The 72089-nt window shown below is 42.0% G+C and overlaps 1 protein-coding gene and 1 long non-coding RNA gene across 5 annotated transcripts in view; one reads left to right on the forward strand and one right to left on the reverse strand.

Moving 5' to 3' along the window:
- Positions 1–1111: 1111 nt before the first annotated feature.
- On the reverse strand, positions 1112–28813 carry LOC148128015 (uncharacterized). The gene is made up of 3 exons (XR_015741303.1): positions 28640–28813; positions 2187–2255; positions 1112–1614 (listed from the first exon to the last, which is right to left on the reverse strand). It is a non-coding gene; the product is annotated as an uncharacterized LOC148128015 (long non-coding RNA).
- Positions 28814–42025: 13212 nt separating this feature from the next.
- Positions 42026–72089, forward strand: part of SEMA5B (semaphorin 5B) — a 601210-nt gene continuing 571146 nt past the window's right edge. For 3 of the 4 annotated variants that reach the window (XR_015740811.1, XM_087920414.1, XM_087920417.1), the window contains exon 1: positions 42447–42911. The gene's annotated coding sequence lies outside the window, so the exon portion shown is untranslated. Of the gene's footprint in view, positions 42298–42446; positions 42912–72089 lie in introns of those variants that run through there. The other variant, XM_087920416.1, reaches the window with a different exon arrangement.

Consider the following 72089-nt stretch of genomic DNA (forward strand, 5'->3'; position numbering starts at 1 on the left):
TCTTGGCTTGCCTGCAGCTCACTGGTGCATAGGGATCACCTGCCTTCTGCTCCACACATTGGGATTGCCTGCCTTTTGCTCCATGCCTTCCACACTACAGAGCCCCAGAGTGCCCTGACTAAGGGACTGGCGGGCTGCAGCTGTTTCTAGTTACTGTTGATCCCCTCAGACTTGCATGCTCTTGTGTGTCTGCTCCGCGGGGTGGGGCACCTAACTGGGCTGATCACCCTGAAATTGTTTTTCCCAAAAAATAAGCCCTGGTGGCAAAGCCCTGCCCAAAATAAAACAGGATGGGTCTTATTTTGGGGGAAACATAGTAATAGAACAGAAAACAGCTAGGGTTCATCATTTTTTTCTGTCACATGGGCTAAAATGAGAGAATCCATTTTGTAAAGAGAAAAACCAGTCCATACTTGCACAGCTTCATGAATGGATCTGCACCTCCCCCCTAACGTGGCCAGAGAAGCACAGAGTTTTCCCACTGCAGACCACAGTGGCATATTGTATAAAGAGATTGGATTACAAAGAATCGAATGGCAACCTGCAAAGTGGACAGCGCAAGATAGAAAAGTCTATTTGGGATATGTGGGACAGAAAACACAGGTGGAATTCGCCTTGGCTGGCTGGCTAGCTGGGGTAGAACTGAGGAAGATGTTACATCATACTTTGATTTCTGCCTTCCTCAGTGGCAGCTCCTCATTCTTGGGTAAAGCAGAAGGGTGGATCTGCTTTGAAGCTGTGCCTGTAAAAATCATGTTTTGATTAATGCTTAGGACAATAGTGAGGGCAAAGAACACAGTAGCTAGAGCTTGAGGCTGTTCTGGAATTAAGGCATACTAAATCAAATATACTTACCTTCCTGCTGGGCTCAGCCATGGTGTGACTGGGAAGCAGCTGGCTTTTTAGGGCTGAAAGGGAAGTATGCCTTTGCATTCAGAAGAAGCCACAGCCAACTGTCTTCCTAAGGTAGGTTTAGCTAGCAAGGAAATTAATAGTTGGTGCTTCCCCAAAGGAATATTAGCCTAGTTCAACAATTGTATAGCATGCCAGAATCCAGACAGAGAGTGAACCATAGTGATGGAGTACAGATGAGTCTGCCAATAGTGGAAGGAATTTTTTATTGTCCGGTTTTGCTTTGTTTGGTTTTGTTTTCACCAGGTACATCAGAAATGAATGAGAGGACCCAGCTGGTTGGCCTGTAGTTCACACAGAAGAGGCAGATGCAGAAAAGAGTAAAGCTGCAATTGAGTTAAAGCACCTGTGGCGATGACAGTAGAAGCAGGCATTTGTGACAGATGAATTGCCTGGGCACAATATGCCACCCCTCTTGAACTTCCACCCAGAGCAGATGTCTCAGTTCAATCTTGAGAGCGATGGGTCTGTCCTGAAGACAAATTGCAAGTGTCTTGTGTTGCCGTTTTATTGTATCTCAGAAACACCTTCCCATTTAATTGAGTTCAACAGTGCAATAATCTTGGTCTCATTGTTCGAAGTTATTGCCTGCTCAAAATTCCTGTAATCCACTCAAAGGGTGCTATTGTCCCATTGATATTGCTAGATGATGTGCTAACACAGAATGCCGTTTTCTTAAAAGGTAGCACTTTAGAACTATACCTTTAAAAAAAAGAAGAAGAGGGCATCAGAAAGATGCTGGGTTTTCTTTTTTTGTAGCATGTCCAAAAGGCAGGATGTAATTTTTTTTAAAAAAAAAGAAAATCATGTGCTTGTGATGTCGCATTGAATAGAGGACATAATGGTGTGCAGAGAAGGTTTTGCATGTTATTAATCACTGAATGTTACAGCAGGAGCCCTCTGTTCCTGCCTGAATTCCACACTTTGCTGCAATCATTTTTCTTTATCAGAAGCTGTGATCATTGAATATACCTTGTTAAGATTATGTGTAATATACAGCATTCTGTCCCAATTTCAGGAAATGTAATTGGTTCTAGTGTCATGTAGATGTTTTGGAGAGTTATTGTGAACTGAATAGTAATCAAACTCCCTGGTTTTTTTTTTTAATCTGAACACATTATGGGGTGGTGGAAAAAGCTAACTCTGGAGAAGGCTTTGTTTATTTATTTGGGAAATGTATATAGCCCTGTATCTCACACAGTGAAATCTAGTATTAAAAATATTATGAAACCAATTAAAGTCAATTAAAACAATAAACATAGATAAAAACTAACCATATTGGGCGAATATCACACATAATAAAACTAACAGATGGGCTCACTACCTCCAGGCGATCCGCAGGCCTATTGAAAAAAAGAAAACACAATTTAAGGGCTTTCCAGAAAGCAATAAATGTTGGGTTAATTTGATCTGGGGAAGGATGACGTTCCAGAGGACAAGTGTCAGAGCAGAAAAGGCTCACATCCTGCGTTCCTTCAGACAGAACTTCTTCGCAGATGGGTCCCAGAGTATCAGCATTCCAAGAAAACAAACTCCAACACCAAAACTCCGAGACAGGCATTTTCTCAAAGTTCCGCTTTATTAGAATTGTCATACTGGCAACATCTGGGAAAACCCGAATCTAAGAGTTCCGGGTTTTCCTCCAATAATTACAAATCACAAAATCCATCCCCACACCCATTGCTCCATCACATGGCCCAATCCCCCTCCATTCCCTCTTGAGACATGCCTTAAACCGCTCCTCTTCCAGGTGCAGGAATAACATGACCTTGACTGCAAAGAAGCAGGCTATTATGTCTAACTACAACCACTCTACAAAAATCCCCCCTCCCAATTTCCCAAGCACAGGAATGTGGTAGCATGGAAGTTTCTGGTGCTAATATGGCTTCCAAAGCTGACACAGAGCATGCCTTCCTTGCAGAGCTGATGGGACAAGTAGATTTGATGGAAGGAGAAGAAGGGGCCCCTCAGATAGCATGGACCTATGCCATGTAGGGTTTTAAAGGTCCATTTATTTTTAAACATTTTAAAAAGGAAGCCTATAGGACTGCAATTAAAGTTCCTTCTCTACATTATTCCATGATCCCTCCCCTTCCCCCAATGGTGGTATATTGTCAGTTGCTGACAAAGTGTGCGTATTTTTATATGCGTCTGTGTGTGTATGAAGAAATGAAAGAAAGCTATGTGAGTGGTCTAGCCATTGTTGCATGGTTTAAAGGTCAGTTTTCCATATAGCCTTTCCTTAATTGCCTTCACACGCATCTTGAATGACAGAAGCTAAGGTGGGATGTTAAGAATTGTAAGTGCTGTTGTGTTCTGGTATGCTCTCATCAGTCATACCCTCTGAAATATTTACTGCAGGATGGGATCTGAATATCTGGATCTATTTTCATAATTATATGCTTTTCTTTTACTTGGGAACTTTCTTGATGTACGTTATGTAACTTATTATATGTAACTTATTATAAAAACCTTTAAAGGCCTTTAAAGGTCCAGAATATCCGTGGAATTATCTTGCCCCACTGGAATCAGCTTACCCCAGTAGAGACCTACTACAGACCTCATCGGCCAAGGAATTTCAATTGGTGGGGTCTAGGAGAAAAGCCTATTCTGCCATAGCTCCCACATTTTGTAACATCTTGGCCCAAGATATGAGATCTTCCCCCAGCCTTCTGGCCTTTGGGAAGAGCCTTAAAACTGGCTCTGCCAGTTGCCATGGGTCCCTAATGGAGAGTCAGTTAGGGTAAGAAAATCCCTTTTGCTGCTGAACTACTATGAGTTGTTCTAAACCAATACCAGGGATGGGATTCTACCAGTTCACACCTATTTGCTAGAACCGGTTGTTAACATTCTAAGCAGTTCAGAGAACCGGTTGTTAGTAAAAATTACTGGCCTAATCCTGTAAGGAAGGCAGGAAGGAAACATTCTGGTGTTGCTTACAGAAACTGCCTGTCCGTTAACCCTTATTACATTCTTGGCAGGACTAGACTTCCTGTCTCAGGAACATCTCTGGAGTTTTTTTTCCCCCTCCTTTGCTGGTACTTTGCTTGTGTGGAGTGACCATTCAAAGTTACAATGGCACTGAAAAAAGTGACTTATGACCATTTTTCACACTTACAACTGTTGCAGCATCCCCACAGACTTGAGAGGCCAGACGAGGAGATGCGTGCCTCGATGTGAGTGAAATTGAGTTGGCCACGCCCAGCCAATAACATGACCACCAAGCCACGTCCACCCAGTCACATGATCACCAACCCACGCCCACCAACTAAGCCACACCCACAGAACCAATTGTTAAAAAAATTGAATCCTACCCCTGACCAATTCTATCTATCATTTGAGCTCTGGACAAGGAGTACTGTTTTCTCCCAAGCCTTTGAGGATCTCAGATTTTATTTTGATCCTTGATGTATAGTCTTTATCCCCTTTATGCATTTTCTTTATTCTTTATAAAAGTTGTAACTCAGAGTTCCTTTATTTTGTTTGGTATTCTACATGGCTCCACGCCCCGAGAAGTGGGGGGTGGGGGGTTTCTTCCCCTGAAGGGTGGATTAGACATTTGCTAAATATCATTTCAATTTGTCTTTTCCTTTAATTTTTTTTCTGTGATAATTCATCAGTGAGCTGTGAGCTAATGCATGCCACTGTGTTGATACATGACATATTAGCTGCAAGCAAAAGTATTCTGATCTATTGCTTTTTTATTCAGAACTTGAAGGAAAACGATATTTACACTGGAAGTTCAGTTGTTTTCAGCCTTTCTGGTAGCCTACTCTGTTTAAAAGCCTGCTAGTCAGAAGTTTCATTTGTTGAGCAGTAGCTCCTCATAAAGTCTATGCTTGTGGTGTATAAATCCCAATGTTATTTTTGAGGCCTGGAGGACAGTCACTCTCTAGTTGCCTTGAAATGGAACATTTCTGTGGCTCTTCGGTAAGCATTTTTGGGAGGTTCATTAAAGAGAGGAACATAACTTCCAGTGGCAAGGCAAGGACGAACAGAGGTGCAGAAGCCCGTCCGTGGTTTCAGCTAATCTCTTCCCGTGGTTGGTGTGATCTTTTGAGGGTGCTTGAGTCCCTGAGAGATTTGTGTCAGTGCGAGAAAGACTCAGGCTGCAGTGTGGGGAAGGCAACCCCCCTGCAGCGAAGAGGAGCCCTCCAGAGCCCAACGAGCAAGAAACAGCCTCCTACCAATGGCGTCTCCGAAGTCCGGACTGCCACCGATGTAAAGAAGCAAGTGAGTGACAGTTTGTGAGATCGTTGGGAGAAGAGTGTGGTAGAGAAAATTAGTGGCAGAGAGGAGGATTGGAAAGTCATAGACTTGTATTAGGCTATTACAAGTGTCTGTCTGGAGCCCTAAAAGAAAGCGGCCAAAAGTGGATGCGAGACAAGTGAAAGTGAAAGGGTTTGGCAGACAGAAGAGAGAGTGAGGACAATAATGAGTAAAAAGGGAAATTTATGAGGTTGGGAGGCTAGCGTCTGGAAAGAATCTTGAAGTCGTGGAGGATTCCGACTATCCCATTTGATCTTTATTCTGATAGACTTTATTAAAGCGGAGACGGGAAGAAGATCGAAGTCGACGGAAAAGAGACAGCGCGGCACCATAGGCGATACTTAGAAATCCTGAAATTATCGTAACAATATAACTGATATAATCAATATAAACCACTTAACAGACCTTTGGGAGAATACTGATCTATTTGAGGAGGTGGTTTCATCTGAAGAAAACCAGGACAATTGATCTTAGGAACGTTAAGATAAAAAGTAAAATTGGAAGCTTTCGAATGAGTGGAGATACCCCATAACTGCAGTCATTATTCAGCATTTTTACCTCCCCACTTCTGGTGAGTTTGGAGTGAAAGTTCTTAAATTTGGAAACGGAAAACCAAAATCTTATCTCTAAATTCCTTTTTCCCCTTTTGCCCTTACTCCCCTTTTTCTGTATACATTTGATCAATTTTTTTTCTTCCTTTTTCCTTACTATTTGGCATGATGAATTATCTCTCTTTCTTTATTCTCTCTTTATAATGATTATAAATATGCATATTGAGTAAAGGAATATCGATGTTGTATTAGATTGTTAAATAATTCAACTAATTGATTTAATTGCTTTATTAATAATAGTGATAGTTATATTTTGACTAGACATATAGGGGAAATAGTAAGAACATTAAATATTAGTTACTTAATAAGTATAGGGTTCTATATATTAATATTACAATTTATTGTGTGACCATAATTATGAATGTAATATCGTCTGTGTTTAAGAATATTTAATATTTAAGATAAGGTTAGATAAATACACATATAGATTTATAATATTTAAATATAGTTGGATTTGATATAATATTTATTATATAAATATTTATTACATGAAGTGAAGTATAGAGGTTGAGCACAGACCCCACAAAATTATATATCTGATTTAGAATTTGGATTTAAAATAATATATATATTCCAGTAACCAGTTAAGAACACAGCTACCCAGCATATAGATAGATTAAGTAATTAGATACCGGTCAATCTTAACACAGAGATTATATCACTGAATGTTAATTTGGGATAATATAATTAATATAGTTCAACAACAGAAACAAATAAAAGAAATGACTTCCACAACTACCACAGCTCTGAAAACTGGAAGGAAGGTCACCCCAACATTAACAACTACATTGGCAACAACTTCGCCCATGGCACAAAAAACCATAGAAGAAACATTACCAGTAGAGAAACAAGCCAATATCTCAAATGCCAACATCCAATCAATTTTGCTGACTTTACAGGAATCGATGACGAAGCTTCAAGAAACAATGATGAAAAACCATAACGAGACGAGAGCAGATATCAATGAACTAAAAGAGGAGATGGGGAAATTAAAAGCAGAAATGAAAGCGGACATCTCTAAAGTAGACGACAAAGTTGGAATATTACAGCAGGCCTTGGAGAAAAATGAAGCAACAATAAAAAAGGTAGAGGAAAGGACTGAACGAACTGAAAGGAAATTAGAAAGGGTAGATGAAGAATTAAAGAACGTGAGTAAAGAAATAGAGGACTCACTGGTCTACCTAGAGATGGACAAGGCAGCTACATACTTGAGATTCCAAAATGTAGTGGAATCCAGAGAAGAAGACCTGGAACAACTAATGGCAGAAATACTGGCTGGATTATTGGAAAAGGACAAAGATGACATTTTAAGGGAGTTTGATGAAGTTTATAAGGTTAGCACTAATTATGTGAGATGCCACAAATGCCCAAGAGAAGTCCATATACGATTTACGAGAAGGAGTGTCCGGGATATCATTTATAGAATGTCCAGAGATGGAACAATCACATACAAAGGTAAAGAAATCTTGATTCTCAAACAAATACCAAGAAGAGTAAGAGAACAAAGGCGAGACTACAAGTTCTTAGCAGCTTACTTAAATCAGGAAAGAATTGTATTTAAATGGCTAATCCCAGAAGGGAAGTTGGTGTCTTGGAAAGAAAGGAAAATCAAAATAGATTCCATGGGAAAGGCCCAGGAATTCTATGAGGGGTTGGTGGGTCTGGAAGACCAGAGCAGTAAGGAGGAACTGGAAACAAACTCCCAGGAAGATCACGGTTATTACAAAAATAAAGATGGAACTGTAGGAAATCAAGGAAATACTCATTTACATCAGGAGACAGAAGAAACTACACACCTTCAGGCACAAGGAGAGATCGGAGTCATTACAAGACAAAGAGCAAAACAGAATTAATTAAATGGAAGAAGAAGAAAAACTACTATCAATTAATATAAATGGTTTAAACTCGACGATAAAAAGGAAAAGGATATTAGCTAAACTTGTTGCAGCAATCTTGCTTCCAAATCAGGACACAAGACCACAAAAGGTGGGAGAATACAGGTTTTATTTGTGCAAAGTGTTCAGAGCATTAGCATGGCAAATTCTGAACCCCCAGCTCTTCCTCATCTATTACTTTTATACATATCATGATGTCAGGCTAGGCTGGGTGTTACTTTTACTATATTTTACCAAAAAGGAGAAGTAACATATATGTTAATATAGATAAGCTATAGAGGAAGTGAAAAAAAATACAAAAATACATTTTCCATTACTCAGTTATCTTACACCATTTGTCATTTTCCATGCCCACCCTTTCTCATAGGAACATAGCTGGTTCCCTTAGTTCAGCAACTTTGTGGCATTACATAATTACATAATACATTTATATAAAAAGCAAAGTTCAGACTCAAGGGATTCCTGAGGAATTGTTAAATGTATATATCCTTTACTGGTAATTTTTCATACTGTTAATGTTAAGCACAGCAATAGGAAAGCAGGGACCTTTGCTAAATATAATTTGTTAACCCATACTAAATATAAAATATATGCTTTATATAAAATGAAAATGTACTTTATATGCTCTCTTTCCACCGCTTCATTCCCCCCTTTGAAACTTCACCTTAATCTAGTGATTACTGTGCAGTTTCACACAAAGGGGCTAACTCCTCATAAGCATATACCTGATCATTTACCCAAAGGGCCATAGCCTTCTCAATGGACTTCTTGTCCACTAACAGAGAGAGACTATTGGAAATTGTCTTTACAAAGATAGGGAGGACACATGGTAAAATCACACACCCGGCTGCAATGAGACCAACTAGTGCAACAATTGCCTGAAGACCAGGCAATTTAGGGAACCAAGTTCCAAATATTTCACCAAAATCAAATCCAGTCCATTTTTGTACATGTGCAAGATTCTCTATGCGTCTGGCCCATTGCTCAATGATTTCACACACATCATCAAACTCCAGGCAACAATTAGTAAAATTAAATTTGCCACATACACCTCCTTCAGCTGCCAAGAGATAGTCCAAAACCAGGCAGTTTTGATAGACTGCATCCCTAAATTTCCTCTGCTGGGCAGCTAAAGTACGCAAAGATTGAGCAGTTTCATTGGCAATCAGTTCCACAACCGCTTGGAGTCTAATAATGCGGTTGAACATGTATATTGGGATACGGTAACCCCAAGTGCCATCAGCTGCCCAAGTAGCTGGCCCATAATAATGAATTATTCATTCCGGGGGCCACTCATCATCCGCCCAGTCCCCTATTTTGTAATCCGCCTTTAGCTGCCTGCTTTGCCATTGATCAGCGTTCATGACTTGAGGTATGTTCAAGGGTAGCATAAAGAAAGAAGGGTTAATAATTCCTAAAGTGCATGCACCTTTCCAGTTAGAGGGGAGGGTACTATAGGCCACATCACCACATATCAATGTACCCCTGGAGGGGCCACAGTAATGTTATACAGAAAATAGTCCACCCAAAATTGGTTGGTACGATTGGGCCAGTATTCCCAAGTGTTAGTAGTACAGTTCCATTCATGAGCTTCCAGGCACTCTGTTTCTCCTACAGAAGGCCCTGTGCCCTTCGTGTTGACTAAACACCATTGGGCTACAATGGGGTCAGTTAACTCCCATCTAGAGAACGGCTGGTGCTTTGGCATTGCCGACAGGTTGTAAGCAATTGAATAATTCCATTCCTGTGCTGCCCACGGCCATTGGTCCCCAATTTTTGTACCCCCACAGATGTAACAGTTACTGATGTTAAGTGTGTGAGCTATGGTGGAAGCTAGCTCCAGGAAAAGGTTTCATGCCCCCTGCGATGGTTGGAACTTTATGTCTACCTCCTGCCAGAATTCAGAAAAATACCTATAATTAGGCTTAGCAGGATGTTTTTGAGTTTCTATAGACAGGTGGATAAGACCTCCTGGATCAGTACCTTTTGCATATACTCTAACCCCCATTACCGGTCCAAACCACTTAACCCAATACTGCAGGTTAGGTATGGTAATGTTGACCCAATTACAATTGTATAGTGTACAAGATTTTGATTGCATTATCCTTGATACCTGGAGGTGCGTCCCCTGTCCCTTATCTGAATTGTAGGTAGCCCATTCCACACAACCCCAATGCCTGCAGCATAGTTCAGTTGTGGTATAACATTGATGGTGATTGCATTCTAATCCGATTAATGAGCAACCATGTGGGTGACTCTCGGGACAGATGTAGACATCATTTAGTGCATACGTTCTGTGCCAAGATAGGTCGGTACTACAGGAAAATGGGTACATGGCTACCTTGAAAATGTCAAATATGATGGTGGCCGGACTTGTAGGTGACAGTATTCATGTTTGAGAGACAATTGGGCCAGTTACATCACCTCGACTTCTAGCTACTAGTCACGTTTGGGCCGGACTCACCCTGGGGTCATAACATTCATTCTTTTGAGGGCAAATAGAATACCAGGTTCCATTATAACAACAAGGGGTTGCTTTTTCCGCACAAGTATAATGGGTGTGATACACCAAAGTTGTAGTAATTATCCTCCCTTTCACCATAACCTTAAGACATACAGTACAATTGTTAGGGCATGAAAGATCCTTAGCAAGTGGGACCTTTGGTTTTCCCGGTGACTTTCTTATTTTTGTTTTAGGGACAAAAACCTGTGGTTTTTCCAGCCGTACATCATTACTCTTACCATGCTTTGGATCCTTCTTATAGGGTGGGGGATCAGTGGGGGCTCTCCATCTAGGATTATTCCAATAATTAGTTGGCAGGGCTATGTCATCCACATAAAATAATATACCTTCCTTTCCAATACACCGTTTAACTATTGTTGTCACTTTGATTATACCTGTAGGCTGTGCATATGACTCGTGTTGACATGAGGTCAGATTAAATAGCATACAAGAGGACGGTTTACCAATTCTGTACTTGAGGGCTCCTTTACTATCTTTGCATTGATCACACCGATCAATCGTAGGCCCCACCTGTACTGAATGCACAGAATGTTTTGCATTCCGAGGGATGTGTACATGTTTAAGTGGTACCCAGGGAGTACGGAGAAGATGACATCTTATTGTATTGTTATATACGCACTGCCAATACCTAGTTCCCTCATGTTCACATTGCAGAAGGTTGGTGGTGGAACAATTAGGAAACCTGGTTACACTATAAGTAAAATGTCTTCCTGTGGGCCGTACCATAAAACATTTGTCACATGACCTAATCTCTTTGCCATCTTCTAGAGGTGGGGGTTCCTCATCCTCAGAGGGGTCTGGTGAGTATCATTCATCTACTGCATCCTCATCCAGGGGTATTTCCTTATTCATGCTACTCTTCTTATGCATTAATACTTCATATAGGTATAGAGAGTTAATGGCAACACTAACTACCAGCAAAATAGTTACAAGCCATACGGAAGGCATAAGACCCCTGCGGATGCATGAAGTTTCCCTCAACCTCTCGTTAGCCTCCATACTATCACCAATTCCCCCTTTCCAAAGACTGTTAGGCTCTAGTGTTTCCTAACTCGTGACCTGAGTTTCCAAGGGAGGTCCGTGCAATGGGTGTTAGCTTCCGGAGTAACGCCTGCAAGGGCCTGATGTTTCCTGTCTCCCCTTGGTAGAGGGACGGCTTCTGGTGTGTCACCACAAGGGGAGATATTCCTCTTCTCCTTTCGCAGAGTTACTTTTAATGGGTGATCCTGGTGGGATTCCACTTTCCAACAGGTAGGGGCTGCTAATTTAACTCATGAATAAAATTTAACTCATAATAAAATTTAACTCATAATAAAATCCATGATTTTATTTCTGCCACCTTAACGGCAAGGGGAGAACACATTACAACAGTGTAGGGCCCTTTCCACTTCGGACTCAAGGTTTCCCGTTTCCAATCCTTAACCCAGACCTCTTGTCCCGGGTTTATATTATGTGGAGAGGCCACCAATACATGGGGTTTACAAGTTAATACATATCACTGTAATTTATGGACTATATAATTAAGGGTCTGAAGTTGTTGCAATCTAATGGTATCAGAGATTTGTACATTATTTTGAATATTCAAGCAAACTAAATTGGGGACTCGGCCATATAATAACTCAAATGGGGAGAGCAAGATGTCCTTTCAAGGGGCACACCTAATAGCAACTAGAGCCAGACTCAGAGCATCTGTCCACTTAAGATGAGTTTCCTGACATATTTTGGCAAGCTTTTCCTTAACAGTTCTATTAACTCTTTCCACCCTGCCTCCAGAAGGAGCATGAAAACTACAATGGAGTTTCCAAGTGGTACCCAATACCTTGGCTAATTGTTGAGTAGCCTTATGAATAAACTCAGGGCCATTCTCTGATGAAATTCTAGAGGGCAACCCATATCTGGGGATTATAATGTGAAGTAATGCCCTGGCAACTTCAGTGGCCTTTTTAGTACATGTTGGAATGCACTCAGGCCATCCTGTATATGGTTTAGGTTTTCCTAAAGCCCCCTCTTGCCGCTGCAATTTACGTCGTATGTCTAGCGCACTCTGGGAGATAAATGCCATAGTCAGCATTCACGAAAACTCACAGTCAATATGTCCAAACCCTCTCTAGTGTTGCAGGAACCCACTGAGAGCCCAGAAGCATTTTATACTCGTCTTATTGATGCCATCGCATGTACACCCCCATTGATCCCACAGACCCAGAAAATGCGCGAATGCTGACTATGGCATTTATCTCCTAGATGGCGCTAGACATACGACGTAAATTGCAGCGGCAAGAGGGGGCTTTAGGAAAACCCATGAGTGAACTCATGGAAGTAGCAAGGAAAGTCTTTGTGAACAGGGATAAGGAGGAGGAAAGAAAGAAGGACCAAAAAATGCAACGAAAAGCTGAGCTAATGGTGGCAGCCATGATGTGGACCCCGAAGGGCAGGGAATTAGTCTGCTGAGGGGCGGCAGACCAGGGTTAGGACATGATCAGTGCGCCTTCTGTAAGAAGCAAGGACATTGGAAAGGGAGTGTCCTGAAAGGAATAAGGAAGAAAGGCTGGAAGGCAGAGGTAGGCCTTCTCCAAAAGACCTCAGCTTTATAGTAGAGAATGGCCTCAGAAAACCACTGGGAAGGAGCTGGGGAAGGCAAGATAATAGAAGGGGTCTAGGGAGAACTCCTTTAATAGGCCTGGCGGAGGTAGAAGAATGGGACTGAGGCCGACTGGGTTCAGAAAGCCTCCCAGAACCTATGGTCAGGCTAAATGTTGGAGGCAAACCTGTAACTTTCCTGGTAGACACTGGAGCTACATGGTCAGTCCTAACTCAACCCCTAGCACAGGCCTCCCATCATACCATTATGCTGTCTTTCCACCGCTTCAAACTAATCAAACAAAATGCTGATATAATATGCCTACAAGAAACTCATATAAACTGATGAAAAACACTTAGAATGTCCGAAATTAGGGAAGCTATTTACCGCACCAGCAGACAGGGGAAAAAGAAAAGGATTGCAGTATATGTTAAAGAGGATTTGAAAGCAGATTTAATATGGTCAGATTCTGAGGGAAGAACTCTGGTTTTGCAGATCTGGATTAATGCTATCCCAATTCTCTTAGTGGTAATTTACACCCCGAACGGAGATCAAAAAGAGTTTTTTAAGCATCTTTATGGAAAAATAGTAGGATTGGAAAAAAGAAATATTTGTATCATGGGAGACGTCAATTCTATTGCTGATGATCAAAAAGACCACAGTAATGGGGAGAAGAATAACGGGGGGAAAAGAGAGCTTCCCAAGATTTGCAGGGAAATGATGAAGGAGTTAAATTTGACTGATATATGGAGAAGATTACACCCCGAGAAAAAACAATTCACATTCTACTCAAATCCCCATCAAATATGGACACAAATTGACATGGCATGGATGAATGGGGAAATAGCAAATGAGATAAAAGAGATTGAAATTTTACCTAATGAATGGGCAGATCATAATCCAATTCAGATAATATGGAAGGGTAGGGAAAAACCAAAGAAAAGATGGACATTAAATAATCAATTAATAAGAGAAAAAGAATATACTAACAAACTCAAGGAGGAATTAAATTATTTCTTAATGGAAAAAGATAATGGAATAACTACGAAACAAAACATTTGGGATACAATGAAGGCAGTAATAAGAGGTATAACAATCTTTTATAATGCCAAGAGGAATAAGGAAAAATATGCCCAGCAAAATAAATTACAACAAAAAATTAAGGAACTAGAAAAATTACAGAGTACCTCAAAGGATTCAAAATTGCAAAATCAGATAATGATAGCTAAACATAAATTGAATTTAATTGAACAAGAGAAAATGATTATAAATTTGAATCTGACTAGACAAACTTATTTTGAGCATGCTAATAAGCCAGGAATATGGCTATCTTATAAACTAGAAAAAAGGAAAGAAAAGAGATTGATATATCAGCTAATAGATGAAAAGGGGGATATACAGCAGGAGATAGAACGAAAAAAAGAAATTGCTCATAAGTATTTTGAAGATTTATATAAAAAGGAAGATGTTAATGAGGATAGAATAAGAAACTATTTAGATCAAGTGAAGGATAAAGCAATTGGGGAAGAAATGGTAGAACTATTAAACAAAGACATCACTTGGTTGGAATTGAAATCAGCAATAGAGAACCAGAAAAACAAAAACCCCTGGGCCCAGATGGGATTCCAGGGGAGCTGTACAAGGCAATTGCAGAACAAATTGGACCTCTTATGGTGGAAGTTTTTAATGATGTCTTATTGGCAGCCAGGATGCCAGACTCATGGAGGGGGGCATTGATTTCGCTGATCCCGAAGGAGAATTCGGATCCCCAATATATAAACAATTATAGGCCGATTTCACTGTTAAACACCGACTACAAAATATTTACTTTTATTATAGCAAGCAGACTAAAAAGAATGCTAAACGCGCATATACATGAAGACCAAAATGGATTTCTCCCGACCAGACAAATTTGGAACAATTTAAGAATAGTACTAGATGTCTTAGAATTTTATGAAGCTCACCCCTAAAAACAAATTGTACTTATGTTTTTAGATGCAGAGAAGGCCTTCGACAATTTAAATTGGCAATTTTTAATCCAAAAAATTTATAATATGAATTTAGGCACCGAATTTGAAAATATTATAACAACTATTTATGATACACAACAAGCTAATATTATAATAAACGGGGAATATACCCACTCAATGAAAATAGAAAAAGGAATCAGACAGGGCTGCCCACTCTCACCCCTGCTCTTCATATTATCATTAGAATCATTATTAATGCGAATTAGACAGAACCCAGATATAAAAGGATTAATGGTTAAGAAAGAAGAATATAAGTTGCAAGCATTTGCGGACGATATGATTTTTTTCATTGAGGAACCAATAGAAAGAGGACAATTTAGAGCAGTAGCAGGACTCAAAATTAATAGGAAGAAAACTAAATTAATGACTAAAAATTTAACAGAAAAACAGAAAATAGAGTTAGAAGAAGTTATGGAAATACAAGTGACAAAGAAAGCTAAATACTTAGGAATATGGTTGACAGCACATTGTAAGACACTCAAGGGAAATAATTATGATAAATTGATGCAACAGGTAAAGAAGGATTTAGAAAAATGGGGTAAGCTGCAACTTTCATTATTAGGCAGGATCGCTGCCATTAAAATGAATATTCTTCCTAAATTTCTATATCTATTTCAGACGATCCCAATTAAAGTACACAATTTTTTTTTGAAGAACTCAACAAAATAACTGTTAAATTTATTTGGCAAGGGAAAAAACCTAGAATAAATTTAAAGGCAATGCAGGATATGAAGAGCAGTGGAGGACTGGCACTTCCAAATTGGAAGTTGTATTATATTGCTGCCTCTTTAGTATGGTTGAAGGAATGGGTGGATTTAACTAAAAAGAGAATATTATTTTTAGAAGGCCATGATTTGCAAAGGGGGTGGCATGCTTTTTTATGGGATGTAGGGAAAACTAGTCAGAAATATTTCCACAGTCATCTAAACAGAGACTCATTAACTAATTGGATGAAAATACGGAAAAACCACTATTTAAAAGTACCAATCTGGATTTCAACAATGGAGGTGATGATCCACCCCAATAATCTGGATATCACTAAAATGATTAAATATAAGAACCTATTGGATACACAAGGAAATTTGAAATCGCGGCAAGAACTTCAAGAGCGAGGACAAAAAATTGATCAGTGAGCATACCTTCAAATTCAAAGTAGATATAAACAGGACAAGAAAGAATTCGGAATCAACAACAAGCTCCAGCAATTAGATAAAATTTTATTAGGATCAGGCAAAAAAAAATATAACAAAATTTTATAATTATTTATTAGAAGTCAAATTAGAAGAAGAAATTGTAAAAGGGAACATGATTGCCTGGAGTAGGAATGTAGGACGTAGTATCACCTTAACAGAATGGGAAAAGGTCTGGGATAGAAACAATAAGATTACAAAGTCGGTAGCATATAAAGAAAATGCCTATAAAATGTTTTATAGATGGCACCTTCCTCCTTCGAGATTAGCGAAGATGCACCCCAATATGAATTGCTGGAAATGCAAAAAAAAAAAGAGGGAACTTTTTTTCATATGTGGTGGTCCTGTACAGAAGCTCAAAAATATTGGCAGAAAATTAGAATTTGGCTGGAAGAAATGACAAGAGAGCAGATCGAATACAAACCAGAGTCCTTTTTGTTAGGTATCTTTGACAAACAAATATCAAAAAAAGCGAAATACATAATAATACACATTTTGACAGCGGCCAGATTAGCTTTTGCCCAATGTTGGAAACAGCCTCAGGTTCCATCAGAGGAAACGATCATTCAAAAAATTTCAAGTTGTGCAGAAATGGACAAATTAACTTTGGCACTAAAAAATAAAGACACCTCAATATACTACAATAGCTGGAACTGCTGGTACAAATGGATAGACCAAAGATAGACTTTACACTATAAGGCAAAAGAGAATAGGATAAACCCATAGTAGTGATATACAGTTATATGTAAGGATTAGGTGTGTGTATATGGCATAAATTAAGGGTTTTAAAAAAAAGAGATCTTACAAACTGTTGAAGATGAGAATGTTTTTAATTGTTTTCTATTTTTTCTTTCTATTTTCTTCTTTTTTTCCTTTCTTTTCTTTCATTTCTGTATGTTGTTGGTTTGTTTTAATTGTAAAATTAATAAAATTTATTTATAAAAAAAATAAAAAATAAAGAGAGGAACATACTGTGGCCAAAAAGATGCTTACTTGAAAGAACTGGGCTGCTGCAATATCCCTGTAGAAAAAGAGAGATTGTCAGATTATCCACATGTATCCTGTATAGCTGGGGGGAATTTTTTTGCAAGCAGATGTCAAGAACTGGGAGCTGTAGGATTCCATTGTGCTTATGGCTGCTAATGTTGCCTTCATGGACTCTTGGGTTGGGCTCATCTTTTAATCACTTTGGATTTTATTTGTTATTTAATTCTTTGGCTTTCTTTAATGGTTGAATTTTTCAGAAGTTTTATTGAAGTCAGAGTGAATTTCCTTCAAACCTATAAGGAGGCCCCAAATATAGTTTAATTATAGTTTATATTTTTGGAACATAGAGCAAAAGGGTGGTTGTTGTTGGAGTTAGAAAGTTTTATATGGTTAAGGGCTCAGGTGGACTTGATCTAAGGCTTTGTACAGTAAATAATTGAAAAGATCCTCTCCCATGAGAACACACAAGAAGACCTCCAAGTTCCCTTCTATATATTGTTCCATATACTACAGAATAGAGTTAGAAGGGACCTTGGAGGTTTTCTAGTATACCATTTCAGACAAGTGGCTGTCCAGTCTCTTCTTAAAAACCTCCAGTGATGGAACAACCACAACTTCTAAGGCAACCTCTTCCACTAGTTAATTGTTCTCAATGTTAGGAAGTTTCTCTTTAATTCTAGATTGCTTCTCTTCTTGATTAGTTATACTATGCAATACCGTGTTTCTCACAAAATAAGGCCTAGCCATTTTTTTGGGGGGGTGACTTAATTTCCTCCCCCACCTAGAGCGGCCCATACGCACGTACCTCTCCATGAGGCCATTTTTATCAGCCAACGAAAGCTCCCCAAAGGCAGAGTCCCCAGCCACTTCAGGGTGAGGCATGGCTTCCCGTGTCCCCTCGCCATTAGGCAGTGTCTTTTGGGTGATGGAAGCTCCCCAAGGGCAATCACCAACCACTTTGATCGGCCAGCAGAAGCGGTCTCGGGGCAAGTGCACACGCACACTCCCCTCATTGCGAGGCCGTTTCTATCGGCCGATTGAAGTGGCTGGTGACTGCCCTTGGGGAGCTTCCATCACCCGAAAGACACTGCCTAATGGTCAGGCGACACGGGCAGCCATGCCTTGCCCCAAAGCGGCTGGGGACTCTGCCTTCAAAGGAGCTTTTGGCGGCCGATAGAAACAGCTTCGCGGCGAGGGGAGTGTGCGTGTGTGCTTGCCCTGAGGCCTCTTCTACTGGCTGATCGAAGTGGCTGGTGATTGCCCTTGGGGAGCTTCTATTGCCCGAAAGACACTGCCTAATGGCGAGGGGACACGGGCAGCCATGCTTCACCCCAGAGTGACTGGGGACTCTGCCTTTGGGGAGCTTCTATCGGCTGATGTTCTATCAGTAGATCGGGGTATTCTAGCCTAGGCTACCTGCAGGGAACTCCTAAAGGCAAGCTTTCTCCCTACCCCCGCCCTTTCCCCCCATTTCTCTTCACCTCATCTAGTTCTAACGAACTATGTGAGAAATGGCAGGGAAATGCATGGATTAAATAGGCCTAAATTTGGGGGGTGGGGCTTAATTTCACCTCATGCCTAGAAATCATGCTGGGCCTTCCTATAGGTGGAGGCCGTATTGTTGGAGAAACACGATATGTATATATCTATATATGTATGTATATGTAGATAGATAGATAGATAGATAGATAGATAGATAGATAGATAGATAGATAGATAGAGATAATTTATACAGTATATTATATATCAGTGGTGGGATTCAAATTATTTTACTACCTGTTCTGTGGGCGTGGGCTTGGTGGGCATGGCACGAGAAGGAAACTGTAAAATCTCCAGTCAGAGGTAGTATTTGCCTGTTCTCCAAACTACTCGAAATTTCTGCTTCCGGTTCTCCAGAACTGGTCAGAACCTGCTGAATACCACCTCTGTTATATATGCTATACATTAATTATATATTCAACACAGAGATATATGTGTGAGTGTGTATATGTTTGTACATGTACACAAACACATACACACATATATCTATATATCTATGTATCTATATCTCTATGTATCTATATCTCTATCTATCTATCTATCTATCTATCTATCTATCTATCTATCTATCTATCATCTATCTACACACACACACACACACACACACACACACACACACACACACCCCTATTCTTTTTAATGCATTTTTATTCCATAACTGTATAAGTTGTATTTGTATAATACAATATTTAATAATATTTTTGTGGGGGACAAAAACCAGTATTACTGCATAAATGATACCCCTACATTTACTTTACCTGCCCTTTTGCCAGATCAACAATAATTCCCAGCTTCTGAATGAATGTCAAAAAGCGAAATCTGAGTCATATGTCCCTGGAGAACATGAGCTTCAAGTTGTTTGTTTCCTAAGAAAATTGTCTCGCTCTCATTTTCAAGCACCAGTTCTCTTCCTCTCTGGCAAAAATTATAATTCATTATAACTGTTCTGTGGTCCAAAACAATTCTCAGCATACTAATGGCTGTTTTATTATGAAATAAAGCCCACAGGGCTTGTATCCTGAAATTATGTTACCAGCATTTTAATCTCAAGATCACAATCTGCCACAGACCTGTAAGGCTGAAAACAAAATAGAAATAGTGACCCAACTGATAACTCCTGGCTTGTATTGGAACAGAAAAGCAAATATGTAAGTCGCAGGTGAAGAAAGTACAATGTGGCATTGAAAGCTGCCTATGATATACTAGTTGTCTCATAAGAAATTTCTACATTTTCATATTGATTAGGTCTGCATACAACCCCATGAGAAACTTTGGTGCCAGTTGCTGGAAGGGGAGTTGATAAGAATCTGAACTGTGAGAAGAAGAATTGTTATGTCCTGAGGACTCTAGGAGTTCTCACTCAGGTCCATCCACTTTGCGGGGGCGTTCTCCCCTTCACTCATTGGTTGGTTCTCCCCAGCAGCCAGCTATAAAAGCAGGCTGCGGGGTCCAACCCGTTGCTGATCGCTGCGAGCCAGTTCCAGGCGTGGCAAGCACGGTCAGCCCTTTATTGTTATAATAAAGTATTGTTGCACTCATGCTCTGGTTCAGCCTCTCTTTTCCCAAACTTAACACTGGCGACGAGGATGGGATGGCTACCAGAAGCACCATGCAACCGCTGAGTCACTAGCCGCCGATCCGCAGCCAGAGAGAAAGATCGGCCGGCGATAAGAGCAACGCTGATCCGCAGCCAGAGAGAGCGGTCAGCAAGCAAAAAGAGCAAACAAAAAGAGCAAACGCTGGTCCGCTGACAGAGAAAGCGGCCAGCAAGCAATAGAAGCGAACACTGATCCGCAGCCAGAGAGAGCGGTCAGAACGAAAGTTAGAAGCATCTGTAGCCGCTTGTTAGCCCAGCTACAGGGAAAGTGAAGCGCTGCGAGCCGCAGCCGCTCATTGTTTAGGCGCGAAATTCAAACGGCTGTCATTTGAATTTCAAACCTAAAAGGCACAGCACGGTGCTGTAGTCAAGTCACTGACGCCCACACAGGCGCGAATTCAAACGCCGCCAATGGCTGACGGCCAAACGTGGCTAACCCAGAGAGAGAGAGAGGATTGCGAAAAGCCTCTCCAGAGCTGAAATCACTTGCCTGCCACAGGCACTAGAACATTTTTTCTGCTGCCCCAGAGAGATTTTGTCCACAGGTTGTTCTACCGGCCCCAGCACCATGAATTCCAATCCAGTCTTCCCAGCGTTCAAACCGGATGAGGAGAAGTGGGAATCATACAAGAACCGTTTTACCCATTATATCGATGCAATTGGGCTGGCTGATGCTGGAGAGCATCGGAAAAAATCGTATTTCCTGATCTACTGTGGAGCCATCGTCTTCGACACTGCCACAGCCCTCGTAGCTCCACGTGAGTTGAAAAACGTTCCTTGGTCAGAGCTACTTGAAATCCTCACTAACCACTATTCTCCCAGGCCCTCACAGATTGCCAGGAGATTCACCTTCCGTATGAGGAAGCAAGCGGACAAGGAGACCATCAATCAGTATATGGCCGCCCTCAGAACAGCAGCATTGCATTGTGGGTTTGGAACCTACCTGGAGGACATGCTCCTCGATCAACTAGTCTGCGGGGTCAAGGACCTACACCTTCAAAGGCGCCTCCTCGCGAAAAAAGACCTCAATCTCGCACAAGCAGTCGAGGAGGCCTTAGCAGCAGAACTGGCAGCGCACTCAGCCACCGAAATCCATGGCCCGACTGCCAAGCTGACATCAATTCCAGTCCACTCCGAGGAGGTGGTAGCAGAGGAATCCCTGAGTGATGAAAACGACGTCCACTGCCTCTCCAACGACAGACGGCCGCAGGTAGGAGCCAAACAAGAAAACATCGGTCCACCCAAGCACATCACCCTGTGCCTAGCCTGTGGTGGATCTCATCTGAGGGCCACCTGCAAGTTCAAAGGAGCCACCTGCAATAACTGCCATAAAAGGGGCACATCGCGAGAGTCTGCCAAGCCCCTCAAAGCTCAACACAAAGGCACCCCCCCTTCTCACACTCGGGGCCGCAGAGGCAAGTATTGAACTGTCGCACTCACCACCATGCCAAGCACACTTGCCACACTGTTAGTAAAATCTCTCTCTCCGTTTCCTTAGAAGGTAAACCGTGCCGCATGGAGGTTGACACAGGGTCAGTGCTCTCAATTATCTCGTGGAACACCCTCAAGAGGCTCCAGCCCAGCCTGTCCACTAGCCGGCTCCAGAAGTGCCAGTTTAGCCTGAAGGACTACCAGGGGAAGACCATTCCTGTAATCGGCAGAGGCAAGTTCCTTGTCAATTTTAGAGCTTTTAAAGGTCACCTACCTCTAGTGGTAGTTAACGGCAATCTCCCTACATTATTGGGGCTCGATTGGTTTCCCCATCTCGGCCTAGGGCTAACAGGAGTCCATGCTGTCTCAACCTCAGACACTGACTCCTTATTCGCTGATTACTCAGATATATTCAGCGATGAGTTGGGGTGTTATAACGGTACCCCTATATCATTCTCAGTCGACCCCCAGGCAGTCCCAATCAGGCTAAAACCGCGTAGGGTACCATTCGCTATTCGGCCAAAACTAGATGCTGAATTGGATAAACTATTAAAACAAGGGGCCATTGAGCCAACAGATTTCGCCAAATGGGAGACGCCCATTGTCACACCCCTCAAAAAAGACGGTAACCTGAGAATTTGCTCGGACTACAAGACCACAATCAATAAGTTTCTACAAGTTAGCGCTTACCCAGTGCCCGTCATTCAGCATTTATTACATACTTTTGAACCTGGCAGCATTTTTGCCAAATTGGACATGTCTCAAGCGTATCAACAGTTCCCTGTTGACAACCAAAACAGCGGAACTCCAGACCATTGTCACTCACAGGGGTGCTTTCAGATGCAAGCGTCTCCAATTTGGCGTAAGTGTTGCCCCAGGTATCTTTCAATCCCTCATGGGCGGATTTTACAGGGCCTCCCTGGAGTAGTACCCTACTTCGACGACATCTTAGTCTCGGCCAGGGACAGACCCCAACTCTTCCAGAGAGTTCGAGCAGTGTTAGAGAGGTTCAGACAGCATGGCCTCAAATTTAAAAAAGAAAAATGCGCCATTGCCACTAGACAGGTGGACTTTCTGGGTTATAAAATTGACGCCTCAGGCATTCACCCCCTGGAGTCCAAGGTTAAGGCAATTCACGAGGCACCCACTCCAACCTCCAAAACTGAACTACAGGCCTTCTTGGGGCTATTGAACTTTTACACGTCCTTCTTGCCCCATAAAGCATCAGTAGCTGAACCCCTACACAGATTACTGGATAAAAAGTCACCTTGGCACTGGGGGCACAAAGAAGACCATGCTTTTCACGCCGTCAAATCACTACTCACGTCAGAGGCGGTACTTATTCAATTCGACCCCAACCTTCCTTTAGTGCTGGCAGCAGACGCATCCCCCTTTGGAATTGGGGCAGTATTAAGCCACAGGCTTCCCAATGGCGCCGAGGCTCCCATTGCCTTTTTCTCCAGGACGCTCTCTGCAACAGAGCGTAATTACAGCCAGATTGATAAGGAAGCTCTAGCAGCTGTTGCAGCAGTGAAAAAATTTCACGAATTTCTCTTTGGCCATTTTTTCGAGCTGGTCACAGACCACAAGCCCCTCCTGGGTCTACTAGCTGGGGACAAACAGACCCCTCAAGTCCTTTCTCCTAGGATGACGAGATGGACCCTCTTCCTAGCAGCCTACTCCTACAGACTCATACACCGCCCAGGTAAAACATTGTCCCACGCTGACGCTCTCAGCCGCTGTCCCTTGCCGGCTCCGGCTGAAGACCCTGCTCCTGTCCACGCGATTTTTGAGGTCACCCAATTGGACCTCCCCATCACTGCCCTTGACATTGCTGCTAAAACCAAGGCAGACAAAACGCTCGCCCAGGTGCTCGACTGGGTGAGGAGGGGGTGGCCGGGTGGCAATGTTGAAACCAAATTCACACCTTTCAAGACCTGCATGCAGGAATTGTCCAGTTTGCAGGGCTGTCTACTGTGGGGCACTCGAGTGGTCATCCTGACCTCACTGCGTACCCGAGTTCTGGAGGCGTTGCACGAGGGACACCCGGGCATCGTGAGAATGAAGGCATTAGCACGCAGCTACGTGTGGTGGCCGGGCCTCGACGAGGACATCGCTAGATGGGTAAGCTCCTGCAACCCCTGCCAGGAATCCCGTCCAGCTCCTCCTATTGCCACCCCTACTAAATGGGAGAGCGCCAGCGCTCCGTGGTCCAGAATTCACATCGACCTGGCCGGCCCCTTGCATGGGAAGATGTTTCTAGTGGTCGTGGACGCCTATTCTAAATGGATTGACGTAGCACAGCTATACACGACCACCACACAAGCAATCACCAACGTATTAACACGCCTGTTTGTAACACACGGGCTACCCGACTCCATTGTCTCCGACAATGGCCCACAGTTCGCATCAACCGAGTTCAGCCGTTTCGCTGCCAACCTGGGTATCCGCCACATTTTCACAGCCCCATTTCATCCTGCCAGTAATGGATTGGCTGAAAGGGCCGTCAGGACCACTAAAGAAGCCCTGGCTAGGTTCAGCAAGGATGACTGGCACCACAAACTCTCGCGTTTCCTGATGAGCCAGCATTCAACTCCTTGTTCAGTCACCAACAAGTCCCCAGCTGAGCTCCTGATGGGCAGGCGTCTGAGGACTGTATTGGACAGACTTCACCCACAATACTGCCCTGACTCTCCCCTCGCTTCCTCATTGGGGGTTAGACATTTTATCTTACAGGAGCCAGTATTCGCGAGGAACTTCGCTGGAGACCCCCTGTGGATTCCGGGCGAGATCATGGCCGTCACCGGACCAAGGTCGTATCGGGTCAGACTGGAGGACGGCCGGGTCTGGAGAAGGCACCTGGACCAGCTGTGGAGGCGTCTCAACACCCACACTAGCAGGGACCCAGAATCACAAAGCGACGGGAGGTCTCAGCATCAACCCCACATCCACATCCTTCCCGGCGACCAGGGCACACCAACAGTCATTCCAGAAAGCCCGAACACAGACAGCGGCGCCCAGACGGCGGACCAGCCCGATCCAGTCTACAGGAGCACGTCCCCAGTGACCAACCCTACGAGTCCCGGGCCTGCCCGAACCGAGGGGCACGTTGGTGACACTTACCCGGCTCTGCCTTCCCAGACAGACTCTGAACGGACAGTCAGCGTTCCAGAGCTGCGCCGTTCCGGGCGCCAACATAAACCTCCTGCCTACCTCAAAGACTATGCGTGTTCGCATCTGGGGGGAAGGGGTGTTATGTCCTGAGGACTCTAGGAGTTCTCACTCAGGTCCATCCACTTTGCGGGGGCGTTCTCCCCTTCACTCATTGGTTGGTTCTCCCCAGCAGCCAGCTATAAAAGCAGGCTGCGGGGTCCAACCCGTTGCTGATCGCTGCGAGCCAGTTCCAGGCGTGGCAAGCACGGTCAGCCCTTTATTGTTATAATAAAGTATTGTTGCACTCATGCTCTGGTTCAGCCTCTCTTTTCCCAAACTTAACAAGAATGTAACTCTTTGATTCCTGAAATAAGAAGGAAAATTAGACTCCTATTGTAGGCCTTGCACTCTTTGGGGCACAGTTGCCTCATTTTCTTTGAGGCGGGGGAACTACTGCACCACAGCCCACTACATTAGGACATGCAGAGACTTAAAGGTGTGTAGCTCAACTGTTTTGGCTAAACCTGTTGTGTGTTAAATGATTACAGCTTGTTTTTTCTTACAGGAAATTCTCATTTACTACAGTTGAAGCTCTTGTCACTAGGCAACACAATTATTAAGCAAGACATCAAGTGACCACAATGGATATAAAATCTCACTTCCACCATGGTCATAAAAAAAAATCATCCATGTTTGTTAAACGAGACACCACATAACCATGGCTTGAGATTTGACTGACTGTCAGTGAAATCCATTGCTTCTGCTTGTCACAGGCTAATCCTGACTGTGGGAAGTTATGATGATCATAAATGCCGGATGGTTGCAAAATACACAAATCTCGATCATGGCTCTGGAGTGACACTGCAACAGCCATAAATGTGAGGTTAACCACAGTTACTCTTTCAGCACTGTTGAAATGGTTGGTAAACAGAGCAGCATTAATTGAGGACTAGAATACAGGTAGTCCTTGACTTACAACAGTGCATTTAGTAACCGTTCAAAGTTACAACAGCACTGAAGAAAGTAACTTATGATCATTTTTCACACTTACAACCATTGCAGCTTCCCATAGTCACATGGTCAACATTCAGATGCTTCGCAAGTGGTTCACAGTTATGATGGTTGCAGTTCTGAGATCATGTGATTCCCTTTTGTGACCTTCTGACAAGCAAAGTCAATGGGGAAGCCAGATTCACTTAACAACCATGTTACTAACTTAACAAATGCAATAATTCACTTAACAATGGTGGCAGAAAAAGTGGTAAAATGGGGCAAACTCACTTAACAAATGTTTCATTTAGCAACCCAAATTTGGGGGAGTCAATTGTGGTCGTAACTCAAGGATTACTTGTATTCAAATACTGCCCTAATAACCCATTTATCTTACCTTTTTTTTCTGCTGAATGATGGGTTCCAAGTGTGCTGTAGTACAGATTTTCTACTATGTGCTGTAATTGCTTGCGAAGTTGGCTGCCCATTTAATTTCATCAGAACACTACTATTATCAAATTTCTGTTCTGCATTATAAGCTTCATTCACTGCCTAGAGACATATTGGCAGGCAGTATTGCTTTGTTCGATAATCAGCAGAAGAGGTCTAAATATACAGCTAGAGAAAACGTTTATCAAATTACACATCTCCAAAGAATATTATTTTGTATACATGTTTAGCGTGATTGAGGGTCATAACCAAGCCATTTGTAGGGTACCCTTAATTTTCTTCATTTATAAAACATTATTTAAACTTATAATAAACTTATTATACAGTATAAACATACAAGTAATAAAATTATTACATTTATAAAGCTACTCCACTCCAGGTAGCTCTCGGCATTATATAATGTCAAAAACAATGGAAGCCAAAAAGATAAAAGAACCACAAGTATCTGGGGAAAAAATTCAATAGCATATAATATAAATTTCTGAAGTGGTTCACCATTTATCAGGGTCAGGTTGCAGAACCTTTCTAAAGATAGTCGGATTAGGGGCCATGTAGACCTTTCGGGTGGTTATTCCAAATGACAGGCATTGCTAAGAAAGGTCTGCTTCCTGGTATTGTATCGTGGGCTTCAGTAGGCAAGAACCAGATCTGCATAGCTGCAACAACATTTATTGACCCAAAACTGGAACTGAGGAACTTCAGGCAAATGCCTGTGATTTATATTCTGGGCCCATAGGGTCTTAACCAATCATAATGCTTGAAAAATCCACCCAAATATAAATGTTCAAAGTTTCCCTCCAAAACAGTTGGAATGAACAATGAGGGTCAGCTAAAGGTTAGTTTCACTTTAGCAGGCTTACACAACTGTATACATTCAATACATAACACCTGGGTCCCATGTTATAAAGATAACAGGTTATCTACCATGGTACACTCATGCTCATCAAGAGCATCAGGTGTGGAAAAAAGTCCTAGGGTTACATATTGTGGCTAGGCCTTAAAGGCCAGAATATACTAGAGTGTCAAGCCTACTCTTGATCTTGAATTGTATAGGGCAGGTTAATGACAGTAATTGAGACTGGACTTTCAGTCATTATGCAATGCAATTGTAAAGCATGACTGCATTATTTAGCAATGACAATCCTGGCAGTGCCTACTATCATAGTTAAAGGAGGTGGGGGGGGGGTCATTAAGTTAGGGCATTTCTTGCCAGTTTAACAACCCAAGTCAGTGGCTTGCAGTCAGGCCAACAGGTAAGGCATGTGGCGGCGGCTGGGTGGGAGAGGTATAGAAGGCTGCTAGAACAAAATTGCCAGCACCTGTGCTGCTGCCTTTCCTTTCTACTTTAACCTTTTCCCCAGTGTCAGCATGGCAGAGTTGCCAATAAAGCGGTAACCTTGACACAGGCGTGGAGAATAGAATGGAGGTAGATGTGTTTTGAGCTCTGTGGGAAACAAACAGTAAACAGAATAGCAGCCAAGGCATTTTTTTCTTCAGAAGGAGCGGATGGTTCAAAAGAGAAGAAAAGAAGTATAGTAGCCCAGCAATACAGAGGACAACGTAACAAAGGTGCAAGAATTCTACATGCTGGCCAGTAACAGAAACAGAAAAGAGTGTAGTATATAAATAGAGTAATAGATAACAGTAATAGTAATTGAATAGTAATTGTATAGACGATGATATGTTGAATTGACTATGACTAAGTTAAACATTGTTATAATAGTAATTGAAGAGTAATACTACACTCTTGTTATAGACGTAGCAATAGAATGTAGGAAGCAGTGTGGTGGAATAAAGTCTGGATTCCCAAAAGATAGGGAGTACATTCCAGGGGAGCAAATGTCAGTGACGTTTGGAAGAGACTCAAAAAAGTTCCTTAAGAGCTCTCAGAGGATATGTTTAACCGTCATGGGTGAGCAGTTAATTTTCCCAAGAGGCCACATGAGAAACTGGGACTGTTGTGGAGAGCTGCATACCATCCCCATTGCTGCCATCCTTCTGCCCCTGATGCTGATGGACTAATGCTCCACCCTCTATTGATGCTCTGATGCCCCATCTCTAGCCCACCCCTGCTGCAGATGCCACCAACACCACAGGCCTGGTTGGGCTTATCTGTGGGCTGAATGTGGCCCTCGGGTCATAAAATGCCCAGGTCTGGTGTAAGGAATCAGTTCATTTTGAATAAAATTGGGCGAGGAACAATAAAGGAAACTGTTTAGAAGAAACTCAGAGTGTCTTTCTTGGTTTTTGGAATCTAAAGCCTTCAAATATCACTTTTATGTTTGTTCTTACAAAATAAAACAACTGCCTAACCCTTGTACAGAGATACTAAAAACATACTTGTACGGGGACTGGTGCTTTTATGTTTTCCCCTTTAGTCTGGTTCAATCCAATTTGGTACCGTTTAAAAAAGAACTGTAATAGGAGAGTGGTGGGAGGGGACTAGGGTTTGGGTTGGCTACTGCTGAGTGCAGGACACTTACCAGACTGACTTGTAACTGTTAGAGTTTGCAGCAGAATTCAAGTCCAGAAAACACACAGATGACTGATCCATTAACTTCCTTTTATATAAAATAAGTAAATGTACAATACCAGTAATTCCTTCCTACGTAGAAAGGTCACAAGCAAACACAAGCAGCAGCAGCTCAGAGCAGAACTCAGTTTCAGCAAGTAAACAAAACTAGTTTCACTTTCAATACTCAGCAAAGCACACAGAACCAGGCTGTCAGCTCCCATTGGCTGGTCCGTTGCCATGCTTACTCACTTACTGATTTTGTTAACCATGTCTCTGCCAGTTAATGAATATACTCTGACAGCAACCTTTCCTGTTGGCTTCCCCATTGACTGCTTATGGCAAGTCAGCAGAGAAGGTTGCAAATAGTGATCATGTGATTGTGGACTGTGCAACTCTCAAAAGTGTGAGCCAGTTGTTAAACACCAGGGTTGCAATCTCATGACCACAGTGATGGGATGGCCAGAGCTTTGTGCATTGGTCATAAGTATTACTTTTTACCACCATTGTAACTTTGGTCCCTGAATGAGTTGTTGTTAACCAAGGACCATCTGTACAGTACAGTGATGGTCAAAAGATGTTCAGTGCTTGGAATGAAGTGGATTGTGCAGCCAGAGAAATAATATTTTGTTCATTCAATTTTTTTTTAACCTGTGTTAATCAACAGTATTTTAAGTACTCGCTTCTAAATGGAATGTGTAATCATTCTTCCACTTTTTAGAAGAGTGGCATTTAAACATAGAACTCTACATTTGAATAGACATGTATTATTGAACATGGCATTGTTTCTAAATTTAGAGGCAACCATTAAAAGGTGTTGCTTTCCTTTCCTCTTCATTCATCAAATCCATGTAGAGGGACTTTTTAATGGTCTCCATCTAGGTTTTTTTTTAACTTCAGTTTCTGCCTTCTTTAATCTTTTATTGTTGTTGTTGGTGCTTCCTTGGTTTTAAATGGTTTTAACAATTAGTGAACCACCAGAGTTGCTAGTAATGAGTGGCATATAAATATCATAAATTATTGTTATCTGTGTAAATTGAGTGCTCTAAAATTACACAATTGCTTATGAGAATGGGGAATTGCAGCTTGAGCACAATTGATAACCTAATACCTATTGTGAGCGCTCTGAAGATATCTTATGTCTTAAAGAAACCTTACATAGATTGTATAGTTTTGCAATTCTCATATATACAATGCAATCAACAAATCTGTGCTTCTGAAGTCTTGTCTCCTATAAGCAAGAATACTAAGGTCGTCTTAGAGTTCGCCTGAGGGATTAGAGCAGCCATGTATTTAAGCACTCATAAAATTACTTAGAGTCTGGTGCCTTCTAACATTTGGCTGGTGATAAAAAATTATGATGACTTGAGGCAAGACTGCTTTGCACAGATCTGTATTACATACTTCTATGCTTCTGTGTACTCAGAATTCAAGCAGCAGGCCTCAGGTATAAAGACATGTTGCTTAGGAAAGGCCTATGTTTCCCACCAGCTGTTTTTATATAAAATAAAAGATGATAGCAATACATTGATTGTGCCATTTTAGGGCTTGTATTTTCAAAAGCAATTATTCTCTCTCCCCCCCCCCCGCTCCTCCTTCCCCTCACCTCCCTCCACATATTGTTACTCAAATACATAGCCGTGTTTGCTGGGTAATTCTGGGAGCTGAAATCCATGGATCTTAAAGTTGCCAAGGTCGAGAAACCCTGGAATGGCCACAATTGCTAACCAGATGTACTGAAAGAGCTGATCTAACTGCAGCCATTCAAGCCAGGTTTACTAGAAGGGTGTTATTGCATAGGTGTTTCTGCATGGGGTTGTTCCATGCTGCAGAGCAACATTGCATCTTTTCCTCTTCTTGAATAGCCTCCTGCAGATTATGCTGTTCATTAACAAACTGTCAGATACCACTGATTTGGAGAAAAATGGATGTGGAAACACAAAAATACACATTATATATCATAGCAATAGCACTTGGTCTTATATACCGCCTCACAGTGCTTTACAGGCCTAAGCAGTTTACAGAGTCAGCATGTTGCCCCCAACAATCTGGGTCCTCATTTTACTTCAGAAGGATGGAAGGCTGAGTCAACCTTGAGCCTGGTGAGATTCGAACTGCCAAATTGCAGGCAGCCAGCAGTCAGCAGAAGAAGCCTGCAGTACTGCACTCTAACCACTGTGCCACCTCATTAAATATCATAGATAAACTTAAGGTTCAACGATGTAAAAAGAAGCTCCCAAAGCCTTCATATAGGAATATCAAAGAAGAAGAAAAACTCAATGGTGCATTACTTGGAATGCTGACAACATCCCTTGCCTGTTAAAAATGACATGGTTGCATTTTCCATTATTGCTTCATGCCCCGTCCCACAATCTGACAAATACTCTTTGGCCATGAAAAGGTGCCTACCCCTTCTTCAGTGGTATTTCTCTCTTATTATGAAGTGGCTTGGTCTGTAACAGACAAGGCTTAACTTTCCTGTTCAATGCATTGTGGTGCAAGGAAAATATTTAGCTGGTAATTAATACAAACTTGTTTTAAAAGCAAAACCTATTTTAATGCAACGCTAGGAATTATTTTCATTCACAGCCAAAACTAACTTAAACAGATAAGCGCACTCCTGTCAGTGCTGTGGAATGCTGCCAAAAGCAGAAGTATCCAAATTAATTATAACAGTAGCAGAAAAAAACCGACCAGAATACACAGAGCTTCAAGAAAGACTCAGAATATATTGAACTGCTTTGCTTCCTGCAAAGCGTTCATCATTGAGGTCTACTTTTATCCCTTATGGGAGGGGCAATCACCTCCCAGCCTTACTCCCGAGTCACCCCCTCTACTTCAGCTGCTCTCGTCTTCTAGCAGCTCTGTGCATATGCGCACTGGGAAAAGGCTCCCCTGGGTCCTCTGCTTCGCTGCTGCCAGACTCCAAAGGCTCTGAAGGCAGCACCCCACTCCCAGAGGGTCCTGGCCCCATCCCTGCATCGGACGCAGGACCCTCATCCAAGTCCACTCCAGACTCCCAGACTGGTCCCCTTTCGTCCTCACTGTCCGATACCTCTGTCATCTGCACAGACTGCCGGCGAACCACAACAGGTAATTCCTCCTTGTTTCCCTTTGCACAGGATGAGCCAACCTGCATTTATTTGGAAATGGCACAGGCTGAGTTGGGTTTACTGCCTTGTAATAGTGACTAATTGGCCATCCCCTGGACTTGGTCTATGTACCAAGCCTTAAAGATGCTTCTTAGCATATGGGGTTGTTCAGCTGATTCTTTGAGTTCTCTGTAAGGAATCAGTACAAACTTGGGATCCTATCAAAATTCCAAGATATCTAATGTTTCCTATTAATTTGCAGATAATAGCATAAAAAGCTTTCTGCTGAAGCCTCTTTCTTCTGGCAGAGAGGCTGCTGTTTGGACCCTCAGTAAGACATCCCACAATTCTTTCTGTCTTACAAGATTCACCGGTTGTGCTGGACCAGCAGTCAGAATGTCTTATTCTTGTACAGCAGGGAAAAATATATGCAACTGCCTTGTGCCATTGCTTTCAGTGATTACTTGATCTAGCCTTCTAATTGTACTAAAAATATATTATATTCATAATGTAATATATGATGTTGTATAATATATAGTATATAATAAATATAATAATATATAATATATAGTGTAACGTCATGCAACATAACAATACTGTATAATTGGATTCTTCTTTTAATACCCACTGAAGTCTATGGCTCCTAACATTTGAATTGGAAGTGCTATTACTTAAAGGGGATATGGGAATCTCAAATCTACGTGCTTAGGTTCTGATGATGAAATTAAGAATTTAAATTCAACTGTGCCTGAAATCTTTTTTACACACATGCACACACACATAGACACACACCCAAACACACACATTATCCAATTGCTGCTCTTTTGTAACAGTGCAAAACAAAAATAAACAACTAACATAAAATATCCAGATTATTTTTCCTGCTCTGGAAAATAGAAAAGGGACACACTAACTCCATCTAGTGGATGAAAAATTGAATCTCAAGTTTATTTATAAATGTATTCTTTTGCATAAATAGGATAATTGGCCTGGACAAATGAATATGTTTTGGTTCTTGGAAACAATGATATAACCCAAGGCCTAAAGCAAATTTTGAAATACATAATGTAAAAGTCATGAAATAAAAAAGAAGAAATTAATTAAATAAATTAAAAAACCAAACATTTATGGTCAAAAATCTGTTTTCAGGGGATATAAGGTACATTTGTAACAGTGGAGTCATACTGCTTGTATGAATATGTTATTGCATTCATACAAGTGCCTAGGAAATGTATAGTGAGAAAACGGTTCTCATTCCTGCAAATGTACTTTGTTTCTATTGGCTTGCATGCCATTTCAGGGCACATTGATTATTTAAAAGAACAATATTTACCTTTCAACAGCTAAGTACCACACTTTGTAAGTTAACAGCCTGAGGTAGCTCGTATAAGTTCCTAAAGCACCACTGAGTGATTATGTGCCATCAGATCAATGTCGATTTAGTGACCACAGATAAATTCTTTTCCAGATGATTTCTCCTCATTCTGGTTCTTCCAACAGTGCATCTCTCCTGATTATAATTGAGTCCAGTCACCTTGCATCTGGTCATCATCTTCTCTTTCCTTCTATTTTTTCCTTGCATTATAGATTCCTTGAATGATCTAGATCAGGGGTGTCAAACTCAATTTCATTGAGGGCTGCATCAGGGCTGTGGTTGACCTCAGGGGTTCCAGGGGGGCATGACCAACTGGGTGGGTGTGGTCAACTGAGTGGGCATGGCCATCTTGACACCACTCCCCAGACTTCTGGCATGTTTCCTCTTTGCACTGGGTAAACTGGGCCGAAGCCTCGCTGTCCCGATGTTTCCTCTTTGCGTTGGTAGACAGGGCTGAAGCGATGCAGGCTGGCCCCCTACATTTTCTAGAATGGCACTGTGGGCCGAATCTGACCACATTGTGGGCTGAATCCAGCTGGTGGACCTTGTTATTTGACATCCCTAATCGAGATAATTGTTCTGGCCAAGGCTCCCGAGACCGTAATTATGCACATGCTTATCTTAAAAACAAGTCTTGTTTTATTGCAACACCTGGAATTATTTTCACTCCCAACCGGTAATTTATCTCAAACAGTCCCTTGAGATAAGCATCCACCTTGCTTTCCTGTGAAGTGCTGCCAATAACAGAAGTGTCAAATTAATTAGAAAGAAAACCAACCAAAGCACAAAAAGCTTCAAGAATGAGTCTGAACCGAATGAACGACTTTGCTTTCTGCAAAGGTTTCCTCATCTTTGCCTGTCCTTTATACCTTATGGGAGGACCAATCACCTCCCAGCCTTACTCCCAAGTTGCCCCTTTTGTTTCAGCTGCTCTCGCCTTCTAGCAGTTCTATGCACACATGCACTGGGAAAAGGCTGCCCTAGGTCCTCTGCCTTGCTGCTGCCAGCTCCGAAGGCTCCAGAGGCAGCACCCCACTCCCAGATGGTGCTGGCCCCATCTCTGTATTGGACACAGGACTCTCGTTTGAGTCCTCTCCAGACTCCCTGACTGGTCCCCTTTCTCCCCCACTTCCCAATTCCACTGCCATCTGCACAGACTGCCGGTGAACCACAACAACAATATTATCATATTGTTCTGAGCCTGGCACAAGGAAGAATTTTGAGCTGATTTGTTCGTTTCTTTGGCTATCCAAAATATTCTCAGAAGTATTCTCCAACAACCGAGTTCGAAAACATGACGAGGCCCCATGGCACTTTTTAATTTGTGAAATTCTAAATTTTCTCTGACATGCTTCATTTGCAGCAGATAATGAAGTGAAATACTTGGAACAACTCTTGGTTCCCCCACTTAACAACTTTGAAGTGGAAATGAGTAAAATGTCAGGGAAATCCAGTGTGGGTGTCCTTTTAAAGCAGTTGCATGGCAGGCGGTATCATTTTTCCATTAGTAAGGAAGTAAGCAGCATGGCTGCAGACCTCATGCCAGCTATGAAGAGAAAGATGAGAAAAGCCATTAGCAAATACTAACCACGCGCAGCTGTGCTGCCAGGTGCTTCAGGACAAGATGCCTGTCCATATGTTCTGAGACCTGAAGCCTGGAGACAAAGAAAGTAGTCATTTGCAGATTTCTACTCTATGGTGAGATAGCCAGTTTGGTGTTGTGGATAGGGCATCAGGCTAGTGAGATTGTGAGTTCTAGTCCTGCTGCTTTTATGCCTAAAGCCAGCTGGGTGACCTTGGGACAGTAGTGACTCTCTCTTAGCCCTAGGAAGCAAGCAAGGGTAAATCACTTCTGAAATCTTGTCAAGAAAATTACAGGAACTGTAGACAGTCCTCAACTTACAACCACAATTGAGCCCAACATTTATATTGTTAAGTGAAAAATTTGTTAAGTGAGTTTACTCCATTTTAAAACTTTTCTCGCCACATTTGTTAAGTGAATTGCTGCAGATCTTAAATTAGTAGCACAGTTCTTAAATGAATCTGGTTTCTCCGTTGACTTTGCTTGTCAGAAGGATGCACAAAGGGGTCACATGATGGCAGGACACTGAAACCGTCATAAATGTGAATCAGTTGTCAAGCATCCGAATGTATATTGCATGGCCATGGGGATGCTGCAACAGTCATAAATGTGAAAAATGGTCACAAGTCACTTTTTTTCAGTGCCGTTGTAACTTTGAACTGTCACTAAATGAACTGTTGTAAGTGGAGGATTACCTGTAGACCAGGCACTCACCATGTGATGTCTTCAAGACTAGCTTGAAGACCCCTAAAAACAAAACTAGACTCTATGACTCTGTGCTCCTACTGTCCAACGGAAAGACAACTCCCTGGGTTGTGTGTTTTATTTGTTTGTTCGTATCCTGCCTTTATTAATTTTACCAATAACACAAGGCAGTGAACATGCCCAGCACATCTTCCTGTTTCCCCCACAACACAAGGAGATAAGTTGGGCTGAGAGAGAGAGTGACTGGCCCAAAGTTACCCAGCAGCTTTTCATGGCTAAGGCAGGACTTGAACTCAGAGTTTTCTATCTCAGCATGGGCTTCACTCCAGCATGTATACTGGCGACCATGGCATATTATTCATACGGTTTAACATATTGAGCTACAAACCACTGAATTTGACTTGATTGTATACCAAGCTATGACACACAAAAAGGTTAAAACTAACCATGGTTTGCATATTCTATAAATGTTGTCGCCAGGTCTTTTTTCTTTTCTTTTTTGGTTCAGTGTTTTGGATGAAGTGCAGTATGTGTAAAATAGGTAAGCATTTTATTGTTATGAGAACAAATGGAAACTGATGTTTTGCTTGCTGTCCCCAAATGGCCAAGAAGCCCCAGAAGCCATTAGTGCCATATAAATGAAGACGAGAAACAGCACTTACTTGTCTCCTGGGTTATAGCCCTTCAGGGTTTCTAGTTGGATTGAGATAAGTGAACACACGGGGGCGGGTGGAACCCGGAGAAAGCTTTTTGCTTCTTCTGGGGCCTTTTATTATCCCTGGAAAATTTGGCAAGAAATGAGCTATGAAATGCTGTCTAATATTTTCTTTTAACTACCTTTCATATCACCTGAATATTTTATATCCCAAAAGAACAAAGAAAAAGAAAAGAAAAGAAAAAAAAGAAAAGAAAAGCTATTGTTTCCTCTGCTTTGAAATCTTAGAAGCTGGCTTTTCATTTTGCAGTCTCCTTCGTATGAGGTAAAGAAAAATTAAGAAACTTCCTTTCTGATCTTAAAAATTATAAATGAGCTCAACCTAACAGAGCATGCCGGGGTATGATTTGTGGGGCTTTGGACATCGCCTGAAAAGTGAATCAGCCAATTTATCAAGCAGGATTTCTGGCTTGGCATATGGAACACCTTGCCATGGTATATATTCTGTGGACGGGTTTATGTACTTTGAGATATTGGCCCTGTTTTTGTGGGGGGGAGTTTTATTCTTTTAGAGCAGCGGTTCAAACTCAAGGTCCGTGGGCCAGATTGGCCCGCGGGGTACTTAGATCTGGCTTGTTTGGCCAGCCCGTGGTGCTTCTGCCAGAGAAAATGGAGCCCGGTCCTCCCAAGCTCCATTTTCACTGGCAGTGGGTTGCAGAAGGCCACCACAGCAGAAAACGGAGCTCGGGAGCCCGTTTTCATTGGCAGAGCACTTGGGCTGCCATAGGTGCCCCTGACCTGAGTGACATTGAGCTGGCCATGCCCACCTGGGCCACGCCCACCCCAGCCCCCCAAGGTCAAACACAACCCTGATGTGGCCCTCAATGAAATTGAGTTTGACACCCCTGTTTTAGAGAGAAGGCAGAGTTCCTGGTGTTCCATTTATAAACCTTGTATAGGTAGTCCTCACTTAATGCCATTCATTCAATGACTGTTCAAAGTTACAGGTAGCCCTTGACTTACAATAGCCCATTTACAGCAGTGATGAAAAAAGTGACTTAACGACCATTTTTCACACTTACTACCGTTGCAGCATCCCCATGGTCATGTGATCAAAATTCAGATGTTTGGCAACTGACCCATATTTATGACTGTTGCAATGTCCCGGATTGTGTGATCCCCTTTTGAGACTATCATGCCCCTGGTGGAGACTGACTCTGAGGGAGAGGAGGAACAGCCAACAAGAAGTGGAAGTGTGGCTCCAGAGGTTGTGGAGGAGGCTGGGGAAGGGCAGAGGCTGGCTGAGCAGTCAGAGGAGGACCCAGGCCCATCCCCTCTCCATCCTAGGGCACGCAGGACGAGAGGATAAGGGAGAGATGTGGTCTACTTGGGAGGAAAGGGCCTTGATCCTCTTCATGGGCTGCAGGTGTGACAACTGAAAAAGAGTTTGGACCTGCGTACTGGCAAACGCTGGAAACAAATCGTGTAAATATCTCTAGTTTATAGTTCCTCTCTGAGTTTGGCGTCCTTCCCAGTGTGTGTTATCTGTGAACATCCTCCAGCCCTTATCTTGCCTGGTTTGTGTTCCTTTTTTCCTTCTTTGTGCAACTGTGTGGGAGTTTTTTTGTCTTCCGTCAAAGATATTTGAAGCTTGGAAGCAAACTGAAGGAATAAAAGGGGTTTCACCTGTTTTCTGTGACCGTGTTTGTTTTGTATCCCACCCTGGGTCATCACAGTGACCTTCTGACAAGCAAAGTCAATGGGGAAACCGGATTCACTGAACAACCATGTTACTAACTTAACAACTACAATGATTCACTTAACAACTGTGGCAAGAAAGGTTGTAAAATGGGGCAAAACTCACTTAACAAATGTCTCAGCAACAGAAATTTTGGGCTAATCATGGTCATAAGTCGAGAACTACCTGTATTATAGTTCTGAAGGAGACTTCTGCTAGTTTTCAAAGTTGTTGCAGCATTGCCTAGTTAAGTGATTGCCATTTGCAACTTTCTCTGCTGGCTTCCAACAAACAAAGTCAATGAAGGATTTGGAAGGAGGTTGCAAATGGCAATTGGATAATATCATGCTTATTACCTGTGTGGAATTTGCTTAATAACAGCAACTGGGACTGCTATTGTAAGTTGATGTAAGTTGCCTCAGATAGAAAGTCCATTCAGTGAGTGGTAAGGACAGCCGAGAAGATTATAGGAAACTCACTTCCTGTCATTTAGGATACTGCTTATAAGCGCTATATGCTTACAGCTCAAAGCATTGTTAGAGACCCCAAACAGCCACTTCATGGTCTGTTTCTGTTGCTCCCCTCTAGGAGGAGGTTTCAAAGTATTTCTAGCAGGACTTCCAGATTCTGTAACAGCTTTTTTCCCTATGCCATCCATCTGGTAAACTTGCAAGATTTGTTTCTCTCACCACGTACATGTATACATCCGAACTAGACTGTGTTGTTTCTCCAATGTCATATAATATATAAGGGTACGTGCTTTATTTATTTATTATTTTGTCATGTTTATGTTTATATTAGAGGTAGAGACCCTCTGAGAGCTGTATGCAACGTACTTTTGCTGTATGCAACGTACTTTTGATATATGCCGATTAGTGTACATTCAAAGTGACAATAAAGCTATTGTAAGTCTAATTATGCTCATTATCCTTTACCATTGCATTGCTCAGTGACAGAGTTGCAGGTCCTGATTACAGTTGTTAATCGAGGTCTACCTGAACTTCTATAGTTGTCTTTTAGGTTTTTCTTTTTAAGTATGGAAAATACAATCTACCAGCCCAGTCATTGAAGGAGGGCCAAATGTTTTGCACAAGGATCAGGTAGGATTGTATCCAGAGCAGTGGTGGTATGCTACTGGTTCAGATCGGTTCAGCCAAACTGGTAGTAAAACAAAAAGCAATCAGCTGAGAGGAGAAAGAAAAGTGCAGGATCCTCCCTCTCACCTACCCCTGCACTTTCCTCTTCTTTATCCTCTCAGCTGATTGGCGCTGCAGGCCTCAGCTGGTGTGAGGAAAGCTGCATGTGCGCATTAAGTGCATGTGCATTAGGTGCGCGCACACATGCGCATGATCACTGAACCAATAGTGGAACAGGTAGGATCCCACCGCTGATCCAGAGCACCTGTGTTTGGTCTGGGTAAAGACTAGGGACAGCATATTCGGGAAAAGGTGTTTCGGATTGACAAACAGTGGGGAGAAAGGGCCGTGAATGGCAGCAGAAAGGCAAGGGGCCCAGGGGGCAACTGAAAAGTGGTAGTGGAATCAGAGTACTTGGTGCAGAGACATCGGGCAAAGTCTTTGGGTGGGTACAAGACATGGGCGGTGGTCAGTGGTGGGATTCAAATAATTTAACATCCAGTTCGCCAAGGTTCAGGTTGGCTGTTGTGGGAGGTGTGGCCAATCCCCATCCTCCAGCTCCACTGCACATGCAGGACAAGCTTCCCCCAACAGTCAACCTGGCTCTTGGTGAACCGGTTGTTAAATTACCCCCCACAATCAAAATGGATCCTGGGTGCTGTGCTGCACTGCAATGGAGAAACGGGCAATGGAGCAGCCGACATGAGGGAAGGAGGAGGGAAAGCGGCCTTCTCCATTACAGTGCTGCACCCAGGATCCACTTTGATAGCGCGGGATGGGTAATTTAACAACTAGTTCGCCCAAACTGGTGTGAACCAGCTGAATCCCACCACTGGTAGTGGTGAAATGTAGCATCCGTGAACCCAATTTCCTTTTTAAAATGCCTTTGGATTTGGCTCAGTGGATCCCGAGACCAATCTAAATCGTCTGGTTTCACTTTAGCCGCATAACAACCCATTGCAAATCCTATCAACATTTGAAAGCACAGAGTGTTTGCTTCATGGAGCAAAATGCATTATTTTCATTTCTGGTGTGGTTTTTTATGCCGATGGCTAGCCCGGCCTTCAAATCTGAAGGAAATTATTTCTTTGAATTGCAATCTTATTCCTGATTTAATAAGGCAACTAAAATTGCCTAAATTTTTAGGAAAACCTGAAAAGAGGAAAATGTATTTCCAAGTTAAAATAAAGTTGGGATTGTCGAGAGCTGCTTCCCTGGATTTGCCCACGAGTAGAGGCGGTTAGGATGTTTGTCAGTATGGAATATTGTATGGAATAGTAGTTGTAGTGGCCAGACAGTCCATTTGCTGCTTGCCAAATACCTCCTGGTACAATGCCAAGAGGAAAATTTTTGTTTATCCTGCCTTTATTATAACCCAAGGGAGCAAACACATCTAATATTTCTTCCTCCTCCTCCTAGTTTCCCCACAACAAATCAGTTTGAAGATCCAGCCCATCTTGCTGTCTTTCATCATGTCTTTCATCATTTTGCTTGATTTGTACTTTTTTAAAAAAATATTTTTTTTTTATTAATTACATTTCTTAGTGCTTAATAAACATTGTGTTGTCTGGGTATTTAATTTGTTTAGCAATACGGATTATATTTTTAATTTCCGCCCCTTTTTTCCAACCACTGATAAAATAAGTTACATGTTTGATAATATTCTGTGTCTTCTTTCTGTTTAATTTTCAATGTGTCTATCCATTTCTGCACAATCTAGTATCTCTTTAATTATCTCTTCATTTTGCAGTGTTTCTTCATTTTTCCAATATTGTGTGAAGATAATCCTTACTGCTGTTAAGACATGTAATATTAAATACATCCCATTTTTCTGACATCATCCCCAATAAAAACAGGTCAGGTTTAAAATCTACATGTTTCCCTGTTATCTTTTCTAGCCATCTGTGTATTTTTGCCCAATTGTTTTTTTATTTTAACACAAGTCCGCCATATATGATAAAATGTGCCCATTTTTAAAATTACATTTCCAACATTTGCTAGACATATTTTTAAACATTTTAGCTAATCTAGCAGGTGGGTAAATGCCACCTATAAAACATTTTATCTGAATTTTTTTTATAAGAAGTTGCTACTGTTAATCTATAGTTCCCTTTTCATAAATTTTGCCATTTCTCTAGATCTATGTTATAGCCAAAGTTTTTCCCCCATTGTACCATTGTGTCTTTTATTTGTTCAACCATTTTTAAATTTAGTAAGAAGTTATATACCTTCTTAAGTAGGTTTTAATCAGAGTTCACCAGTGCCTTAACTTGATTTGTACTTCTTCATCAGGAAGAAGTACTTCCTCTCAAGTTTCTTTAAAGTGGCCTCTTTGTATTCTATTTCCAAACCTGGGCCGAGAGCGGAGATCTCTCGGTCCCTTACTGCCCTCTACGGGTCAGCTTTCTCCTGCAGCCTGAAATCTTCGGCTTTTTCCTTTTGCAAACCGGTTGCCACAGTGCTCACCTGCGCTTGCACCGAAGAAGCAACGAAAGGGAGTTTATCCAACTTTCTGCAAGCGCCCGTTCTCTTAGGGCACCAGAAGAGCCCTCCATTTTTTCCCACACACCCTCCCCCTTTGGCCCAGGTCACTCCCTGGAAATTGAGGAGATCGGTTTTTAGGCATTTATTTATTTGTCAAATTTATATGGCCGCCCCTCTCACACGAAGTGACTCCGGGAGGCGTAATATAAACCCACTAATTAAGAACGTTCTGTAAAACTATTTTTTTCTTCCAAAAAAATAAAACAATAAAGTAAAGCAAGACCGCGAAGGGGAAGTATTACATTAAAAAGAATGTAATAACGAGGTAAAGAGCAAGTCCCCTGGGCGGGGGGGGGAACATGTTTTGAGGGTTTAAAAAAAAAGGTTTGGGGCTAAACCTCCCCTCGGGAAGGACGATGTTCCAGAGGGAGGGGGGGTCCCAGCAGAAAAAGCCCGCCTCGGACGTCCAGCTGGATGGAAATTTTTCCCTCTCTGCCGGTCCTCCCGGGACAGGTAAAGGTAATCGGCCATAAACGGTTTAAACGCCGTTTTGCACCAGCAGTTAAATGCATTTAAGCTTTGCCCTTCACCATCCGCGTTGCACACGCACGCTTGGAGGAGTGGAAATGAAACACCCCGGCGGCTTCTCCCTCTCTTTCCTCTTTCTGCCCTCGGGCACGCACCCGTCTATAAATCGGCCCGCGCCGCCATTCCTGGGTGGAAAAGAAAAAAAAGAAAGAAAGAAAGAAAAAGAGGGATTAATTCCATATAGACGAAGCGATCGTTCCAAGGGCGCAGAAGCGGGAAAAGGCAAATCGAGGCAACGACAGGAGAAATCTCCGTGGAGGGTTAAAGCGGTGAGGTAAGCTCTATTTGTAATTGTAATAGAGACAGATGCGCGTTAATTCTCCAAACCGGGCGCTAGTTTGTTGGCTGCCTCTGGAAATCGCAACGTTTCGCGGTCGCCCGGGTTCGACTTATAACTGGAAGGGGGGCTTGCGGGCGACAAAGTGCCGCGTTGAACTCTTAAAAAAGAGGAGAGTTGACATCAGCCCGTGTGGGGCAGGCGGCCCCCTTCGCTGGCTTGGCTCGCTGCTCCCTCCTTCCTTCTCCGTCTCCTCCCCTCCTGATGGAGAAGGTTGAAGCGATTCTGATAGGAGAGTGGACGGCTCCTTGGCTGGAAAAGGAGGGAGCGAGCGAGCGAGCGGGAGGAGGAGGACGGCGACTCCCGGGCGACTGCAGTTGGCGGTGGGATATTGCCCGCTCGCTCCGGGTTTTCGCCTCGGAGGGAACGTCAAAGGTGGCTACTGGGAGCACGCGGTCGCCGCCGGGACTTTCTTGCTTTTTCTTCGCTTCTTCTTCTTCTTCTTTTTTTTCCTTCTCCTCCTCCTCCTCAGCTCCGGTTTGAGAGGCTTTGGTTTCAAAAGATGTGCGGGTGAACAGTTGTGCGCCGTCGCCCGGGAGACATCACAAAGGGTGAGTTGCATGCCATCCCCTCTTGTCTGCGAGGGGGATGGGGGGTGGGAGCTCTCTCTCTCTCTTCTACACCCCCCCCCGAAAAAAAAAGTGGAGGAGGAAGTTGTAAAGTTTAGGAACTTGAGTTTGAGGGGGGGAGGAGGAGGAGGAGGAGGAAGGGAGGCGTAGTCTGTCGCCGGGAAAGGATGGAAGCGCAAAGCATTTTTGTCTGAAGCGCGACTTGGGCGAAAAAGGTGGCTGCCTTTTTTTTTTTTTTTGTTCTTTCTTTGCTGGATGTTGTTGCGTCGCCTTTTCTCTGGTCGGATCGTTGGGAACAAACAAAGGCGTCGGAGGAGGAAGGATGGACGGATGGATCGGGTTTTTTTTTTCTCTTCTTTTTCTGAATGATTCCTGGGATGCGTTGTGATCCGGGGTTACAACGCATCTGAGCAACGGGGCCCCGCGGCAAATGTCCCCTTCGGGTTTAGGGGAAGAAAAAAAAAACCAAACCAAAAATCTTTAGCAATGGTGATCTTGCAGCCGTTTTAAGACTCCCCAATCGCGGGCAGCTTGGTTAGCGCTGCCTAATTCCATTTAAATCGCAGGATTCTCTCTCCGTCCGTGAATTAGGGAAGGGCCGAGGGCGGTGGGGGGGCTGCAAGCAGTAAGAAAGCTTGAGGGGATGCTGAGCAGAGAGAGAGAGCGGGGCAGGAATGCCTTTGGGGGAGAAAAGTCGTCTCTGAAGCAGAAGATTTTTGTTTTGTTTTGTTTTGCTTTTGGGGTTTTTTATTTTTGGGGTTTTGTTGTGTTGTGTTCGGATGGTAATTTGCCTTTGTGGTAGGGCTGGCCCTATTAACTTTCTGCTCACGTCCTGATGAAGATCAAAAGCAGAGGGAAGCAGAGAAGCTTGCATGGTTCTCTGGTTTCATGCATTGTTGGAAATAAGAGGAAGGGGAATTGGAGTGGGGGGGGGGGAAATAAGAAAATACCTCAAATGGAGTCTAACACATTTAAGACCTGCACCACCTTCCTCTCCCACTCCACACATGCATAAAGGTTCTCCTTCAATGGTCCAAGTGCCTTTTTATTTCCCTAACTCCTCACCTAAGAAATCTGTTGGTCTCCATTCCTGAACAGTTCCACTTCTGACTTGGTATGTCAACACACCCATGCCCGGTGGTGGGCAGTTAAGAAGCTTCCCAGTCTGGCAGAAAAAAATAAATAAATTGCTTTTTCCCCCAAGACTTGCTTGATTGGAGTGATGGGAGAGAAAATGGGAAGTTTGAGGCAACACAATCCTGCTTTTTAAATTCTTAACATTTCATTGTGTCCTTCAGTCCTAGCCCTTGAATTTATTTTACTTTTTTTTTCTGACCAGGAGTGTCGAAACTGAATCTCTGTTCCAAATTAACCTCCTTTTTCTGTTTCTGATTGGAAAGTAAAAATCCCTCCTCCCACCCACCCACCCACCCACCCAAACTATCCTCCTCTTTTCTTGTCATGGAGGGCAGGAAAGGCAGCTCTGAAGTTTGAGCCAGAGGCTAGCTAACCTGGCTGAGTCCTTCCTCATCTCTTTTGAAAGAATCCAACCTTGGCTGTTGAATGGGGACAGAGATCTTGGAAAGAAAAGCTCTTGATAGCTATGAGGGGGTGGACTTGATGAGGCTTTGTTCATCCTCACCCTTCCTTGTTAACTTGCTCCTTATGTCAGATCAATAAGGCAAACCAAGGAAAAGTATTGCAGTTGCACACACTGGAAGCGTGGGGTGGGAAGTGAAATCTGCTAATGCTCAAACAAATTACTCAGAGTTTTAAAATAGATGCAGCATCTCTTTGAATCATTTGTTTTTCTTACTGACTCCTCCGATGATAACTTTTCCCTCCCCTTTCAGATTGTTTTATGATTAATAGTCTCTGAAGAATAAACTAGTTCAGGGAGAGCTGTGTGTTCAGTCTTGCAGTGTGTGTTGTTGTAACAGAGAACAGCAGACCCCCAATTCTGCTGTTCTCCCAGGTATCTTAGGCTGTGGTTGACCTTACATTCCTGCTAGGGTGCTTTGGCTCTGTCTTGAGGAATTCTAAAATAAGATTTTGAATAAGAGGTAGGAAACAGATTGGAAGATGATGTCTATTGCTATAGACATTCTGTGTTAAGAGTTGCTTTAAGGAATGTGCTTTCTAAAGGGGCAGCTCTTAGCTCCAAACATAAAATACCTCTAGTGGCAATGCTACTCTGCCTCAAGGTATTTACGTGGAATATAAAGGCTGCCGCTTCTGACAAGACTGTAAGCTTGATTTTTTTCAATTTAAGTTTTTAGCCAATAGTCATTTGTTTTCTTGTATATCATCATAGCATTTATAGATGTGTACATTTTATGAATGGTTGACTAGTTTATAGCTTGATTTAAAAGCTTTTTTCTTAATGTTTTGTTTAGTCTTTTGTGTAGCTTTTTAAAAAAAAGTTGCATACCTCTTGATCCCTATTGCAAAGGTTGTGTGAGTTATAAAGTTTATTTTTTGATGGTGGTGTCATAGTCACTGCAAACATTATTTGGGAGTGCTAGCATCTTTTAACAGGAGTGTATGTGCATCTTTGTGTTTGTACTTCAGTTACAACTTTAGACAATATCTGAACATATTTTTTCCCCTCAATCTTGTTTTTGATTTTGAAGGAAGACGGTTTTGCTTTTTTGGAATACAGTGTGTTCCCTGAGAACTCTAACTCTCCTTACTGGAAGTATTATTTTTCTGGCTGGGGAATTCTGGGAGTTGAAATCCAGACTTCTTAGAGTTGCTGACACTGGAATTTGGATTGTATGGATGTTGAAACAAGTTTGCAAACATTCTACTAGGAGATGAGGATTCTTTGGGTCTTAGGGCAACTTTGGTCTCATGTTCATAACATACCTGCCGACAGTTCTATAATATGAGGTACAAGGTTGATAGTTGAATGTTAATCTGTTCAGATGACTGTACTGGGATGGTCTTTCAGGAAGGTTTCTGTAGTTTTCAGGGCATTCAATAAATCTACTTTTGCTCAGTCTTTGCAGTTAACAATAAATGAGTGCTACAGACTCATAATCTGGTAAAAGTGCTTTGACACATAACTAGTGCTAAAGGGATTGTTCGTTATAGGTTTGTGTGTGGTATTTACTGTTTTCTTTAAATGTGAGTATGGGTGGAGAACTTGTGACCTCAGGCACATTGGTTCATACCATCAAATGCTGAGAATAAAATTCAGTGTTATCTGGTTGGCCACAGGTTTCTTGTGTCTGATGTAACTGTTCGAACCTGGAGAAAATGCATTTGTTTGTGTAGTGGCGATAATGAACTTAATTAATATGATTGTGGAAGAAATAGTGGTTTGAGTGTATTCTAATCCTGTTCAAGACATTGAAGTGAGACAAGCTTAGAATTGAAAGCACCACCTAGTACAGAAGTAAATGCCATTATAGTCCATGGGACTTCATTCCAGGTATCAATTACTTGGTGTTGCAATTGATGCTTGTATACATTATTGCATTTAGCCAATCCCCCTTGCTTCAGTGGAGAGGATTAGCTAAATGCAATAATGAAACTCTTGCACAATGTTCTAATTTATAGTGGGATCTTTGGTTGCAATGGGCAGAGAGATGGGACTTCATTCGGAACTACAATGACAAAGGATAAAAATCTTTCATATCTAGGTTTAACTGTGACTCGAGATTCTCAGAATTGTGGTACATTATCCCTTTCTGCAGTTTTGGCATGGCTTCACATTTTGTTCAATACGTTTCTGGGGATTTGCACAACTAAGGAAAAGTTTGAATGTAAGCCTCAGCTGTTGGCTTCACTTGACATAAGGGGGCAGTATCAAACAGTGCCTTGGCAATCTGTACATGTCGATATGTGCATTTTCTTTTAAGTCTTGAAAGATGTGTAATTCTTATCCTCAGTTTATGATTTTGAGACAGTCTAATTTGTGGAAATGGTTTCTTTTAAAATAATACTGTTTGCCTGATGCAAAGTTGCTCGGAAAAGAAAAAAATATTCATTTTTTAAAAAAGAAAAAAAACCCAGCTAATTACAGAGTGGAATTTTTTTCCCCTGCTAAATGATTTTGTAGCAAGTTTTAAATTCTGTCATGGATGCATTCTTGCTGAAAGCTAATATCATTTGGTTTGTAGCCTGATTAAAAATTAGTCCTTTATTGTCTAATATAGTAAGGTAAGGAAGATGTAGTGTAGACTCTTGTTTCATTCATCCTGACTTAGGATGGACTGAACTACAAACTAGTCAAGCCAGAGGACTTTCCAGTTAAAGCACTTTCTACTTTTATGCCTACTCACCTAGGAGTAAATACCCCTGGATTTTCCACACAAGAAAGAGAGAAGGCTGATGTTAAAAATCGCTATGGTTGAATGTTTGGATTATATTTAGCATATCCAAAACAAAGTCCTTAATGTGGTCTGTAAATGCCTTTCAAGTAATTCTCACCTTTTTGAATTTGGAAAGTGAAATGACCATTTTTGCTCTTTAGAGCTTTTTTCCTGAGCTCATTTCAGTCTATTGAGATGTGAGTAATCAGGCACAGAGATTTTGTGTGACCCATCTGAAAAGTATTACAATTCCCCCTTTACCAATAAATTAAAATAATAAGGAGGAGAACATATTTTAAATTTTGCAAGCAACACATTTTATAGGGCACAAGTTAGAAAAAAACAGAAGGGTAGATAGAATAAATGTATCAGCAGAATGTTTTGGAATGCAGAGCTAAACTTTTGTAAAAAAAAATGTTTTTTCAGGCAAGGGCCCAATAATTTCAGGTGACTTTATAATTTGTGCCAAAAGATTCTTCACCTCCCCTCCCAAATGGGGCCTCAGTGTTGTACCTTTAACTCTTATATATTGACAATAATAAGAGAAGCTTTACATAGATGTTTTACTTATTTATTGCCTCTACTATTTGAGGAACAAACTTTTATGGATACAAACTTGTACTTGGCACTTGAATTTCTTTAATCAGATTAAAGGCAGATAATAAATAAATTGTAATAACCAAAATGTAAATGTATGTGTTGATTTTCCTCCCCCTCCCATAATGTCCTAGACCAGGGTTGCCAAACTTGCGGACTGAGGGCCGGATGCGTCACATGCTGGCCACATCCACGCCCAGTTTAGCAAAGGGAAAAAAGTTACAATACGTCATGTGGCACCACTGTGATGATACAAGTTTCACACCCCTGTCCTAGACCATTAATTAACTTATCTCAGTGAATTTGAGGGCCATCTCTTTATGGTGAGTTTTAAAAAGCAATGTTTTTTCTTTTCGTTTTTTTCCCATTTGGCTAGGGTCAAGTTGTAATATCTTTTAGAACAACTTTACTGCAGTTATATTACAAGTAATCCTTGCTTACCCATTGCTCATTCAACAACCATTCAAAGTTATGACAGTGCTGGTAAAGAAGATTTACAACTGGCTCTATCACGGCTGTTGCAATGCCCCAGAGTCGTATGATTGTAATTGGGACACTTGGCAACCATTTCACAAATATAATGGTCACATCTTCCTATGGTCATGTGGGTACTTTCACAGCTGACTTCTGACAAGCAGAGTCAATGGGGAAGCTGGCAAGAAGTTGCAAGCATGACCTGGTGTCATGCTTAATGACAATGCATGATTTTCTTAACAAGGCAGACCTGATGTCATAAATTGGGTGCAGTCACATGATGATCGGCATTGCTTACTGATGGAGTTGCTGATCCCAATTATAGTCAGTAAGTGAGGACTACTTCTATTTTAAAATGAGTTCAACTTAACTACATAGCCTTAGCATGGCACATATTAAGTAGTGCAAACACTTGTTTCTGTTTGGGTTACGGCTGTACTTATCCAAATTATTTGGGAACATGGCATCTCATAACTGTCTGTTTTAGATTTCTTTTTAGTTTGCTAGGCTGGCCTTCCCAATCCTTTCCTGCTCTGAATGTTTTGGGGCTGCATCTTCAAAAATTCCGAATAATCATGGTAATATTGTTTGGGGAATACTGGAGATTGCAGTTCTAGCTATACATCTGCAGGTTTTCATGGAGATTGGATTCTGGTTAACTTATGGGGCACTGTGTGATATCTTTAATTCCAGATGTGGTAAGAGTCTAGAACTGAATCCAGCTTAAAAGCAGTACACCATAGAATGAAATCACTTTCAAATGGAGGTACTTTACCAGAATCTACTCTTAAATAAGTGCTAGTTAGAGACTGAAAAATGTGACAGCAATACACAATCTTACTTTGTGTTTTGTTTCTTAAAAATAAGAGTGCTAATTCCTTGAAGGAGTTTTTCTTCTCATTTATCAGGTGTGTTCTCGTTTATCACATCTGTTAACACTATCTGTGCTTGTAACTGCTGAAACCTACTTCTGAATCCATATAATGAAGTTTCTTATATGGCAACAGTTATATAAAAAGTGTGCCACTTCTTTAAGTTTCAGGATACTTTCATGTGAAAACGGAACGTTTGTTTCTCAAAAAATGTATTTTTCTGTTTTCTTCAGAATTATTTTTAAGAACTTCACAGAATCTTGCGCTAGAAATTGGCACTAGAAAATGTAGTTAGAATTTCTATGAAAAGTAGCTTTGGGGAATTGATAATACAATTTTTATACAGTAGAGAAATTTACATAGAAAAGCTCCATATGTTATGGCAGTTTCAAGTGAATCTGATTAAAATTTCCAAATGCACCTTTTAAAAACTGGAACGCTACTTTACTAACTGGGGCAAGAAAATGCTTTGAATTAAATATTGATTTCTTCGTCCTTATGGGAAGCCAAGGAAGAGGACAAAATGCAGCCCTTTTTGGCACAGGGAACACCTGGAAAAGTTCAAGTCCTGCTTTTGCAAAGCAACAGAACAACCTGTTCTGAGCTTATATGCATTTATTAATTCATGCATTTTTCACAGTTAATGATCCTGTAAGACGCAAAGCGATATACAGCAAATAGTTCTCACACTGGTTTGTACTCCCATGGCTGCTGACCGCACATACCTTTCTCGCCAATTCATGTTCTATTTTGTCATGCTAGCATACTTCCAATATGTTTTTATTTAGTATTCTCTCCAATATGTTCCTAATGCTTCTCTTGCAGAGAGGTGTGATGTTTTTCCCCCCTCTTTATGTGGGATCTAGAGATTTGGGAACAAAACTCGTACAACTCTTGCATCTGTTTTCTTTTGGTGTGAAGAAATGATAGCTGTAGCTCATAGTTTTCCAACCTTTTGCCTTGCCTGGGCCTCATTGAGTGAAAAGGAATTGTCTTGGGCCACCTACCAAATATAGTTAATATATACAACCTTCTTTACTTTTTAAATATTTTTTTATTATCTTGTGGAACCATTCTACCAGCTGTCCAGGGCCACATGCAGTTTATAGACCGTGGGTTGGAAACGCCTGCTCTATTTCATTGTTATTGTTGACTCTCATACACATTTACTGAATAGATGAATATGTAACATTTTTCAACTGTGAATATTGGGGTGTGTACTGCTTCAGGTTTGAAGGCAAAAAGATATTTGTTTCCAATACTTGTCTGCAACGCTGTAAACCTAATTTATCTTTTGACATGATCTGACCCTGGAAAAAGAAACAGATGCTTTTAGAAAGTTCTTAATAGATGATCTGATTGCCTTTTTGGTCTGAAGTGTTGCAGAGCCCTAACATGGTGGTATCTGCTGCATAGAAAGAAGCAGCATGAATGAGCTCATTGGCTTCCTGTCTCATCCTATATTGTTAGGATCTTATTAAAGCATAATGATATGGTGAGCAATTACCTGATCATTTAAATCTGTACTTCATTGAATAGCTGGAGTTCCTCCTATAATTATTCCACAATTGCTGATGTTGGGGGAAAAAGGATATAGCAACCCATGCTATGTGGTCCTACAGGTCATATTTTTGTTTCAAACGCTGCTGCTTTCTAATTTTCATTTTCCTGATTTACTGCTTGACTGCCTCTCTGGAGGTATTGCAGTGTGGTACTGCTGTCCTTGCAAGTTATTGTATATCAAAATATATGCATGTTGCACTTGGGACCACAGCATCTAGTTAGAATTTCAAACGTCACTTTTGTTGTGGATTTATATCCAATTTATCTAAGCAAAAATTCTACAACTCTGTTTAAATGCAAGCTGCACACACTGTACTGAGTCATTGTAAGCTTTACCTCTAGCTTATGACAAATGGCGACATTACTTCTTCCTCCAAGGTTGACAGTAATATCCCATAAATGTATTCCCGTTTGGTTCCCTGCTGCCTGCTGCCAATTGGTTTCTCTGCAATTGACTGTTGACTTACTGCATTCAAAGGTAATTATGTTTTTCGACCTCAGGTGCGTTCATTGCTTCATTTACCTTTTGGACAGTCCTCGTAAGCAGCTAGATGAACTGCAAAATTTTCCGATTTATATGTGGTGCTCGTGGATTGCTGAGATAAGAAAGACTGAAGGGTTGGGGCCCTTCAGATGCTGTTAATCTACAGTTCTCAGCATCTTCCCCTATGGGGAGTTATAAATCTCCTTATTCTCCCACTTTCCTCCTCTTCCTCCTTCTCTTAAAGGTTTAATACCTGTGGATGGCATGAAGATTTTGCCTTTTATTTTTTGATTGCTAATTGTGAAGCTATCTCCTGTGATGGTGAAGTAATAGATGATGAATACGTATATCATATTGAGTCATATTGAATATTATTTGCCAATCATTCTCCTTTGCCCCTTTTGATTATCCAGGACTTCTGCATCACATAAGAAATGTGCACCTCATTTTTATTACATAGGTTTTGATACAAAAGTGTTAAGAGATGGATGAATTATATGAAGCATATAACAGATGGAAGATATAGAGTCATTTCCACCAGTGGAATAACAACAAAGGCAGCTGGTAGATACAACAGTAAGATGCATCGAGTTGGAATGACTTGAAACAAATTTAGGTTTTAGATTTTTGAATAATGTTCTGTTATGAATATACTCTTATAGCACACAGCAATAATTCTTCAAAATATGTATTGATAGGACCACAAAAACAAGTTACAGGTAGTCCTTAACTTTCAACTATTTATTTAGTGACTGTTTGAAGTTACAGTGATGCTAAAAAAAGTGATTTATGACTGGTTTTGTAACTTAGAACCTTTGCAGCATCCCCACAGTCATGGGATCAAAATTTGGGGATTTGGCAACCAGCATGTACTTATCACAGTTGCATTGTCCGGGGAGCCGTGGTGGTGCAGTACTGCAGGGCTAACTCACTGCTCACTCCTGGAGATCCTGAGTGGTTCAAGGTTGACTCAGCCTTCCATCCTTCCGAGGTGGGTAAAATGAGGAGCCAGATTGTTGGGGGCAATATGCTGACTTTGTAAACCACTTAGGGCTGTAAAGCACTATGAAGCAGTATATAAATCTTAAGTGCTATTGCTATTGCTATCATGTGATCATCATTTATATTCTTCCCCGCTGGCTCCCCACATGGAAGATCAATTGGGAAAGCCAAATTCATTTAATGACCACATGATTCACTTAACATCTGCAGTGATTTGCTTAACTATGGTAAAAAATTCCTAAAATAGAGCAAAACTCACTTAAGAACTGCCTTCCTTAACGATGTTAATTTGGGTTCAATAGTTACCATAAGTTGAGGACTATCTTTATGTAATAATTAAATGTGTAAGAACTTTCTTCCTAAAAATGACTCAAGCCTCACCAAGTGCACTTTATGGTATCATCTTGTTTGAACCACATCTTTACCAAGTTCTTGCCAATTTGGGATAAATTCATCTTGGCTGATAATATCTGGGATGAATCTGCTGTTTTGATACATTTAGAATCCCATTCAATCCTTAGTATGTGATGTTAGAGACATAAAGTCATATCACTTCATATGCAGAAGACTGAAGTTTTCTTAAGAAAACCAGAGAAAGCATACGTTTTCTAAGTCCATAATGTTACAAGCAGTATTTTGATAACTATATCTGTGATGTACTTTACTCTCTTATTTATTTGTATATTATTTCATATATTAGCTTTCTTGAATTTTAGGAAAAAAATGGAATGTTAAACTTTTGTATTTTTAAATCTTTTGCAATTTATTCTAGTAAAGCTGTTTGTAACAGCCTATTGCTAGTTACAAGTGAATTTACAGAGATGCCTTGTTAGCTCAGAAACTTATTACTTAGATAAATGACTTTCGTTCCATCAATTATGGCATTTGGCCACAGTTAGAGAAAGGTTCCTGCCCACCTAGCCATTCGAAAGCATGCAAATGCAAATAGATTAATAGGTACTACTTTGGTGGGAAGGTCACAGTGTTCTATGTACCTTTCTATGCACATGATCACAGAAATTGTCTTCGGACAGCACTGGCTCCTTTGTCCAAGAAATGGAGATGAGCATTGTGCCCCAGAGTCAGACATGACTGATCAGAGATATTTTTACCTTTGCCTAGAGAAAGGTGAGATGACTTAAGTCTTTTGATTTTAAGGTAAAGATGCCGTGGAGTCAAGCTGGACTTCTGTGGCTACATGAAAGCATTTTTTCCCCTTGCTAACAGTACAGAGGTTTTTTTGCCTTTGTCTTCTTGCAAGATGTCTTTCTGGCTGACCCTGAATTCAAGTTCTGACTAGACTTGACTCTGCGTACCTTCTGAGCAGAGACAAGGTCACTCAAGTGCTGCGACCTGCTGAGAACCCCTCCCAAAAACAAGACTTATCATCCCCTTCTTTTTAGGGGTGGCAAAATAGCCTATGATGTACAGTACGGCTTTTCTTTGGAAGATTTGCATATGCTTTTATATGCGAGAAGGTGCAGGGAGGCCTATCATATTTCGTTTTTTTCTGTTCCGTTTAAAATGAAGTACAAGAACATAAGAGACTCACAGGTAGCATGATTACTCGTGGGCCAATCTGAGCACAAAGCAGTTCACTGTTGTGCCTGTGCAGATATACTTTTGCTTGATGTTTAATTTTCTTTGCCCAAGGATTAATTTTTTTATAAGTGGTAAGGGATAATTGAAAATATAATCATTTGCCTGTGACTATATTAGACTTCTTCTCCCTCACATTATTCTTTCCTCATACTATCAAATATAAAACTTCTCCCCATACTTATACATGTACTTATAGCATTGATGGGGTAATGCTGTGTCGTGTGTATGTGTGTGTGTGTATGTATGTATACATACAGGTACGTATGTGCGCTTGAGGCTGTTGGCAAGCTCAAATCTTACTCTTCACTTAAGTACACAGTAAAACAAACAATTAAAGGACTGGAGTGTAGCAATGTGATTTTTCTGCTTGAATCCTTGAGTAAAAGATGAGGATTTAGTAACTACTTGTCAAGCAGAGAGATGCAGATTAATTTTATTGTGTGGTTTCATTTTTCCCAGGTACCAGAACACCATGCTGAAGTTGCTTTACAAACGGCTTAGTAGCTCTTGCTATCTAAAAAAGGAGCAGCGTGATGCAATTTTTAAGTATTTTGACTTGTAACACATGCAGTATTTTTCCCTTGGAATCTAATTTTACATTGCTTTACATTGTAGTTACATTGTGTATAGCTTGGCAGTGGAAAAATAAAACAGCATTGAAATGTTGTTTATATCTTAGAAATACTGAAGCATCTTCTACTTGGAATCAGCTTTTCACATCTATATATCTTTGAGTTGACTTATGAGCTAGGCTGTGCTGTGTTGCCTTTGAAAATTATGGTTTCATTATGCTAACATCATGCTAATGGCATTTGGTTGTTTTTTTTTAAAAAAAACTTCATAGATACAGTTACTGATTTTTCATTTGGACACAATTTCTCTGTTAATAGTGCTATTGAGAAAACTAGAGTAACTAAAGTGCAGAGTTTTAGCAATAGTGTACTGCCTTTAATTTTTGGTCAAGAAAAAAAAAATAGCGGTAAGGCTCTTGTACTAGTGAGGCTTGAAACAACAATGAATAAAGCAACACTTGGCTATGGCCTTGCTCATGGTCACTCATGTCTTAGTCACCTCCTGTCTAGATTATTGCAATGTTCCTTACCTGGAGCTGCCCTTAAAGACCATTTGGAAACTTCAACTGCCCAGAAAACAGCAGGATGCACAGTAATAGGTTTTCTCCCAAAACACTCTGATGTGCAAGCTGCACTGGCTTCCAGTTTCATTCTGCATGCAATTCAAGGTGCTGATCATCTGCTTTAAAAGCTCCACATCCATCCATTCATGTCATAGGGCCAGGTTATCTTCAAGACTGCCCTTCCCAAAGGATATCTATCACCGGCTCAGATAATGTGGGCACGTTCCTAGTCTCTTCCCCTAAATATTATCATCTGACTGGAGCTAGGAAGCATGTCTTTTCCCTGGCAGCTTCTGCCCTGTGGAACACTCTGCCCCCAGGTATTTGGCACACCTCCACCCTTCAACCCTTCTGTATTCCGTATTCCAGCTTTGAAGATCTGGTGCCCCCAAGCACCGAGACGACTAATCATACATTACAATGGATTGGTGCCAGGTTTTTGTTGTGTTTAATGTTTTAATGTATTAATCAATTGAGTTTTGCCATTTTAAAATGATTTTATATGCCTTTTAATTTTTGATTGGGAGCTGCCCAGAGTTGGTTTGAAAGATGGGCAGCTATATAAACATTACAAACAAACGTTTTAAAAAAATTGTAATGTTGGTTCTTTGGTGCAAATTCGAATCCCATGCTGAAAACCCACAATGCTTCTCTGTGCTTATAAAATGGAGAGGGTTACTTTTCTCAGGTGGGAATTCCTGTTCCATTTAGCAATAGCAATAGCACTTAGTGCTTTACAGCCCTATCTAAGCAGTTTTTACAGAGTCAGCCTACTGCCCCCAACAATCTGGGTCCTCATTTTACTCACCTCCGAAGGATGGAAGGCTGAGTCATTTAGAAGGCCCTGGTGGAAAACAAAACAAAACACGTTGCCTACACCAATGCCCCTATTTGTATTTAAAGCTATTCGAATAGGTAGTTAGAATCTAATGATAATGATTGTGCTTCTGTTTATCACTCTACTCAATCAGTAAATATACATCGATCCTGTATTCCTGAAGGGATTGTTTTGGAGGAGAGGTGTAGGTGATAAATTTTAAAGACTTTGAAAGGATTTTTCTGTTGAAACCCAAAGAACAGAGGAACTGCCATGTTGTGGAATACACTGAGTCAGAAATGATTGACTTGACAAAGATAGTTTTCTCCATGTTTTTGTATGGAACAGGAATTGAATTGGATTTGTTCTTTTGAAATAGCGCCACATTGAAAGAATTTATACTGCTGGATAGAATGAATTCAGATATTTTGCTAGGTAAGAGCTCACATGCCATAAACAATGGTACATTGATCTGGACCTTAAATAACTAGTTTCCCTAGATCACACTTGCCTTTTAAAGTTTTTCATTGTTGAAATGGAAGACCTATTGTTGCATAAAAAACGATTGACAAGCTTGTAACTCTCAGGATTTTGTTAGCCTGCTACCTTCCTGTCTTTGACAGCAGTGCATAGATCCTAAATGTGTTACCATCTTCAATCTGCTAGACAGGAATGAATAAGAAAAGGAAATCTAAAACTTCTCCTTTTATGGGCGATGTTGTAAAAAGGCTCATGGGATTTGAAGTATGACTGGACATCAATCCTGTAACCTCTCTCCTGCTTACTCCGAGATTGTCAGATGAGGCTGCTGTATCCTGTGAACAATCAAGAAATATTTCCAATCAAATAGTCTTTTTCTCTGCAGGAATCCCCACAGCAGTAGCCCAGCAGATGAAAAAAGATCCTAAAGTGAAATGCATTGTTTATTCATAAACTTGCCATATGTCATTTAATCTCTGCCAGGTTTATGCTGCTTGCATCAGGCACAAGAAGATTTGTGCATTAAAAAGCAGATAAATTATAACCTACATTGCACATAGTCATGTTTGATTTCAAAAAAATGGAACTTCTCAAGAGAAAGTGGAAAGGCAAGATCCCTTCAGAAAGCTTGGTATTATTTAAAACCATGACAATAAGAGGTTCAGACACAGTGTATCACCAAAATTAGGAATATGGCCCCAAAGTCTAAGAAGAGAGGGTGCATGGTTGATTAATATATGTAGTGAGTTTGTATCAGTTGCCAAGCATTGAGTTTGTTAAGTGAGTTTGTATCAGTTGCCAAGCATTCAAATGTAAATCACATAACCATGGGGATGCTGCAATGGTCATAAGTGTGAAAAATGGTCATAAGTCACTTTTTTCAGTGCTGTTATAACTTCAAATGGTCACTAAGTGAATTGTTGCAAGTTGAGGACTACCTGTACTGTGAAAGGAGTTGTTAAGATCAAACAAGAACCATTTACAAAATGGAAGATTACCTAACCTAGCATAATGGGCTGTAAGAATAACCTTGAGCAACGGGAGGGAGCCCCACAATCTAGACTCAGATTGTGATGAAAGATAAAAGTCAGATAAAACAAATTTGAGTCCAAACACAAGTGTAATTTTGAGAAAATGTCTCAGACCTGACCCTTCCTGGTATTCGTAAAGGTAAGGCAGAGAGGAGTGGGAAGCTCAGACTTGCAAGTTTCTACTAGTGTAACCCTATAATAAAAACAGTATTTATAATGTTTTGCTAGTCTGGTCTACCTCAAAGGACTGACATCTAATGAAGAAAATAAATGACTTGCAAAAGAAATTCAAAGAGACAGAGAGGGAGGCAAATAATAATAATAAATCTAAGCAGTATATTGGTAAAACTGTGAAGATAGATAATTAATTATTTGTCAAATATAGTAGAACAGGAAGCCACTCAGGGAGGCTGTGGCTTCTTTGGGTGGAGTCAAAAGTGTTCTAAGAGGAGAAAAGGAAATTACAGAGGAGCTGAATGAATTCTTTGTTTCCATCTTCATAAGAGAAAGATTGGGAGATCTGTGTGCTTGAGCTCCTATTCTCAGGAAGGAAATCAAATGAATTGTGCCATATAGTGAGGAGAAGAAATGTTAGGCCAGGAGTCTTCAAACTTGACAGCTTTAAGACTTGTGGACTTCAACTCCCAGAATTCCTCCTCCAGTCATGTTAGCTCAGGAATTCTGGGAGTTGAAGTCCACAAGTCTTAAACTTGCCAAGTTTGAAGACCCTTGTGCTAGGCCTTACTGACAAGTTGAACCTAAAAAAAAATCACCCAAACCTCAGTGGCATCCACTCAAGGGTTATTAAGGAGCTTAAAGTGGAGTTTGTGGACCTTTTAACTAAAACATGCAACCTCTCTCTGCTATTGATCTCTGGAGTTGAGGATTGGAAGGTAGCCAATGTAACTCCAATTTTTAAGAAGGTCTCAGAGGAAGATCCAGGAAATTATAGGCCTGTCAGGTTAATATCTGTTCCAAGGAAGATAATAGAAACTGCTACGAAAGATAACATTACCAGATTTGGAGACACTGGCCTTGCTCAAGAATACCTAACATGGCTACATTGAGGGAAGGCCCTGTCTAATTAATTTACCAGAACTTTTTTTTGAGTGTGTTAAATAAACTTGTGGCAACTTCATATACTTAGATTTTAAAAAAGTATTTGATAAAGTCCCTCATCAAAGATTTCTCTATAAACTGAATGTTGTACAATTAAAAAAGCAGAACCTCTTGTGAATAAGCAGCTCTGTGAAGGAGATGAACCGTTTCTAAACTTGATAAATAAAATAAATAAACTGGTTAAAAAATAGTCAGCAAGAATACATTAGAGGAATGTAACTAATTAGGTCTCCCATGGTTCCATTCTAGGACCAGTACTTTTTAAACATATTCATAAAATATCTGGCACCAGTCATGACTAGTATAATAGTTAAGTTTAATGATGACACTAAAATGTTCAGAGTGGCAAAAACCAATAAAGGGGTTGTGTTCTTTCAGTGTGAATATATATAAAGTGATCAGTGGTGGTATTTGACTGGTTTGGCACGGTTCTGGTGAGCTGGTAGGAGCGATGAGCGGTGGAGACTGACCCGGATCTCTCTGCCGCTATGCTGTTGGGGTCACCCACCTGCCCGGGCTCCCATACTCACCTTTATCCTCTGAATTTGAAGTGTAGCTGCTTTGCGCGGCACAGGAGAATGTTGTGCGCCAGCTGCTGAAGCGACTGGGATCGTGCAGGCTTGCAGGAGGTGAGTTAGAACGCCTCTGCACCTGCTCAAAGTGTGCGTTTGGTGCGCATGTGCACACAAAGTGTGTGCATGCACACAAAGCGTGCTCACCAAGCCACACCCACCGAACCAGTGGCAATAATATTTGAATCCCACCACTGAAAGTGATGCACATTGGTCCCCAAAATCCAGACTACATATACCGACAAATGAGATCAGAGCTAGCAGTAGCCGATGAGAAAAGAAACCTGGAACTAATGATAAACAGTTCAATGAAGACATTGACATAGTATGAATTCATTGTCAAAAAGGCCAGCAGCGTGTTGGGGATAATAAAAATTATTGAAAATAGGATTGCCAATATCATGATGCCCTTATATAAATTAATGCTGCAACAGCATCTGGAACATTTTGTGCAATTCTGGCCACAAAAGGATATAGCGGAGCTAAAGAAGGTTCAGAGGAGGGCAACTAAAATGATAAAGGGGCTGGAGAAGCTTCTCTTTGAGAAAATATTGTAATATTTGAGGCTTTTTAGTTTAGAAAGGGGGTGAATGGGAAGGGATATGATTGAAGTATACAAATTGAAGCTATTTTTCCCTTTCCCAAATACAGGTAATCCTCGACTTACAACCATAATTGAACCCAGAATTTATGTTGCTAACTGATACATTTATTGAGTGAATTTTGTCCCACTTTACAACTATTCTTGCCACATTTGTTAAGTGAATCACTGCAGTTGTTACATTAGTAATGTGGTTGTTAAGTGAATCTGGCTTCCCCATTGACTTTGCTTGACAGAAGTTTGCAAAAAGTGATCACGTGACCCCGGGACATCGTAACTGTTATAAATATGAACCAATTGATTGTAAATCATGTGACCATGGGGATGCTACAACGGTCATACGTGTGAAAAATCATCCTAAATCACTTTTTTTCAGTGCTGTTGTAACTTCAAACGGTCACTAAATGAACTATAGTAAGTCAAGGACTACCTGTATTAGAACCAGAGGTCCCCAATAGAATTATAATCTGGGAAGAATAAGGACAGATGAAAGGATTTTTCCCCACAGTGTATAATGCAACTTTGGAATTTGCTACTATGAAATGTGCTTGTTACCAGCTTGGCTGGCTTCAGAAAAGAGATGGACCAATTCATGGATGTTATGGTGATCTCCACTGTTAATCTTGATGACAGTATGAAGGCTATCTGCTGCGACACCATTAGGTTTCCTTGTGCAGTTGGTTGGCCACCATGAGAACAGAGAGCAAGACTAGATGGATCAGGGGTCCAATTCAGCAGGGCACTGCATCAGTGGTTGGATTCAAATTTTTTTACTACCAGTTCTGTGGGTGTAGCTTGGTGGGTAGGTGTGGCAGGGGGAGGATACTGTAAAATCTCTGTTTCCTCCCCACCCCACTAACCTGCTTTACAGCTCCATTCTATGCAGGGCAACAAAAGAAGACCCAGCCAATCATCTGGGACTTGGCAGAGAATAGATGGGGGTGGGGCCAGTCAGAGGTGATATTTGCCAGTTCTCTGAACTACTCAAAATTTCCACTATTGGTTCTCCAGAACTGATCAGAACCTCATGAATACCAACTCTGCACTGCACATGATCTTAAGTATCTGCTGCTCTTAACAAATATTACCTGTTTAGGAAGAGCAACTGATCTTTATCTGACTGCTAAGCTATCAGTCTTCCCAATAATAAGATAAGAGTTTTTGTTAAAAGGTTGGGCATACTTCTGGGTTTTATTTTATGGTACAGTATATGAACTTTCAAATTGTTGTTGAAAAAATTCTTTTTTTTCCATAGAGCTGTCTCGAGTGTCCAGGTTGGGAGGAGCTCCAGTCTCGGCTCTCACAGGCTGAGCTTGAGATTCAGGCACGCCTCTCACCATCACGTGGTCCTCCAGGCGCGCCCCAGTTTTTTGCTCAGCCTCGTGGCAGTCAGGCTGGTTTTCCTTTTGCTCCTGGTCGTTCTAGCACCCTTGTGTTTTTTTTTTTTTTGATCAACTTGGACTCTCAGACAGCGCAGGAAACTGAGGTTTGAGCTCCCTAGGGGCCTTTTTCTTCTAAGGGGAATTGTTTCACTATCCTTTTAGGGAGAATCCAGAGCTTCGAGCGCTGCCCCCCTCCGATTGCTGCCTTTTGCTCCGTGCAGAAGCTGCATCGTTTCTTTCCTGCCTGGTTTTGTTCTTTGGCGTTTCCCCCCACGAACCCTCTAACCCAGGAGATGCTTCCCTGCCTCTCCCAGGTACTTCTTTGTGGCCTCCGGGCCTTTTTAACTTCTCCTGGGTGATAGCCGCCGCTGGGGATTGCCTCGTCATTGCGCCCTCCATTTTGGGCTCCCTGTGGTGTCAGCCATCTTGGGAGTGGCAGGAGTCGCCGCCATCTTGTGTGGGCCGCATGGCCGGGCGCCATTTTTCAGAGGCCTATAACAGGGTTTTTCTTAAGGTTTTATAGGCAGACTCCGGACTGCCTATATCCTTGCCTGTTTGCACTTAGTTTCTATCAGGCTAACCAGGGTTAGTTGGCTCTGTAGCCCTTCCCCCAGCAGGCGAGTTAGCAGCTCTGCCATCCCCTTCCCCGTCCGTCCGGCAGGGTAGCTGCCTGGCGTTCAACTTTTGGCTAATTGGCTTCTGGGCTAGGCCCTGCTGTGCAACAGCCTCCTATATTAAATACAAAAAATTTTTGATCAAAGGGGGTGCGAAACGTGCTCTAGGATCCCCGCCTCTCGTAGGCCGCATCCAAACGTGCAACTGTCCGAGGACCCATGATGGCACTTTACTTTAAAATTTTTGGTTGGTAGCCCCAGGGACGCCTGCCACTGCTCGAGGCCTACCTGCAGGCCGCATTGTGTTTGATTCCTGGGCAGATCCTTGGAATGTCCAAATCCCTGCTGGTACCTTGCAATCCTGCCTTGGTACTCCTCTAGATATAGGAGTCTACTGGCTACACAGTCTCTCCCCAGCAAGGAGGTAGCAGCTCCGCCATCCCCTTCCCGGTCCGCCCGGCAGGGGCGGTTTTAAGCGTCCATCTTTGGCAATTGGCTTCTGGGCTGGGCCCTACTTCTCAACAACGTGCAAAGCACCTCTGTTGCCCTTGACCTAGGGGGTGCGAAGCAGAGTACTGGGTTTCCCGGCCCCTGCTTAGGCTGTGTCCAGCCTTGTTAATCACCTCACGTTAATCAAGAACTTTTCCTCCTTTCTCCTCTCCAGATGGCAGGCGACAATGCATCTCGTGGCACTTCCCTGAAGGCCAAGGCTAAATCTCACCACCTGCGCAAACAAGCACAGGAAACATCCAAAGCCTCTCAAAGGGATGCCCTTAGGCGACACAGGGCCCTTGAAAAGGAGATTGACAGGCTCTAAGGAGTCAAGCTCTGTGCCTCTGGACCCTTCCAATCCCACTCCCTCTACCTCCACCCATCCTCCCTCCTCCCCTGCTTCTGCCTCTCCATCGCAGCCTGGACAGGCCCCTGAGGCCACCTTCCTCCCCGCTGCTGCAGGTCTGCACCCGGAGGAGCCTCACCCACCCCACGGTGGAAATCCCCGAAAATCTCAAGCGAGCGATGGAGCTGGCCATCCGGCACGGGATAGCACAACAGTTTCAGCAGCTGACCGGTCTGGCCCCTAGGCCTGAGGCCCCCGAGGCTCGAGGATCAGCAACTTCGCATGGTCAGGTAGCTCTCCACGGGGACTTGACCCTGCCCTTGGAGATGGAGGAGATGGAAGCCCAGGAACTGGGGACCCTACCCTCTTTGGGGACGAGGAGGATCTCGAATTGGGGTCTGTCGTAGACAGTGAACTCCTCTTGGGAGCAAGCCCCCAGAAGGGGACATGTCGGAGGGCGAGGGCCTCTCTCCAGGCCAGCCCGCGTTTCTGGGGCTGTTTAAACCACATCTATTTAGGTCCCTCCTGTTCAAGGCCAGGAATACCTCGGGCCTGAACCCTCCCCCCACCCAACCCAGCGGCATCGGGGTTCCTCCCGACTCCATTTTCTCCCAGCCTGTGGTGGAAACCGAAGTGATTCCTGTCCCACCCATATTCTCTGACATGGTCTCAAGGCAGCTAGCCTCCTCGGGGCCTCCTCCCCCTCCCAACGCCCAGGACAAGCGGTTTCAATCTCTACCTTGCTCGATCCCCCCTGTGGAGCGAGCCCGTGGTAGGTCTGGCCTCCCGCTCAACTCCCAGCGAGTCCCTCGAAGCTCTCCAGCCCGAGGACAAGCGAGCTGAACTGGCCCTGCGCCGCGCTCATCTCTCTGATGCCTGGGCGGTCAGGGCCTCCACGGCCGCGTCTTTTTCACCAGAACCTCCATCAAGTGGCTCCAGCAGCTCAAGCAGCACGTCCCCGCAGCTAATCTCAGAGCGCACCAGGATATTGCCAAGATCCTGGCCGCAGCCAGTTCTCTGCAGACGCCACCTTCCAGGCTGCAAAATTCTCCACCAGGGCCATCTCGTCCCAGGTCACTGCCCGTCGCCTTCTCTGGCTTCGCCACTGGCAGGCGGACGTAAAAAACAAGGCTAAGCTAGCATCAGCCCCCATCTCTGGGGGAAGCTATTTGGACCGGTTCTCGACCCATTCCTGGCCGAGACCCGCAACAAGCGCAAATATCTCCCTTCTCTTGCTAGGAGGTCTGATTTCAGAGGTTCCTCTCCTCTTCTCGCCAAGGTTCTTCCCGCTCTTCCTCCTTCCCCAGGTACTACCAATCATCTCCCTACAGGCCTCCCGACCGATCGGAACCAGACAGGTCCGGAGGCACCTCGTCAGGAAGCCCTCCCGGGGATCCGGGAGAGGTTCGTTCCGTCGTCCCGATAATGCAGTCACCCCCAGGTGGCTGCCCCCACCAAAAAAAAAAAAAAAAAAAAAAAAAAGAAAGAAAGAAACAAGTATAAAGGCGAGGAGAAGGAGAGCAAGAAAGCCAATCCTCTTCAGGCTTCTCGCCTAGTCTGGCTCCACTCTGACACTTAACTCCTGCAAAATCTCTTTCTCTTCAGCCTTGCCCAAACTGTTGGGAAGCCTAATCCTCATATCTGCCTTACCTCTCCATACCAAGACTCCCGGTAGACCATACGGCTCCCGGACGCAGGTTCATAGTCTGGAGCACCCTTGTCCTCCTCACCTTGCCCCAGGGCATCTGGCCGGCAACACATTTATCCCCACCCCATGTTAGCTGGGGTTCCTTCTCTGGGCCCCGGCCCACAGCCTCATAATCCAGATACACGGACCCCTTGCCCTGGTCCTCACTACTACCCTTAGTTCCCTCTGGGCGGTCCTCGGTCAGTTGGCTCTTGAGCAGGGCCGACCGCCTCGCTCTGGGCGGAACCAAACTTGGTCCCCACTAGCACAGGTCACAGTTTGGGAACTCCTTACGTCTCCCCTCCATCATTCTGACCTGGAGTTCTCTCAGGGGGTTCCCAACAGGGTCTATCCCATAACACCCTAGGGCGTCCCATTGCCACCCTCATACGGTGACCCTCCGGTTGAGGGCGCCTCCCCTCACTCTGGCTAGGTCTTTTCAGGGAACTTCCATCCTCGCCTCTGCCCGGGCTCCTCGTGCCGGGTCCCTAACAAGGTTTTGGCCGCTCTACCTAGTCTCCTTGCCCCACGGTCTCAGTAAGCATCTGTGGCATCCCGGCAGGGCTACCTTTAGACAGCCCCGTCTCCTTCATCAGGCCCTCTCGTTGAGGCATTCCAACCTCCGAGGGGTTCTCCTGTTGGCGTGCCCTCCAGCGGGTCATCAGGGTTCCAGGAGAGGTCCCATTCCAGACGGGAGCCCGCCCGCAGGACTAGCCAAGCTTTGGTATATCCCAACCTGGACACTCGAGACAGCTCTATGGAAAAGGGCGTTGGTTCTTACCTGATACGCTTCTTTTCGTAGAGCTGTTGAGAGTGTCCAGCCCCACCCGTAGGCCGTCTGGTGGGAAACCCTGCTGTTCGACCGAGCAAACTAATATTTTTTCCTGAGTAAGATGAGAACAGGACCTTCCTTCTCGTCTTCGCAAAACTGGGCGCGCCCGGGAGGACCATGTGATGGTGAGAGCGTGCCTGAATCTCAAGCTCAGCCTGTGAGAGCCGAGACTGGAGCTCCTCCCAACCTGGACACTCTCAACAGCTCTACGAAAAGAAGCGTATCAGGTAAGAACCAACGCCCCATCTAATGTGGGGCGGGGGGGGGAGGTATGACCTGTTTTGAAAAAAATAATTTTATGAAATAATTTTAAATCTTCCTATATCAGAAGTTCATATTGTAAAGTTCTTCTCTGTCTGAAATTCTCAGCTCATTAGTCAAGTGTACCAATGAGACTATATGCCTATATTTAATCATCAAAAGCTTTGGAAGCAGCCATCAAACCCTCAACCTATTACCAAATTGTAATTTTTAATGTGATAAATGGAAGAAATTACCTGAGGACTAAGCCCATAACATTACATTCATATTTGTATTTCATTAAGTTAATTGAATTTAATGTTTATACTGGCTCTGTTTACATTTTGCAGTGTAAACTCGGGCCTGCAGTTCAAAAGCAGAGTATTCCCCCCTCCCCAATTTTTTGTATTCCTACCTGGCTATAGAAGAGTATATTTATGAAAGACCATAAGTATATTTGGTAAGCTATTATGATGTGACCATTCAGTTCTTTCACCCCAGATGGTATTTAATCATTCAGGTTTTGCTGGTGATCCTCTGAAATTATTATTTTGAAATTATACTTTCTATCTCCACAATCATTTTAATTCTTTTGAATCCAGGTTTTTTCTTCTTCGTGAACTAACACACAAATCATAGTGATATGATGATTATAAAAACGAATACATGCTGAAGTTCAGCTGTTTGATGAAGTGAACTGTTAAAATTTGGAAGAAAATATTTTTTTTGATCAGAACCTTTTAAAAATGCAATGAAATAATTTAACCCTCTTTTATTTATTTTCTGTGGAAAGCTAACATCCCTCCTGGTTATGCTGTGCTGATAGACGTAATTAAAAGCTCATAGATCATGAAAATTGCACAGCTACTGTAGCCATCCTAGCTAGATTAGAATAAGTGAAGCCAGGGCATATTTGTCACTGAGGTATTGTAGAAAAGATATTTGGAAATATGCTTCATATGCTGCTTTGAAATGGTGCGATTCTCATGACCAACTTCTGGAACAGATTGTTAGGATTGTAGGAGGTTGTCAAAAGCAGATTGATATGGTTAAGATATTTTTATTCTAGATTCCATTTTCCTCCACAGAGAGGAAACTAGGGATCTATTTGCACTCTCTATGGATCCAATAGCAACTTTAAAAAGTGGGGAAATGGAAGTCATGCAGATTTGCAAAGTGTAAACCTAACACTATCAGATATATGGAAAAGAGATGGTTGTACTTGACTGATGAGTGACAGGAGAGGCCACAATAGTGAAACCCAAGATAGATTCCCTTTCTTTTAATTTAGTTTTAATTGAAATTAAATATGGTGAATATGATTGCCTCTATGTACTATTTCTTCCCTTTTATGACAATAAGGGTAAAAGTTTCCCCTTTTATCTGACTCTTGGGAGTGTTGCTCATCTCCATTTCTTAGCCAACAGAGTCATTAGTGTCCAAAGACATTTCCATGGTTATGTGGCCAGCATGACTACCTGTATATGCTGAGGCACACAGAACTCTGTTGCCTTCCCACCAAAGTGGTACCTATTTATCTACTCTCATTTGCATGCTTTTGAACTACGAGGGGGAGAGGAGCTGGAGCAAGGAATGGAGCTTGGGTTTTGAACCCAAGCTAACAGCTTTCCAGCTGATAAGCTCAGCATCTTTACCCGCTGAGCCATGGTGCCCCCTTTACCACAATACAAACTATAATTTGGTGGGCCATTATCTCCTTGGGCAATTTCAGTCACCCGGGTGGCTAGGAGTAGGGCAAATAAAAACTGAGAACTATACATGCAAAACCTATGCTTTTTCTTTCAACTAAAATCCCTTATAGTGGTTGGTTACTCCTCAATATATTCTTGTTTCCTTAATGGGCAGCATAGAGATCCCTGAGTTGGTAACTTTTGGCGCATTTGGTACAGGAGGCTTGGATCACTTGGCAGTATGCTTTGCATGAAATAAATCTCTGCACGTCGGAAAAGAGCTTGTCAGGGAGGAGGCCTGATTAGAATGCCTCCCCCCACTTTGATTTGTGGCTCCATTGAAAAATAGGATGCCAGCCCAAAGGCACAGAATTTCACTTTCTATTTTACATATTGGCAAATCTGCATAATTGAAACTCAGCTTAAAAAGAAAATGGGGCCTTGCTGTTTTGAGTGAAAGCCAGGTAACAATGCTAGTGGCTAATGAAGAATGGAAGAATTGGCTGTTGTAGGATTTGTTAAGAAATGAAGGCAAATGAACAGAAGAAACATACCAGTATATTTATATATACTCTGTTCTGAGTAAAGAGGAGGATGGAAATTGTACAAACATAATTTACTGTGGTGCTCTTTTGTTTCTTGTACCTACATGAAATATGTTTTGGGATGTTTTGCTGAAGCTATTTTCTAACCTTAGCTATATCCATTAGGACCAATATTTGTGGGTGGGGAGACAGTGGAAATTACAGTTGCTTAAGATATTTGCTCATGGCGACCTTTGGTTCAATGGCAAAGAACTGGGGAAGGCACATTTTCAGCTAACAATGGAAGGTAATCTAGTTGTTTTGGTTTGATAGAACACTGGATGAATTATAATGTTTTATAATTTATTTGTTTGTTTTTTATTTATTTATTTATTTAGTCAAACAATTATTAGATAACAGGTATAAGTATAAACATGGTTATAAATACATGAAATGGATACGAATAAGAAAAAAAAAAGAAACAATAGGACAGGGATGGTAGGCACATTTTGGTGTGCTTAATTGGTTGGTTTGCTGATTGTGGGTTGCAGCAGGTTGCTTCAAGGACTTTCCTACACAATCCAAAACATGGCAACTGATGCCTATGAAGCAGATTGATAATGTGCCTGGATTGAAGAGCACACCTTAATGTTCATGCACCTGTTTGTGGCCTGTTGGCCACCGGCCTCTCCAGCAGCTGAATCAGAGGAGGAGTAGGAGTGGGAGGGTCACCATCTGGACAACTTGGGAGCTCCGAGGGAAAAGAGGGAATGGAGCTGGAGAGAGAGAGAGAGAGAGAGAGGGAGAGCCTGGGCCATCCGTCAGCCCTCAGATGGCGAGTCAACAGGACCCAGGTCTGGAGGTGGTTGATGAAGAAGAGGAGGAACAGCTGGGTCCAGTGCTTTCCATTGTGCAGAAGGCAGAGATGAGAGCAGTGAAAGCTGTGAACTGATCCTGAGGAAGAAAGAGCCACCGCTGCTAGCGAGGCCCCACCCTAGCTCTGGGGATAAAAGGCAGGGGGTGGAGATCAATAGGTGTGGCAGACAACAATTTATCTTCTGGCCGGCTGGACTTGTTAGCCTGCGAGAGAAACTTTTTGCCGGAGCTGCTGGCATTCCTAATAAAGGAAACTTTTGAGTTCATGTCACAGGGTTTGTCATATTTGGGGAACTGGGCCAGAACAACAAGTTTTATACATGAATATGTATGCCATTTGATTTCTCTTTTTAGTTTTCTTTACTTCACCATTGTTTTAACTCCCTCATATGAGTTTGTGTGCTGTGAAGCTAATTTTTCAAATATTTTCTTATGGAATCCATACTGTGCCTGCTTCTGTTGGGTTTAAGTTCATTTTTCCTTGCTTTACTCAACAAAAACGAGTAGACTCCGCAGGTCTGCTCTGTCCAACTGGGAGAATCTTAGAGGTTGATTAATTCAGCTGCAGTTAATAAAGGCATGGCCACTTGTTTTCAAAACACTTGAGGCATATCATTCTGTACTTACAGATGCAAGATAGCTTAATTGTAAGTTTCATGTCCAAGAATTCTGGCAATTGTATTTTGGAGTAGAAAACAGAAGTCACTCATAGCAGCTGGAATTCAAATACACAGAGTTTTCTTATCTGTGAAGGAAACTGCAGTATTAAACTTGGTATTTTAAATTACAGATCAATTAGATGTTGACTGTTTTGATGCTTGTTTCATCTTGATTGTATCCCCATAGTTTGCTAAGCCAGAACTGTGTTTTGCATTTTCTGGGGTGTGAGATTGGATTGAATTAAGGTGGGGGCTTTTTCATTCCTTGCATGGAAAAACCTTCCTACAGAAAAACAAATGCTTGATTTTATCCCTTCTCCTTACTCAGCAGTTTTTCCTAATCAAAATTGTAGCTTTCCATTGTAACGTCTGCCCTATTTTGCCAGGATTTAAAAAAAAAACAAAGCAAGAATTTCAAAGCCCTTATTAATACCATTTTTAAAGTAGCAGATTTCGCTGTAGTGCTCAGTGAAGGTGGATTAATCTGCTGAATGCATAGCTGTCAATTACAGCGGCATAATTCAGATTTATCTAGAAGGAATTCAGTGCCTTCAACAATGACTTAATACTGTATATAGCTAAATATTTCTCAATAAGAAAAGAAAGGAGATAGGCAGCAACAGCCGTGAATGGAAGTTGCAGTCTACATCTGAGTGGTTTGCAGCGAAAATTCAGCTCTTAGCAAAACGTACTTTAAATTGGAAGTAGACATTCCAGGGCTGTCTGAAAATTCTTGCATGTCACAAGAACCCCAATTACTGTATCTATTTTTATTTGACAATGCTGATTTCTAAGTTTGCTGCTGTTGGGACAAAAGGAGGGGGATATGATTGGATAGACAATATTTCCAGTTTATTTATTTATTTTTATTTATTTATTTGATTTGTCAATCGCTTACAAGATAACAGGTATAAGTATATACATAGTTATGAATACATGAAATGGGTACATATAAGAAAAATAAAAGAAACAATAGGGCAGGGATGGTAGGCACGTTGGTGCGCTTATGCACGCCCCCTACAGACCTCTTAGGAAAGGGGTGAGGTCAATAGTAGACAGTCTAAGGTTAAAGAGTTTGTGGTTTGGGGAAGAAACCACAGAGTCAGGTAGAGTATTCCAGACATTGACCACTCTGTTGCTGAAGTCGTATTTCCTGCAATTAAGTTTGGTGCGGTTAACCTTGAGTTTGTATCTATTGTGTGCTCTTGTATTGTTTTGGTTGAAGCTGAAGTATTCATTGACAGGTAGGACATTGCAATGTATGATTTTATATACTAAGATCAGACCGAAGGCGGCGTAGTTCTAGGTTTTCTAGGTCTAGCATTTTGAGTCTGGTGGCATAAGGTATTCTACAATGAGTAGAGGAGTGGAGAACTCTTCTTGTGAAATATTTCTGGACTTTTTCAACTTTGTTAATATCAGATACATAATGTGGGTTCCAGACTGATGAGCTGTATTCGAGTATTGGTCTCGCAAATGTTTTGTATGCTCTAGTTAGTAGTGTGATATTACCAGAGAAAAAGCTACGTAGGATTAGGTTAATAACTCTTAATGTCTTTTTGGCTATGTAGTTACAGTGGGCTCTAGCACTTAGATCATTAGAGATGCGTACTCCAAGATCCTTTACAGAGCTTGGATCATCAACATGGTCTTGACTATTCAGCTTATATTTTATTTTCTGATTTTTTTTGCCAGTATGTAAGACAGAGCATTTATTTGTTGAGATTTGAAGTTGCCATTTGTTTGACCATTCTGATACATAGTCAAGATCTTTTTGAAGGGTTGCAGTATTGTCTGTGGTATTGAACAGCTTTACATCATCAGCGAAGAGAACGCAGTTGCTCTTAATATGATCACAGAGGTCATTTATGTAGAGTATGAAGAGAGTTGGTCCTAGAACACTGCCTTGGGGGACACCACTATTGACAGGTACAGAATTTGATAGGACACTTCCAATTTTGACCATTTGTTGTCTATTTGACAGGAATGCTTCTATCCAGTTATGCAGTTGTCCAGAGATACCATAAGATTTTAGTCTTAGGAGTAGTTTGTTGTGTATCACTGAATCAAAGTCTTTACAGAAGTCTATGTAGATGGCATCTATTGCTTTGCCCTGATCGAGTTGTGTAGTCCATATGTTTTTGCAGTGTAAGAGTTGCAGATTACAGAATAGTTTTTTTCTGAAACCAAATTGTTTATTGGAGAGTAGGTTGTTCGTCTCTAAATGGAGGATAATGGATTGGTTAATAATTGATTCCATGACTTTACTGGTGACGCAGTATAAGGAGATTGGTCTGTAATTTTCAACTAGGCTGGGGTCTCCCTTTTTGAAGATGGGGATGACCGTGGCTTGTGACCATAGGTTAGGCAAGGAGCTGGTCCTGAAAGATTTTTCAAAGATTATGCTTAGAGGTTCTGCTTTGGCAGTGGATAGCTTTTTAAAGAAGTAGGCACATATTCTGTCCGGTCCAATTGATAGAGATAGTTTTAGATTGCGTAGTGCTTTTTCAACTTTGTCTTCTATGAAATTGATATGTATTAGATCATTGTAGTTTTCTGTGGTTTGGCTAGGAAATACTGGGCATGATCCATTGCTGTTTACAAATACTGAGCCAAAGAATGTGTTAAAGATGTTGGCTTTAATGGTGTCGTCATTGCATTATTTACCATTAGGTCCTATCAGGGGTGGGATGGACCTTGAGTCTTTTATTTTGTTGTTTACAAAATTGTAAAAAGCGCGGGTGGAATTGGTGCGTAGAAGGTTTTCCTCTTGTTTAATGTGATAATTGGTGCATTCAGTCTTTATCTGGTGGCATAAATTTTTGTATCGGCTTTTGAAGTTGGCAACGTGATCAGATTTGTTTTTCTGCCAGAGTGATCTCTTTTTGGATTGAAATTTCCTTATTGTTATGGGTAATCTGTTTTTTTGTTTTTGTTTTGGGAGTTGTTATTGGTACATATAGTTTGATGACTCTTTCGACTTCAAGTAAAAATATGTCATAATGGTCTTCAACAGTATTGCATCCAGTGAATAGAGATTGCCAATCAAGGGTTGAAAGATCCAAAGGGATGATCCCAAGTTGGATCAGGTTTTGTGACAACAGCAACAGAAGCCTCAGTGAGAGGCTTGATAACGTTATCCTCACTCT

The sequence above is a fragment of the Pseudonaja textilis genome, chromosome 1 (genome assembly GCF_049901715.1).
Source record: "Pseudonaja textilis isolate UNSWEBS1 chromosome 1, rPseTex1.2, whole genome shotgun sequence".
Classification (NCBI taxonomy): domain Eukaryota; kingdom Metazoa; phylum Chordata; class Lepidosauria; order Squamata; family Elapidae; genus Pseudonaja; species Pseudonaja textilis.